Below are 72,089 nucleotides of genomic sequence, written 5' to 3'. Positions count from 1 at the left end.
ACAGTCCATGGGCTTTGATCACCCCCGCATCTGGGGGTACCACATCCTATTCAGTCAGTCAGTTAGCTTTATTCGATTTTTTGTTTAAAATCATAAAAGCGTCAACAATACATAAATAAACACCATAAAGTTACATAAACACCATAACATTTCATTACAAAGTTAATAAAACAAGATTAGATAAGTATGTCGAATCAGCTAATCAATATGCATAAATTTCATTTTCAATGATCAGCTCTAAAACAAGAGCATTAAACAAGCCTTTATCCACAGTTACATCCTACCCTGTCTACTTAGCTCAAACGTTTAAGTTTCCTCTTAGTGATGGGGTTTTAAAAATACAATTTTTGAACAAAAGTTGTAAGCCGTTAGGGACTAAAAGGTTAAATGACTATTGGTGTAACTGGATATGTCGGGGGCTCGGGTAAAAATCGTGCAAATCCCAAATTCGAATGGTGCCATGTCTCTCTTTAGGGGGGCGAAATCGTAAATAAGGGACGATATTTCTGTTTTTAAATTTAATTAGCACCAGGTCCCCAGCGATGTCCTTGGGCAGCGAGCCTAACCACCCCACCCTCCTGACATTCAAAATGCCACCATCCAGCTCGGGTGGCAGAGGTCTATTTTTTTGTAACCAGAAAATGACCTTATTTAGCAGGTCTTGCTGTGATTCGTGTGTTCCCTGGCTGATGGCAGGAACCCCAGAGAGGACAGATACGTATGGGGCGGCTTCTGGAGGTAAGTTGATACATGGCATTCTTGCCGGAGCTGGTCTAACCACTGTATGAATTAATGACGGGGGCTTTGAAGTTACTTTATGGCCTATCGGGGTTGGTATACGGGGAGGCTGTAATTGAGAGTCACCATTTTTACAAATACTAGACTTGTGCTTTTCAGGGACGGTGGGAGAGTTTGGGCAGGCGGATACATCCATTTTATTATTTGGAGGAGGATACTTTTTGATTACTTCCTCGATGCTAATCAGCCTATCCCCCAAGTCGTTGATTTTTAAGACCAAAGGTGAGATGACAGCTAACAAGAGTTGCTCAATTTGAGTTAGTAAAGTCATTTGGGGAGACAAGACAGGGTCATCTAGTTTGGCCGCGGCCGTGTCCTGCGTTGATGTTATTAATTTAAAGGGAGATAATGTTGGGCCGTTGCACAGATTTTGTGTACTTGCATAGTTCCCAGTGACAATTTCGCTGTCATGCTTCCCTCTAATATTGTGATCCAGGGGTGAAGTGTTTACTTGTTTTTGGTCTTTAAATACAGGTGATGTTAAGTCCCATGGGAAGCCATTAGAAGTAACACAGTTAGTGCCCACAGTAGGGGAGGTTATAACATCAGGTGCGTACTTTGTGCCACACAGGGCGTTGAGCTCTTCCCAAAAGGACATAGTGTCTATGTTAATGATGAAAACGCCAGAATAGTCAATATAGACAATAAACGTGAAGCATCACAATACCTCCTCCTGTGGTAGAGTCAAGTGGGGCGGCCTGTCCCGTCCTCCTCGGGTCCTCTGAGGGCCACAGAGGGCCCGGGCTTCGCCCGGCGTCCCGCAGAGCGGAGCGCTGCTTTAAGGCGCCTCCTGGCGCTGTCCCGGTGTCAGAAGGCAGTGCCGCCGCTGAGGCTGCCGGGAGATGTAGTCCCGGGGCGGCGGCGCTGTAGGCAACAAGAGTGTGACTCCTGGCGGTGGCGGCTGCATTGGGGGCCTCCTCGCCTCCCCCCTCCGGTTCGGCAGATGTCCCCGTACCACATCAATACCTGGAAAGCTTACCATTCATCTAACCCTAAAAGCCGTCTTCCAGGACATTCAAAGCAAGGTAGTGCTGACAAAGCAAACAATATGACAGCCAAATATTATCTCCAGAAACTGGGTGGCACCAATTTCCAGCAAATATCAGCACTGGTGCAGAGGAATAGGTATTCGGCGATTCGTCATCAGATAGACCTTGTAGCAGAAACCCTACCTGGAGTGGAGATCGAATGCGGACCTGCTCGGCAGGATGCATCATCAAGCCCATGTCAATCAACAAGTAAATGTATCCTAATGTGCTACCTTAAAACTAAAAGGTTTCAGCAGGTAGGTCTTTGTAGCTCACGAAAATGCAAAATACCAAAACTTCGCCTCAAGGTTCCCACAGTCCATGGGCAGTGCTCTATGCATGAGCTGTTAAAGTAAAACAATTGCACTCATAGATTTGATTTAGTGAAATACAACTTGAGAAGGCAAATAGCCACATGCATCTAATGGAAAATGATAAATTCACTCTCATAACCATCAAGGCAGTTCAAACAAATATGCAATTGTAATGTACACCAACATACAGATGTATATACAATTATAAAAACAACCATACAAACAAATACATAAGTGCATAGTGCCCCCAGTGCAATAGAACCACAAAGATTATAGGTGACCTGTTATACAATATAAAATGACATATGTTACAATTAACAAACAACCAAATAAAGTTAATAAAAATAGTCCATAGGCCTCAAAGTAGCACAAACTCTCTGTTTGTTACACTTTGTGGACGATGTTTTGATCTGACAGAATCGATGACCGGGTATCATCAGGACCTAGTTAGATATGGGGACCATCTGAATCGGATTACAGGTGGGCTAGTTGACATTCACTTTATCCATCCTCTCTTTCTGACATGCACTCCCCTACTGGAAGCGTTTGAGCTTGGAACACACTCTGCGTTCCAAGCCTCGTTTTCAGGCAGACTTGACTACTGCTTCACCGCGCCTCTGTGCTCTCCTATTCGTCTATTTTTCACTGTCTCAGTCACCGTGTGTTTATTTACGCCACTGCATGCCTATTAGCGCTACATTGGAAATTTTATTTTTTTCCATTTTGTGTTTTTTATTGCACGTGTATTCTCAAACTGACACAATGCAAGTGTGGCTTTCATTATTATTTTTTGTGTTGCACTTGTATTATCAGAAGTGCCATCCTTAGGGTTGCAACCTGGCCGGTTTTCTACATCCACCAGCGGTATTTTGATGTCCCGGCTGGTCCAAAAATAGGCAAGATCACTCAAAGCCGGTGTTTTTAACCCTTATCTGTAAATACTTCCATACATGTCAACATTTCAGAATATGAGAGTGGGAGATTTCGAAAAAAGGATCCGGAGAAGGTATTGTTCCCATTGACTTCTATTGAAGCAGAGGTAATTTCAGGTGGGAGGCAGCTAAAATAAAGCCCATAGCTGCCAAGGTTTCAGTTTGCTATGTGCGACATCTGCTTGACTTCACCTGCGGACCTGCTGACGCCTCACCCTTTGCCTTGTGACTTTCGTTTCCCCGAGGGAGGACTGGTGCTGGTGTTCCGCTCTCCCCTCGCCGCTGCATGTCACCAGCAGCCGCCGAGTAGGGGAGAGCGAGAGGGCTGAAAAACTACCTTGCCCAGCAGCCCTTGGCCCAAAACCGGAAGTCCTAGCCCTCAGTAGCGCGCCAGGCGGCGCATTTAAATCAGGCTCCACACCGGTGGAGCGGGGGACACACCATTCTGCTTGAATTCACCTGCGGACCTGCTGACGCCTCACCATTTGCCTTGTGACTTTCGTTTCCCCGAGGTAGGACTGGTGCTGGTGTTCCGCTCTCCCCTCGCCGCTGCATGTCACCAGCAGCCGCCGAGTAGGGGAGAGCGAGAGGGCTGAAAAACTACCTTGCCCAGCAGCCCTTGGCCCAAAACCGTAAATCCTAGCCCTCAGTAGCGCGCCAGGTGGCACATTTAAATCCGGCTCCACACCCGCATCGCGGGAGCGTGCGGGAGCGCCGGGCTAAGCCCGGGCAAAGGGCGGGCCGTCTGTGGCCGTCCGGGGACGACCAGGGACGGGACGGGCCACCGCCCTTGGCTCTGCTGAAAGGTATTGTAACAGCTGCTTCCCATATTTCAGAAGTCCATATGTAAAAAAGAGCTTGAGGGTCTGGCAAAATACACAAAGACTGGACACAGAACACTAATAACTGCCAGTGGGGAAAGCGGACATATCATTGCAAGTTTTTTTTACTACCCTGGTCCGAACTGTTGTAAACAAACTAGGAAGAGGGAAGCAATCATTGATATAGCAACTTGAATAACCATGGCTACTAGACCCAAAACCCGTTCAACAAAGAGCAAAGTAGGAACCCCCCTTAAATCACAAAATCCCGGCCCTGTGACTGGTGACATATCCACCCACAAAGCCACCCCAACGGTCATTGACTTAATGTTACGCAAGGTTGCAGGGGATATTGAGCACGCGGAGAGACGCATATCAATGACTTTAACCTCCCTGCCACTGGCACCGACTCAAAAGGAGGATGAAACCCAAGCTGATATATCACCTGAAGAGAGCCGTGAAACCTCACTAGACACTATCCCCTGTGCACAATTAGTAGCAGAGGACCAAGCATCCATAAATATAGACACAAACGTATCCCCTAAACCATCTACTACAAAACGCCAAAACAAGACCAGACAAAGAAGGGCTAGGAAAAAGATCAATAAGCGTAGTAAGTCTAAAGATACAGAGGATGAAGTCCTAATAATAGAACCCAAAGCTGTCCCAATTCCCCAGAGGTGGCTTGATCCTATAATTCTAGAGCTACAAAAGCACTTGGAGACATTCATAACTAGCCTAATCAAACCACTAGTGAGCAAGATAGATAAAATAGCTAGCGAACTGCAAAGACAGGGTAAGGCCAGGGAATCCCCAACACCCACACAAAATGATAATGGGATTTCAACAAATAATGTCCCAGCCCAACGACCAGTACCACCCAATAACTGTGTTAGCTATGACCAATGCACCATTGCCCAGGTGCACGTGGCGACTGATGGGGCAATCGCAGACAGGGGTGGGAGTACAAACACACATGGAAACTCGGCCAGAAATAACCCTCAAAGACAGGGTGTGGGAGGGTTAAGGCAGCCAGATAACATCGGCACCTTACACCAGGTAAAAAACCAACATCATTTCACTGAGCAAAACGCTAGAGCACAAGGTCCACTCCCATGTATAAACCTACCCCCGGAAGCGAGTCCTTTTGTCGTTATTTTCACTGGGGTCCCTGGGCTAGGACGGGGGCAGAGAGAAACTTTTACAGACTTAAAACAAAAAATCACAACCTGGCTAAACATTCATAGACCCTTACAGGGAGGAAGAGGGGGGGAGATTTTACATTTAAGAAGAGCACAGTGGGTGGGAACCAGAAAGAAAGAAATAGAGGGGAATTGTAATATTGCCAATTTCAGGGACCCGAATCTGGTGGAGTATATATTAGCTAATAACAATAGAAACACCACTAGCACGATAAGGACTATGCCACTGGCATATTTTTATCCCAGGAAACAGGTGACACGCCAACCAAACTTTCATTTCCCGGGAAGGAACAGATCCACAGATGGATATGGTCCTAGGCCCATGGAGTATGGCTTGCAAACTATAGCATACCAGGGAGGTCCCCAATGGACAAATAGATACAGCCCCTTACAATCCATGGACGAAAATGAATGACTAAGGGAAGCAGAGAAGGACAAGGGAGAAAAGATTGTAAGGCTGGCTAGAGGGGAGGGAGTGGAGGAAAGCGAAGTCACTCAAAACACAGCAGAAAATCTAAACAACAAAACAACAGAAATAGCGAGGGCTGGCAGGGAGACGCTAATTGATCCAACCCCTGCCTTATGGGATACGAACAGCGGGGAAGCACAGACACGAAAAGTGAACATTCTGACATGGAATGTAGCGGGTTTAGCAGGTAAATTTGACAACCCTGAATGGAGGAATGAGATCCAGGGATTCCACATCTTGGCATTTCAGGAGACATGGGCAGTCAGTGCGGCATCATACCAAATAGAGGGTTACAAGTGCTTTTTTGTGCCCGCACAAAATGGTAGGGTGGGTAGAGCGAGAGGAGGGTTGGCGCTTTATGTCGATCTAACATTATAAGGCAAATGGACTGTACCATCCTGGACATCACATACCCTGCAAACCGCAATACTCCAGAGTAGAGGGCTGAGTGTACAGTTTTTCAACTTTTACAACCCCGGACCTACAAATGGAAAAAACGTCGCACTCAGTGAACTAGATGATAAACTCACATATGAGGCTGAGTTGAAGAAGGGGGGGGTACCAATGACAATAGTATTGGGCGATTTTAATTGTCATGTCTGCCGAGATCTGCTTCGGGACCGCCTATATTGGGACACCTGCCCCTTCAATGAGGGGCCCCATTGGGAACATAACCAGGAGGGCGCACAATTAAACGCAATGATAGAAGCCCATTCACTAGCACACACGATGGACCTAATAGCACCAGAGGCAGAGGGTACATATGTTCCAACCTTCAAAGGCAGAGGGAGTTCTACCATAATAGATTATATATTAATCTCCTCCTTTGCTAAAAACAGAACTGCCAGGGTCGAAACTAAATGGAGTCCCTTTAGTGATCATAACCCTCTTGTGCTGGAAATTAGACATACAAGTGGGGTGGCCAAAACCAAAGGGGGGGGGAGCTAGCCTCCAACCAACAGATCAGGGCAGGCGACTGAAGTGGGCAAGGGTAAATTCTTATGAGTTTTATAAATCTCTTGTCCAAAATGGAATAAAAGAGATAGAAGACTGCCTGGACCCCCTAAAGGAAGGGTCGGAATTAATGGAATCATTCATAACCCTCACAAGCATAGTGGATAAAATGCTGCAAGTCAAAGGCCCGAGGAAAGAGCTGAAGAACCCACGTTGGTTCGATAACAGCTGCTCCAAAGCCCTAAGGGATCTAAAAGCTTGTCTTAAAGTTAAACCAAGGAATAAGACAGAAGTGGCCACCTGCAGATTAAACTACAGAAACAAAGTAAAAGAGAGGAAGAAGCTGCTCCAACAGAAGTTTGGGCAGATCTGAGAGATGCGGGAGAAAACAGGGACTTTGCAGAATTCTGGAGAATTGTAAATCGGCCTTGTTTTAACGAGAATTCTGCCCCGGCGATTAGTAGCAATATCCTCCCAGAGCAATGGGTCAATCATTTTCAAGGGTTATATAACAAGTCAAACTTAGCAATTCAGGAGGGCGAATGGCAGGGCACACGTAGTGATAAAATAACCCTCTCGCTAATGGAGATAACAAATGCAATCAACGGGTTGACCCCAAACAAGGCCTCTGGTCCGGATGGCACCCCACCGGATCTATATAGAAGCAATATAGATTTATGGGCACCAATCTTAACAAGGGTACTAAATGCAGCCATCCAATCTGGTCTACCACGCTCTTGGTCCACGGCATTGATTGTACCCATATTTAAAAAAGGGTCCAGGGATGATCCTAAATGTTACAGGCCGATTTCGCTCATTGATGTTTCTGCCAACATTTTGGGGTGAGCAATTTTAAACAGGCTTATGGAGTGGACTGAGGAACATCATATCCTGGCTGAAATTCAATATGGGTTTAGGGAGGGCAGATCGACAAGTGACCAGTGCCTAAATGTGTATCTTTTGACAGCAAAGTACACGAAAGCCGGTAGGGTCTACATGGCATTTATGGACCTAGCCGCAGCCTTTGACAATGTCAATAGGTCTAAACTGTGGTCCATGATGCATAACATAGGGATTGAGGAAGGGCTGATTAATATCCTGAAAGAGCTGCACTGGAATACCACGGCCAGGGTCCGCTTCAGCCCAGAGGGGGGCGAACCGATCAATTTTTATGTTCAGGGGGAGTAAGACAAGGGTGCATATTAGCCCCTTTTCTTTTCTCCCTTTACATTAACGCCCTAGAGAGCCCTTACTGCCCTAGAAGTTGACTGCCCAAAAGTAGGACTGCGTCATGTCCCAGTACTATTTTACGCGGACGACGCAGTCCTGCTGGCCAGGACCCCCAGGGCTTTGCAACTTCTGGTGGACGGATTTGTTAAGTTCATGGGGGACTTGGACCTGTCTGTCAACTTATCAAAATCCTTTGTTATGGTGGCTAGCAAAAACCCCGCCAATAAAAGTGTGTTCAAAATTGGGTCACACACTTTGGGCAAAGTAAAGACCTTCCCCTATCTAGGGCTGCTAATGGACGGGGACATGCAGTTTAGTCAGCTGCTCGAGGCACACTGCACCAATCTTGTTTCCTCAAATGGGGCCATCTCGAGCTTTGCCCGTAGATTGGGACGTTGGTGCCCAGAACAGATAATGGCATTATATGGCTCAATCAGTACAGCAAAGGCCTTGTATGGTGCTGAGGTATGGGGCTTCAGGGACTGTAAGCATCTTCAACAGCATGAAGATAAATTCTTCCGAAGAATTTTAAAAATCCCACAAACCATCCCTGCTGAAATTGTCCATGATGAATTGGGGATGCCATACATCTCTGACATTGCGAAATTAAGGCCATCTATGGCATGGATGAGAATTTGGTCCAACCCGGAAGCAGCCCTGACCAGGGAAATAGTTACAGACTGCTTACAAAGAGACAAGGCCCTACAAATCCCTTGGTTAAAATACGTGAAAGATTCTTTAACGAGTATTGAGCAGTGCCAATTTTTTTAATGATCCTTCCTCAATTGTAAATAGCTGTAAATTGAAGGTGAAAAAATAGCTTTTAGAAAAATTTGCTTCCGACAGAAGAAGTTGCGGCCTGGCAAAGAAATCAATAGCAGCCTATGATCTTGTAAGAAATGGGGGGGGAATGGAACCATATCTGTTTCTGATGTATAGCCAAAATGATCGTTTTTTAATGTGCCGTTTTAGGCTCAATTGGTTACCAAACATTTTAGCTTATCCTGCTGGTTTTACTGTAACAATTGAGCAGAAGGGTGCCTGCGGCTGCGACAATAGGTCTCCGCTGGACACCCTTCATTTTGTACTTTTATGTCCATTTTATAGTAACCCTAGACGCTTGTTTTTGGTAGACATTTTTAAGAAACAGAAATTCCGCCAAGCAAAAACTGCATTGTTGTTTTTACAGAAAGCTAGTGATCCCCATGCCCTATGTGCGATTTTAAGCTTTTTAAAAGTAGCAGTAAGATTGAGGAATACAAGAAATGAATCTGTTTTGTAAAAGCATACTTGCCTCATGAATTATATCCTCTCTTTTTTTATCGTTGTTTTTTATTATTAAAAGTTCAGGAATGAAATGTAATAATATTTAATGAAATTTTATAATGTAATGTGCTTTTATGAGGAATTTTTATTCTTCGAAATAAAGATTTACTGATGATGTGACTACTGCTTCCTGAAGGAATCAAAAAGTGACGGTCGGCGGCCACACTGCCTAGCATTGAGGGAAGCATTCTCCCTTTGTGTTTAAGGAACCTTGTGGTACACGCCAATACTTCTTTTGTTCTTCGGGTACCTGGTTTTTGGTTACTGTGGGCTATCAGAGACTTTGGGCCACATGTACAAAACTTCAGAATTGCAATTTTCTAATTGCGATTCTTAGCGAATCACAATTTGGAAATCGCAATTGAAAATTTAGGAAGACTTAAAATGTTTTCAAAAGCAATTCCTCATGGGTTCCAAATCGACCTACCTACCTGATGAATATTAGTGAGGTAGGTCTCAATTTGCAACCCATTAGGAATCACAGCCATCACAGGCATGGTGGCTTACTGGGGTCAACAGACCACCATGTCTGTGATTACTTTTAAATAAAGGAATCCTTTTTTTTTTGCAGCCAGTTTTCCTTAAAAAAAAAAGGGTTGCGTTTCAAAAACATTTATGAAAAGTGTTCTTTTCATGTTTTAAGAGTAGAAAAAAATGTTTCACCAACCTTCCTCAAAGGGGAGGGGTCCCTTGCGAACCCCTTTCCATTTGTGAATGGGTTATCACAATTTTTCAAATGGCGGTAATTTACAAATTTTTTGCGACCGCATTTCGGTTGCAAAACATTCACACATACCACTGCGATTTGGTATTAGGAAGGGATTCCCTAAACACTCCCCTTCTTAATACTGAATCGCAAAACCCGGTGAACAACCTTTACAACAAAACTTTTACAACGCACTACCTTTACAACGCAACTTTTACAACGCAAACTATTACAACGCATTGCTCTGGGGAGCGCTCTAGGATAGGGAATAGGTTAATTTACTATCCAATAACCGTCCCTAGTGTCCACGGGGACTGGAGTTGGAATAGTAAATTAAACTATTCACTATCCAGCACCCCAAAGCACTATGCGTTGTAATGGACTGCGTTGTAATACTTACGTTGTAAAGGCATGCGATGTAAATGCATGCGTTGTAATGTCATACATCCGCAAAATCCATCTTTGCAAATTGGTAACAAGGTACCAAATCGCTATTTGGGCTGTTGCACTGGGGGCACTATGCAATTATGTATTTGAACATGGCAAGATCAAACACCCAGACCACAGGCAACTCATTCTGGCGATTTGGCACCTGATGTCTTAGAAGTTGTTTATTTCATTCTACAACAAGAGTGTATGGATATTTTTAAAGAAGCTCCCCCACATACTATTAGAACTTGCTATGCAGCAAAGTGGAACCTATTTGTCCATTTCTATCAACCTTGACCCCCTTACACCAGCAGTTATAGATATTGTGTGTTATTTATTCAACCTACAAAAATCAGGGTTAGAATACACTTCCATATGCCTACGCCTTGCTGCTATTGCTGCATACATGCAAAATAGGGGAAATGTATCTCTGTTCCAGTCATTAAGGCTTTCATGGAAGGCCTCATAAGGGTTATTCCACCAAGGGTCCCATCTGCCCCTCTTTGTAACCTTAATAAACTACTCACAAAACTCATGGGTCCTCCATTTAAGCCAGTGCATTCATAACCCAAGCAATTACTCTCCTGGAAAGTAGCTTTCTAATTAGCTACCATCTCACTTGGTGTATAAGTGAGCTACAGGACTACATCTTACAAGAACCGTTCATTCATGGTTATGCAAATAGGAGTGTACTTCTACTTCGAACCAACCCAAAATGTCTCCTCACTCAGGCTCCGAAGCAGACACAGATCTTCGCACACTGGATGTCAGAAGTGCTCCAATGTACTACATTGACAGAACAAATCTCTTTGCAAAACTCAACCACTCTTTATCACTTTTGCATAACTGCACAAAGGACACCAAATATCAAAAGCTGGCATAGGTAGATGGATGGTTTAATATATCCATATGTACTACCTTAAAACTAAAAGGTTTCTACCTGCTTCCCCTAGACCACACACTCCTGGACGAAATGTGCAACCATGGTTTTCCCATAGCTGACATTTGTAAAGCAGCTACATGATCAACCCCACATATGTTCGCTGAACAATACAGTGTGAATATTTTTGCCCATGAGCAGACTAGAGTTGTCCAACCTGTATTAAAAATGTTTCAAACATCTGCACCATCTACTGATTAGCTAGCACTTTGGGCAGCACGGCTTTACAGTCTATTCAGACAATGTGTATCTACAACCACACATGGTATGAATGGGATATGCAACTTACGCTGTGAGCAGCTTGTAGTGTTGTAGATTCACATGTGGCCATCGTCCTCCCCAGAGTCGGAAAATTGTTGCACAGATGTCTAACATTAACAGTTGTTACCATTATATAGAATTTGCATGGTCACCATGTTTGACACTAACACTCCATACTTAAGCTCACCTGCTGTGCAAAAAACAATCTAACAATGGAGTTGGTGCCCATGCGTATTGAAAACTAAGGGAGTAATCACAGGCTACCTTGTGACTCGATAAGACATGTTTGAACAAAACTAAGTTGCAATGTCCAAGCAGAATACTAGATTGCAGGAGTATGCAGAGCATGTGAATCTACTGCAATACAAGGTCGTAACAGAGGCTTACAGGGTAAGTAGCCTATTCCTTTCTTATAATATGGAATTCTGTCTTTGAATATGCAGAGGGGATTGGGAATGGAGATGCAGATACATTTTGTTGGCAAAGTATCTTATAAAGGTTGGGACATATTTGTGCTAAAGTTTGAAGTGAAAGGGATGGAGGCAAGTAATCAATTAGACTGCAATAATTCAAAGATCACCTGCTGAGATGGCTATCAGCTGAACATTTATTTTCTTCCCTGAGATCTTAGTTAATTGAATTTGTTTTAAAGTTATATGAGGCCAGTAATAGATTTGCTTATCTTGGCACGATTTTGATTATCTCCAAAGAAGCTGCATTTGCCATCAGACTTATTTGAGTGCTATTAGATTACAGTTAATCCAATTTTGTGCGACCAAGCAGCTTTTATTGCTTATGGAGGAACTTAGATGCACAATTTTCAGTAAAATCGTAATCAAGTAAGATAACATTAATTTGCGAGACATTTATTAGTTGAGACTGTTAAAAACATGAGCAGAAAGAGAGTTTTGTTGGCATGTGAGAGGTGAAAAAAGTCTCTTGAGTGATCACTTTTAGTGTCAATTGTTTAATGAATGCAAAAGCCTGTTACTGGGAGTAGGTCAGTTATGAGAACAAGACCCCTAGGTAAACAGAGGAACTAGAGTATGGGCTGATGTTTGGTCTAGAAATTAAACATGTTAAAAATAGGGACAGCATAGTGCTTACCTTTGCTTATTGATGAAATGATGCTAAATTAAAAAAACCAGGCTCCTAGCACCAGTGATAGATAGATAAATACTGTTGCAGGTAATATATATAATGCCAATGTTGCCAAAAAAGAAACCATGATAAGAAGGGGGAAGAAATATACAATCATCCCCACAAAAAAGCACAATATGGACTAGAGCCCATAGTTACCATAGTGTTGTGTTGCCCTTGTGCCACACAAAGCGGGCGTAAGGGCGACACAACACTAAAGTCAGATTTGTCAAGCTGTGCAAGACTACCCTGCGTGGCCTTGCATGGCTTGATAAATCGGGAGTAACGCAAGGCAGCGCAAATCACTGCCTTGCGTTACTCTGCCCCAAAGAGGAGTTCCATGGGTGGAGCATGAGTGTTCCAACGCATCCACCCATGGATTTTGGTGGATTCCCAGATTTATCATTAGTGGTAGACCTGGGAATGCAGCAAAACTGCTTCGCCTCCCCAGGGGAGGCGTAACGAGGAGAAATTACTTTAATTCTCCTCCTTGTTTCTTTTTCTATGTGTGCTGATAGAAAGCGGAAACGCATCTCAGGATTGTTTTTGTGCAGGAAGGTCCCTTCCTGCATAAAGACAATCCTGCTTACAAAGCAGGAACCCTTGCACTATGGTGCAAGGGTGCCTGCATTGGAGGAAGCCAAGAGTGCACCACCACATGGAAAGGACAGGAATGTGCCATATAATATTTAATTCCGCACACTCCTATCCTTTCATGCAGTGCGGCAAGGTGGCTTGCTGTGTTGCGTAAAAGTGTTGTCAGGTCATCCTGTGCCCTGGGCACCACCCAACTTTTTTGCTGACTGGTTCTTGAGGTAACAGACCCTGACTGGCCCTGGGCTCTGCCTAACCAGGTCCAGGGCTATGCTGAAAGAGACACTTAGAATACAGTGAAAACAACTACATACACTAGGATACACTACGGGTTAGGGTGCCCCTATGAATGGCATGACCTCCCGTATAAGGCCCTAGTCCATATTGGAGCAGGGGAATTAAAACTACCTTTAAGTCCCTGATATATATAGTTAGGGAATGACAGTTTAGAGGTCAGCAGCCCTTTCTGCACTTGCATGTGTGCACTGCTGAAGCCTGAGGTCAGTTTAAAAGCAGCCCTGTGTTGTAGGACTTCTTTTAAAATGTAAATTGTGCCCAAACTCGACTTTGGTGTTTGGGGCACTTACAAATTGATAAACTACAATGTTTGGGCATATTAGGTGGGTAGTCAGTTATTTATGAGGAGGACCTTTATTAAATGAGTTTTATATGCCCTGGGTTTAGTGAAATTGTACATTTCACTCCCCACATTGTTTTAAAGTGCTTCCCAAAATTGACTTTTGTGCTAGGAGCACTGTGGAGTGAGGATCTGCAATCTTTTTACATATTCAGAGCTCCGAACGTCTCCCCTAGGTATCCCAGGGGTGTAGGGTCCTGTAGATATAGGTAAGGTCCTTATAAAATATGTTTTTATAAGCCCTGGTGATGGAAAAATGGTCCAAGCCACCTTTCCTATTGCAAATCCCCTGCAACATAGGTTAACTTGGCAGGAAATTATTAACTAATAATTCCCGCTAGGAGAATCATAAAATTGCTATTCAAAGACTTCCTAGAATGGTGTTGATGAATACAACAATATGGTTAATTTGAATTTCTCCTGACATTAGAAGACTTTCTTGTCTATAAGCCAAAATTCAGCCTTCCAGTGGCCTGTCTTGATTGGTCAGAGTTAAGTGGATTAGCCAGGCTCCTTTGAAGAGGTGATAAATAGCCCCTGGGATTAGACAGCTCTTCTGGGAGGGCCAGGTTCTGCTACATAGGAATTTCAGAGCAGGGAGAGGGGTTGTAAACCATACTCTTCAATGGAAGGAGGAGAAAGACAGAAGAAGTCAGTTTCAATGTACACCTCCCCTCTGAACCCAGCCAGATGGTGGCATTAAGGAAGGAATGAGCAGAGGCAAGAGGGAGAGACTATGGAGATTAACCATCCTGGAGTGTGTTTAGCCAGCTCTTCTCTCCCTCCTGTAAAATCAGCCATTTAGAATTTTGGTGAAATGGTGCTCTCTGGGAGAAAATAGTGCCACACTTTGGAGGATGTGGTCATACCCCAGGGGGTTGCCCTGCACTTCATTGGGCAGGAGTCCCCTCCTGCTTGACCCAGAGAACTTGGAATAAGTATCTGAGAGGGGCAGAAGAGCCTCTTAGATCTGCTGCTTGAAACTTAGAGTGAAAAGGGTCCAAGCTGAGCAGTTTGATTGGCACAAACCAGGCCCTGCACTGTGAAGATTGTACCAGCTGCACAACCTGAACTACAGCCCTGTGGACCTAACTTGCTTCAAAGGGACTAAAGAGTGGATTCCCTGCAAGCTACAGGTTAACAGAGCTCACCAGGAACATCACTACCAAGAATCTTCAGCCTGGATTACCACCAGTGGATTTGTAAGGGTTTTGTCCAAGTGGATTGTGGGAACTGAAGTCTCAGACTTTCAAGGACCATCTTGGAGCTTCCATACCCTTGGAGTAAGTTATGTACATTTTGGGACCCTTTGGTGAACTTCAGGAAGAAGGTCCAGAAGTTTGGAGCAACTTTTGAAAAAAGTTCCATTAATGGACCGACTTGACCTGGCCTGCCAAGCCAGCGACCCTCAACCGCGAACCTGCCTGCCGTCCATGTTCGTCTCGCTGAAAAGCTCCAGAGGTCAGACTTCCAGGGTTTGACCGGGAGTACGCTGAAACTCAAGTTGGCTAACCCTCACCAAATCCGGCCTGGTGAAGAGCATCGAGGGACCCCCACAAGAAAAAGCTCTGCAAAACTGTCTAAGTCCGAACATGGACAAGGTGACCAGGAATAATCGCGGGAGCCAAACTTCTCACCTTCAACCACTAGCCGGCCTGGATCACTGGCACGTCCTGCTGGAAAGCTCCAGAGGTCGGCCTTTCATAAGTTTGACTGGAAGCTCATCGTAAAGCAGGCTGGCGAACCCTCACTGAATCCGGACTGGCTGAGAGCTTCGAGAGACCCTGGGAAGAAAAGCTCCCGAAAAGTTTCTAAGGCAGAAGGTAAAAACTTTGACGAGACCTACTACAAGGAGTAGCCGCGCAAGGCTCCATTGCAGTCAGCCTGAAACTTTGACTTTGACCTGGTCTAGCATGACCAGATGTCCCAATAGGCGCTATAGGTTTCAATGTGCTATATAGAGCTAAATCTTTAAAAATTCATACCTCCAGTTCCCCTACATTGGATTTTTTTCGCTTTGGTGTCATTTTAAAGATAAAAATATTTCCAATGTGTATAAATTGGTGGTGGATTTTTATTGTGAGTTGTGTTTTAATTATTTACTGAATTGGTGTTTTTAAATGCTTTATATACCTGCCTTTGAAGTTAAGCCTGCCTGCTCACAACCAAGCTACCAAGGGTTGAGCATGGGAATCATTTTCAAAGACCTGTACTGAGCTCTATATTGGGTTAGTGCCCTTATTACCAGTGGCAGATATACATTTGTCTCTACTAATAACCCACTTTCCAACAGAAAGTATGACAAATGTGGGCCTAAATATCTAAGAGGATGTGGGCCACTCATTTAAAAGTCAAAAACGTTATCTATTTGAGTTTCAAATTGATATTGGTCACAACACTGTCACCCACATGGAAACTCCTTGCTCGGTCGTCCTCACTTGGTGCCAAACTTGAAACATTTCAACCACCTAAATATTATACACATCACTTTGTACCTTCCTAACTAGGTTTGTGCTATTGTGTTTCCATTTTGGAAGTACTGCCAGCTTGTCAATCAAGAGCATGCTTAACAGTAATTAAACACACTATTTGGAGACAACATATTCAGGCTTTCATTGGAGGGCTAATCTGCCTTCTAAGCACCTTTGGGTTGGCTGTAAAATTTTGCAATGACCCTCTAAAGAGTGCTTGAATTGTATATGGTCAGCATATAAAACTGAGTAAACTTTTTTTTGTAAATGACAAGTGTACCGTTGCAATTATCCCCTCTTGGAGGTTTCTTGAGATATAACCACAGGTGTCTTTGTTGCCATCTGTAATGACAGCCCTAAAAAATGTGGGGTCAGGTCGCTATAAAAACAAACATGCCACTGTACAAATCTCGAAAGGATGAAATTCTGAATCAGCCGTTTGGCACCACCATGTTACAGCTCTATGAAGCAGACACATTAGCCCTCTGTGCTAACTACCCATTTCCATTCTTTAGCTTGATCTCCTCTCTGGGTTTAAAAAAGGATTTTCAAGTTATTCCAGAAAAGGTTGAGGATCTCGTGGTCCGAAACCTCCTTGCCTTACTTCCCCCAGAAACTAATTTGAGACAATTGAGTCTTGTGTTGCAATTTTACACTTTATGTAAGTGTACTACACTCAGACATTCATAGAAAGTAGCCAGACAATGTGTTTACAGTTGTTAATCTATGCACATAGAAAATCAGATGTTCGCCGTTTCTACTAATTTCATGCATGTTTTTGAGAGTTTTGAGTCCCCAAGTGGACTGGAAAGGCTAGCACTACCCCAAAGTTTATTTTGACTTGTTATGTGTTAGCTGGGTGTGACCCCCACAGCCCAGCTTAATACATTTATTTTTATTTATTTATTTTTTAAAGTTTTATATAGCGCAAACATGACCACCGAGGGTATCAGAGCACTTTACAGATTATGGTATAAGCAAACAAAACAGAATAAACAAAGCGACAAAGTCAACGTCTAAGATTGACCAATATTCTCATGAGGTAAAAGCAAACACAACAGAATCAACACAGCCACAAAATCACTTTCTAGAATTGTCCGACAAACTTGAGAGCCAGGTGACTGGGTCAAAGTCGAGTCTATGGACCCAGAATCAGATGAAGGGGCAAGGCTAAGGCACAACTTTCTTCATCAAGAGCCCTTTGACTTCTTTTTTTAAGAAGATGGTGGAAGGGTTCACTCTGACTTCGGGGGCAAGGGCGTTCCAGATCCTTGGAGCCATACCCAAGAAGCCTCAAGAAGCCCCAAGAAGCCAAGAATATGTCTTTTTTTACTTGAATTTTTGTGATTTTAGCAAAAGGTTACTGGCGCTTCTGGAGGCTCTAGAAACACAGGAGAGCTCCAGTTTCTGCGCAAGGTACAGCTGAGTCTCGAAGTAGATGGCTTTGTGAGCCATGCATGCAATTTCTAACTGTATCCAAGCTTCATATGAAAGCCAATTCAGGCAATAAAGCATATTTAGATGTAGGCGTACTCACACACCACCATAATCTTCGTATTCAAAAAAGCACAGTGGTCCAGTTTGCTATGATGAGCAATTTTGTACTGATCTCAATGCTTGGAAAACAGCTGACACGTGTTTCTCTCCAGGGGAATGGCCAATGGGCTTTCTCCAAAGCTTCATTGGGCAAGTTATAGTTTTAAGCGATAGCAATGATGCATAGGGATGATTCGAAATGTATGTCTAGTGGTATATAGAAGGAAAGAAGTTGCTTTAAAGTATCAGTCAGTTTCAGTGTAAAATGAAGACGTGCATATGTCTTTCCATAGCACAAAACGTTTTGCGATTAAATGAATGCATGTAGTGGAAAGCAGTGTGCCCTTTAATATTGTCATGTTTGGTTTCTATGAATGAGTGTTTTCCAAAATCTCTTCTCGTGTGTAGATTGTTTCTTCTTTCAGACAGGGGAAAAGTGTAAACTATGTGAGACTGAAGAGTTTAATACTCACAGGATTTTAAGTGGCACAACAGGGGTATCAGTGTTATTTATCTGTACATTCTTTGGTTTTCTTGTCAAGCACTGTTTATTAATCTAATGGTTTTCCTGTAATCTTTTATGAATGTCTGCATGATGTCTGTGTGAGTGCTGTTGTGCAGAGGATTCTGGAGTCACCCAGTGCTGAGATCTTGTGAGAATTGCAGATTGTTAAGGCAGCGGTAAAGGGGGAAAAATAGTTGGAAAAAGAAGTTTCAAGTTAATAAGAGTTGGAAGACAGGTGTCCGAACAGATAGGAGTTCAGGTGGGAGACAGAAGGGATGGAAGCCAAGAGCCACATTTTTTTCTTGTGTCACCTTGGTTTAAGTTTTAATAGCGATAGCCTATAAATCCATTTATAGTTTTTAAGTTATTTGGGTTCTCTGAATTTTCTGAGAAAGGCCCCTGATTCCTGTAACATCTGGTGTTTTCAGTAAACCTTCCTAAGTGAGAGAGCTTTGGATGAGAGAATGACCCTGAGATAATTAGTAGTTTAGGCATTACCGTTGGAATTATGCATCGGGGAGACAAATTAGGTGGCAGTTTGACTCATTTGTGCAGCTAGAAAAGGCAAATTATGTGGCACATTTTGTGATAGTATTACTTCATTATTTTGCCATTTTTGCACATGTTAACACTATACGGGCAAAGGTTTTACCTCATTGCTACCAATTTAAAATCCAAATACAGTTATAATTCAAATGATTTTGTCGGAAATTACTTACATGGAGTTACTTTACAAGTTTAATGTCGGGCCCCCTTTTCTTGCTTGTAGGAGTATTGTAGGCAGAAAGAAATAGGAAAGATATGAATAAGTAAAGAGAGAGTAAGATATTAGCTTAGTACTGGTAACGATTGAGGCATTGGGGAGTGTATCTTCCTGCAGGAGGTTCATTCTGGTTGGTTGCTAGTTTACGGTGGGTCAAAAGTTAGTAAGGACTTGTCCAGTGGTTCCCATAGGTCTCTAGAGGTGTTTTTTCAGGGCAAGTATTTTATCGCCAATGAGTCAGCTCCTCGTAAGTATGTGATCCATGACAGCCACACGCTGTAAGACACTTTGGTTGTGTCTTTCCAGTTTGTGAGGATTAGCTTGACTGCAGCGATTAGGAGGAGGTCCAGCTTACTATATGTATAAATACCATAAATAAAAAAATTCCCTTCGATGTGTATTTTATTAAAATACTCAACACACACCTCTATATTGGTCCACATCAAGTGGGTTATATATTACATCAATGTAAACAATAAAAAACAAGCTTGGTGTTCTACAAAATCCAAATATGTGATGGTGCAGTGCACGTGAGAAGTGCAAACTGAAATTAACATTAAATAAAACAACAAAGTCTACAAAATGCCTGGTTCAAAATCTGATTGTGGTCCAGGCAAGCCACAGTATTGTAAGAGTGCTGCCAAATCACAAATTACAACATGCAAGCATCCGTTAAATTAAGCGTCAACGTTTTGACCTGGGCTACGCCAGTGTAATCTGCTCTAACTTGATTGGCGGGAGTATCTACTTTATACAGTCCTGGTGAAGACACAGGTTTTCAACAAATCAATGTGCCACGGGTTGAAACGTCGATGCTTAATTTAATGGATGCCTGGATGTTGTAATTTGACAACACTTTTACAATATTACAGTTTGCTTGGGCCGCAATCAAATTTTGATCCAGGCATTGTGTTGACTTTTTTGTTGTTGTTTTAACTCCTCACGAGAACCTCGCTGTCACATATTTGGATTTTGGGGAACACCAAGCCTGCATTGCACTGTTTTCATTAATGTCAAATCAAATCAAATACTTTATTCGGTTTTCGTGTATTTGAAGAACCATAAAAGTAAACGTACAAAAAACAAAGGTTTTACCAAAAAATACTAAAAATGTTTCTATACACAGCATAAAATTAATACAATTTTTACATCTATTAAAATACAGGTAATCAATCATCACTTATAAAATTTGAGTCTAAAACATGTGTTAGACAGATAGTTAAACATAATCTGAGTAAAGATTTCATAATTTAATCTAGGTTTGTCCTATGTCTTACTACAAACTTCAGAAATCTAGCTACCTGTTTCGCAATGTACTCTTCCTCTAAAAATTGGAGACGAAGAAATGCCAGTCGGCATCTTCGTAGACTCATAGTTTTAAAAATAGGAATTATCCAACACTTTCTTTGCTCGGTGAAAAACTTACAGAACAGGACAGTGTGCATTGTGGTTTGGCTAGAAAGTTCATCACAGGGGCAGGAAGATAGGCATTTAGCCCAATCGTTGATTCGCGGGAAGGTGATAAAACAGTGGAAACTATTCATCCTAAACCTTGTTAATAATAACCTTTCATAGCTGGTTAAATTAAAAAGTTAGGTATGGCTGGATAGTCAAAGTTATTTGTACCGTTAGCATGTGTTGCACAGTTTTTTGGTAACATCATTACTCAACCGCAGCTGCTCTAAGTGTGTCATACAGATTGCTTTGAACGCTTTTCTTGATAGTTCTGCGATTGCTGTGGGTGTATAGAAATATTCTACCATTCCCAGATCAAATAGGAAGTTTTTAATATAGGCAATCCACCCTATTTTATGAGCGTGTTCTAGCAAAAGACAATCCTGGATAAAATTTTGACAAAAAGTTGTTTTAGTGAATGTCCATATGCGGTGCCATAAAAGAAGCGGTTGGATTTTAACTATATCTGTCAAGTATGACAGACCCAGTTCTATGTGGCACGAATAGGTTGCAGAACCCTGTGGTGATGCAAGGAGAAATCTTAAAAACGAATTTTCCACGTTTTGGATGGAATCCACCTTCCCGTAACCCCACACCCCAGCCCCGTAAATTGCAGTACTTATGCATTTTGCCTGATAGATATAAATAAGTTTGGTGGGGGGCCGTTTCCTTAGTCTACGTGAGAAACTAACTAATGCAGCTGTAGCCCTCGTAAACAGCAATTTTCTTGTCTCGATTGCTTTTTTCCACCTTTGCTTGTTGTCTATTACAATTCATAAATAGGGGTATGTCTTTGTACTTTCAAGCTTCGTGTTATCAATAAAAATTGCCTTTGATCTCTGTGTTTTGGGGCCTGATGTCATAACATAGGTTTTTTATGTTCATTTTCAAATCTAAGTTGGCCATAAAAGAGTGGTATCTTAAAAGAGCACGCTGCAATTCCAGGGGAGTACGGGCTAAAATCACTGCGTCATCAGCGTAGAGCAGGGCAGGTATAGGGTGCTTTTTAATTTGTGGTAAGTCCTGGCACCCTTTCACCATGTCCTGTTCAAGGCCGTTGGTATAGAGTGTAAAACGAAAGGGTGCCAGGATGCAGCCCTGCCTTACTCCCTGCTGTACGCCGAATGACGCCGTTAGTTGCCCCGCGAGACCATACCTCACTCGTGCTTCTACGCAGGAATATAATTCCCGTAATTTTTTTTACTAAAGGTAGTTCTACCCCGATTTCCAGTAAGATGGACCATAACTTGCTGTGGCTCATGCAGTCAAAGGCTACTGATAGATCGACATATGCCATGTGCAAGGCCCCACCTTTTGCTTGTACATATTTACCTGTCAAAAGGGTCAAATTGAGAACCTGTTCTGTAGTACCAAGACCCTCACGAAACCCAAATTGTAGGTCCGATAAGATCTTGTTCTCATCAGCCCAAAGCTGGAGGCGCTCGAGGATGATTCGTCCAGCCACCTTGCCCAAAGAGTCCAGCAGAGATATCGGGCGGTAGCAAGTGGGGGATTGTCGGTCACCCTTTTTAAAAATTGGGACCAAAATACTTTCAGACCATGAGTCTACTAACCCTACCATACAAGACGCTTCCAGGACTCGAGTTAAAATAGGGGTCCACAGTTCCAGGTTGTACTTATAAAAATCAACTGGGACCCCGTTGGGGCCTAGAGCCTTTCCACTCTTGCTGACTAGGAGAGCTAGTTCTACTTCCACAAGCGTAATGTCAAGGTCGATGGGAAGGAAGGGTGTCCTGGTTACCGTTTTTGTTCCTTTCTTCTCGCCCGTCACTGGGTAATCATCTGGGGGCAGACCGAATATCTGAGCAAAATGACCGACCCATGTTTGCTCATCAATAGCCACACCAATTTTAGGGTTGTCATTAGTATCCACTAAGAAGGGAGATTTAATTGTTGCCCAGAAGGCAGTATTATCTTTCGTAACGCAACTTTTGTGGAGTTGGGCCCATAATTCGTTTTTCAGGTCCTTTCTCCTTAATTTTATTGCCTTATTATATTCTCTTCTACGGTTGGCTATTTCATTTTTGTTGCTTTTCGATCTATGGAGGGCTATTTTTATTTTTGAGTAGGCTTTGGTACATGTTTTATTAAACCAGCCTTTCGATTTGAAGGTCGTGTTTTTTAAGTTAACACAGCGAGCTTCTTTTAATGATTTCGTTATGGCCACAAAGTTACTCAGTACGTCCTCATGTCCAGTAGAAGGATCTAGGCATTTTTCAATTGCAGTTAACACATTTTTTACTACTTTCGTAGTGATCTCTGCTGGATCTACTTTAGCCCACTTTAGCGAAAAGCCATTTAATCTATCAAGGGATAGAGTTGCCTGCCCCAGAGTTCTTAGGGAGTTACCTCTGCCTACTTGGTACGGTAACAACAGCATGACACTATTGGGATAATGATCGCTTATTGCAATGTCATGCGTTGAAAAATTGGATATTCGTGAAGAAAAGTCACTGGAGATAAAAATGAAATCTATAGTGCTAGATAATCCTCTCCCATTAAAAGTACTGGTAAGGGGAATTGGAGGATTAGTCAGTTCATTTGCCAGACCTAATTCCAGCCCGAATAATATCTCATTCAGACAGTTCCCCGTCAGTGTGTGGGGGAAGTGAGTGAGTGAAATTTTGTTTTCGTCCAAGAGACCGCAGGTTAAATTGGAGTTGAATCCACATATGGATTGATTAAAGTCACCCCCCCCCCATATGATTACCAGGTCCTTTCTTGTATTATCACTATGAAAAATTCATTATGACTATTTCCGGCAATGCAATAATATCGCGAGAACACGCGACCCTCCTCGTACTTAAAAATGCAATGATCAGTTTCGATTACTGTTTGCAACGTGAGGGAGCTGGCACCGGCAGGAGAATTCCTTGGTCCATATTTGGAAATCACTCGAGTAAGTGTTGCTTGTGCGCTGTGTAACGATGTGATATTTACGGACCCATGCCCTCGTTGTTTAGAGGCATGTCGTTAAAAAACTAGGAGGATTCCTCTCCGTATCAAACTTCCTTTCTGTGATTTTTGCTTCTTAAGTGATTGATATATACTCCCGCACTATTAACACATATGTAAAACAACTAGGAGTGTCCTCTTTTATGCCATAATATTTTCTCGTGTTTTGATGGAACTCACGTATACGCAAACCCTTTCTTTGAAAATCTTTTTTAGATTCTAGGGCACCCATGGATAGAGGCAAATATCTTTACCTTTATCATTCGAACACCATTGAGTGACTTCTCGTTTAAGCAAATGAAACAAGAAGGGGTAGGATTCACCTAAAGAAAGGTGGGTTACCAATGCTCATACTAACATATGATATAAGAGAACAACCGTTATCTAAGGGCTGCATATTTCTAAATAACGGTATATTTTGTCTTAGTTCAACTCTCCCTGACATATTTCCTCGCCGAAAAAACGAAACTTGCCCCTCAGTATTCAGCTATACGGCATTAAAGAGACTTCTTTGCGTCTGCCTACATTGTGGTAAGATTAGATTCTAGCAGGATTGCTGTACCTATAATGCAATGAACCCATTTGGTCAGGAAGGCAGTTACAGTGTACTTTCTCTTACCTTTTTTCTTTAGGTTATCCTTTGTTTAAGAAAAACGCAATATCCTCTAATCACTGAGTTATTTAAGATCTTCATTCCCTTCCTCTCTACGTTATGTATTAAAATTTGTGAATGGGAACCTGTTTTTAACCGTAAGGAGATCTACCTGCCTACCTTTATCCAAAAAAAGTGCCATTTCCGGGATTTTGTTAGAATTTGTGGAAATGGACGTTCATCTTACCTGAATGAATCACATCTAGGAACCTAAACAGGTTTAGTTAACAGAAATGCTACCTCTTTAGATTAGCGGTATAATTGACACCACTCTAGGTTCATCCCTTTTCGTAGGTACTACCTTGTTAGTTTTAGGTACTAGTTTTGTAATCTTTTTAGTAATTTTTGGATATATATTATGTTTGTTCTCATCTCCCTAATGTTCAACCAATACTGGGTCAATTGTTGAGCCATTGTGGTACATTGAGCAATGCTTTTAAAAAAAAATAAGTTAACTATTCAGTGTTTTGTTCTATATATTTAAGAGTGCTTATGGTGACAGTATCTTCCATGTATATTCTAGGTTCCCTGGTTTTGTGGATTAGATTGCTTGGAAGAGGTCCTGAAGAAGGTGGCCTTGAGCCGCCGAAACGCGCGTCGACCTGTGCAGGGTCTCATACTGTGTTTTGAGACCTATTAATTGGCGTGACGATCCAGCCAGTTAAAATTCAGTTTTCTCTTCTTTTTGTAGTTTTGAATGTAGTATGGGTATGATTGTGGTTGTATATTTGGCTGATTGAGTGTTTGTTGCCAGGGACGTTTTCACTTTTGGTATCCTGTTATTTATTGTATATTACATTTTTTCTTTCTTTTGTATGGATTATGTATATATTTATAAATTGTATTTGTGATGAAATGTTCAAAATGAATTTAGATATAATGTAGAACATAGAAAGACTGAGAAACTAAAAATAAAGAAACAGTCAGTTCATTGAAGAAAATAAAAACTACCAAAAAAAAGACTGTTCTGTATCTGTCACCTTTTGTTTAAAGTAAGTATGGGATGTTTACCAGTATTTGAAGAATAACGGCCCATGTTGGAACAATTTTTCATAGTGATGGTTTTCCTTTTCCCCTCTGTTCCTGGGTCCTAATTAGCTTATTGAGGGGGTCCCATCGTACTTGCTATAAGCATTCGCGTTTTTTTAACCGTGGGATTGTCTTTTGTCCATTTTTGTGTTGTTGAACTTTTTTCCTTCCTTGTTGAAGCATTGCCTTGCTGAACTTATCACTTTCTGCTTGCATATGACCGGTATATTGTGCACTTTGCCATTGGTTGGACACTTGGGAGATTTTCATTAACTCCTACAGCGCTACCGCATTTTCCCGCTGTGCGCTGAAGAAGTAGAAAAAGGCTTGTTCATGACAAAGCCAGCTCGTCATGAGCGCAGCATAGGTAACGCCCATGACGAGCTGGCTTTGTCATTAGCGTGAAAGTGGTTAATATTTATTTTTGTTTTTTCTTTAGATTTTGGTGCATATACACCACTGATACGTGAGTATTAATCACACAACCCACATACGGTGGACCTGGAACTATTTGAAAATGGACCACTTCCAAACTTTCGGATTTACTGACGATGATTTCAATTCCCTTATGAGGAGAGTTACTGGAGATAGTGCTTCCCACCCCACCCGCCAATTAGATAATAGGGAATGGCAAAATCTATTAAATATGCGTAAAAAACTTAAACGCATTGAATCTCATGCATATTATATGTTTGAGTATCTTAAGGCGGGTGTCATCCCTACAGGATTGAGAGTCCGCAATGCCCCTGCACTATTTATTGACATCAGAAAGTTCCTGGAGCGGTGGTCACTCATTTCCAACCGCTGCTCCAGGGACTGGATGATGTTAATTATAGAAACAGGCAAGGATATAGCATCAACTCTCCTGCAGGAGAATAATGACTTAGAGGCCAAACTCAGTACATCCACGGCTGTCGATGAGGCGAAAAACTGTCTTGAAAAAATTCAATCCGAAATGAAGGATTTTGACACCTATCTTACGAATAAAAAAACAGAGAAATTACGAAAAGATATAAGATGGTTCACCAAAGAAAAGATCTACCCTTACCTTACTCCCAGTTACTATCAAGAAGGGACACAGGCTAACTACAATCCAAACTTCAATAGTTACCCGGGTAGGAAATATACTAATTTTTCAGATACAGGTTCTTCTGGATCTGATGGTGACAATTATCAAGACATGAGTAATGGCCAATTTAATTCAAGATCCTTTAGAGGGAGGTCTGCCCAACGAACATTTCCTGGAAGGGGTTTTTTACCCCGGGGCCAATACCGTGGAAGGAATGTACGGTGGCAGGATCAAGGAGCTCAAGCCCAAATGAGCCCTCAACCTCCTCAACAGTATGTAAGGACACGCAACCACCAGTATTGGTGGTAGGAGGTATCTCGAATTCCCCTTTACTGAGTAATGAAGAAAATCTGCCTATTTACAACCTTTCATCCATCTCGCTTCAACCAGTAGATATAGACATGCTGAGCAAAGGTCTATCATTTGTTCCAAGTGTACATATGAACAAATTCAGGTTACATGAGGATTTATTTGCCTTTTTTAGAAAGGTCAGAATGAATAGATTCTTTTTGGACCGTCCGCCATCCGCGGAGGATTGCAACTTATCCAGTTGCAAACCTCCTTCTACATTCACCCCTACGTTGGATATGGTCGGCACTGAAGTGCGTATTTTTGAACAGAGTGTCCTTCGGGACATTTCACGTATTATCAAGAATCCTTACAAACCTCAGTCTAACCTGTCTAAATTAGAGATTGCATCTTTAAATAAATTGAAGACAGACCCCTCTGTGGTTATCAAACCTTGTGACAAAGGCGGGGGGATTGTTGTTTTTGATAGAGTCACTTATGACGAAAAGATGTCTGAGATGCTGTCAGTGACAGATCATTATAGACCAGCACAACGGAGGGAATTGGAAAGATCGAATAAGCATATCCAAGAGATAACACAAGTGGCATTCACAGATGGTTTTATCTGTGATGATGAATATGCTTTCTTAAATAAATCTTGTCCGATTACCTCCGCCCTTTATGGGCTACCCAAGACACACAAGTCAGAGACAAATCCACCTATGCAACCTATTATATCAACCATTGGTTCGTGCACGGAGCCCTTATCAAAATACGTTGATAAATTTCTATGTCCCCTCACACAGAAGTATGCCTCTTACATCCGAGATACCGGTAATATCATCAATAAGATTGAGGGCCTACCATTCAATCCGGCCACTGACATCCTTGTAACGCTCGACATTGAGGCGTTATACACCAACATCCCTCAGTGTCGGGCGTTGCAAGCGGTGTCGTCCTTGTTACAGAGATACCCAGGAGATCGGGCGGATGGCTTCATCTTACAATGCCTGGAGGTTGTCCTTCTTAACAACTTCTTTGAATATAATGGCAACCTCCATAAACAAATCAAAGGGACATCAATGGGGGCTTCTTGCGCCCCCAGTGTGGCCAACATCTTCATGGGGGAGTGGGAATTACAGAACATCTACAATGAATTGGCACCCTTTTTTGAAAATGTCTCTATTTGGAAGCAGTTTATCGATGATATTTTTTTTATTTGGAGTGGCCCTATTGATTTGCTTCAATCATGTATCCTTTGGCTTAATGCCAGTGACACCAATCTTAGGTTTACGGTGAGTTATGACAATCAGAGAGTAGACTTCTTAGATATCAGCATTGTAGGTGTCAATGACCATTTGGAAGTGAGCCTCTTTAGGAAAACTACAGCCAAAAATACTATTCTGAAATTTGACAGTTATCATCCTAACTGTCAAAGGGAATCTATCCCCTTTGGGGAATTTTTACGAATCCATCGCAATTGCACGGATATGGCTGCTTTCCATAAACATGGCGATGCCCTTAAAGATAGGCTCCTTCAGAGAGGCTACCCGCACCGACTCATACGGCACGCATATAAAAGAGCGAAATAATATGACAGATCTGCTTTATTGCAAGGATCCAAGCGCCCAAATCAGAACCGGATTACATGCGTGATTAATCACTCCACCCTAAATCACAAAATTAGGAACGTCATTAATAAAAACTGGAGTATCCTTAATTTGGATGCAGAAGCAACGCCCCTTACTTTACCTTTACTAGTTTATAGAAGGAATAAAAATCTCAGGGATATGTTGGTATACACCCGACAGACCAAAAGACCCACCTCTTATGGTCTGCATTCTGTCACAGGTTTGCCTGTGATTCTGGGCAGCCACAGATGTGGTTCGTGTCACGCCTGCGATTCGGCAATTGTATCTGATGTTATCGAATACAATGATAAAAAAATCAAACTACGCCATCTAACAAATTGTCGCAGTAGTAATGTCATATACATTCTGTTCTGTAGCTGCGGATTGGCATATGTAGGGGAAACAGGTCGTGAATTCCGCCTTCGCTACAGTGAACATAAGCATGCCGTAAAAATTAAAAAATTGATGGCACCCTTGGTTCAACATTGCTTAGACATGAATCATAATGAGAGAGAAATCAAATGGTCGATTTTAGAAAAAGTACAGACAAGAATAGGCCAGCCCGCTGAGGTTACACGGAAGAAACGTGAAACTTTTTGGATTTATCATCTGGATTGTGTGAAACATGGCCTTAACGAAGAAATATCATGGTATGTTACAAAATAGATACCACTTTATTATCGACAGTGTCCTTGTGTGACTTCAACCTCGTGTGTCCTTTTGATATCTTTGAGAGCTGTATTTACTTACCTTATCGATTATTACTTATTCTGTTAGGATTGGTTACTGGCTTCCCCTATTCTGAGATTATACTTTTGATATCATGTTTGTTTCTCATTAGATCATTAGCTTTGTCATGCCCACATCATATGTACCAATATATGTTACTGAGATACTGTCCATCCTAGAATTGAGAAAGTCACTTTTGAGTGGACCTTGTGTGGCGCTTTATTAAAACTGTGTCTTGACGAAGGACATTGCGCCACTCCCCATTCAAGAATGAGGTATTCCCCCATTAGTGGACCACATATGGCATATTATAACTATATTACACTTGGTATGTCTATGGATCTTTTTTTATGATTATTATATTTTTTTCATTTTATTTTAAGTATGATATTCCCTTCCATGTAATATCGTATATAGAAATTCTCTTGATACTTTGTGTGGTGACAATAGAGAGTTCACTTTAGTCCGTTATTTATTTTTTGTTTCCTCCCGGCACTTTGAGATTGCTGTATTATGAATTAATGACCAACGGTAGTCCGTTCTTTACTTCTAGTCTCCCCATTGATTTGAGACTATTTTCGGCACTGACATAATATCGTGAGTATACGCGACCTTTCTCGCAATAGAGAGCCCACTTTAGCTCGTTATATATTTTTCTTCTTTCCATGTTGTAGTCTACTCCCGGCACTTTGAGTTTGCAGTGTCACGAATTAAGGACCCACGGTAGTCCGTTCTTTACTTTTAGTCTCCCTACTGGTTTGAGACTATTTCCGGCAATGCAATAATATCGCGAGAACACGCGACCCTCCTCGTACTTAAAAATGCAATGATCGGTTTCGATTACTGTTTGCTACGTGAGGGAGCTGGCACCGGCAGGAGAATTCCTTGGTCCATATTTGGAAATCACTCGAGTAAGTGTTGCTTGTGCGCTGTGTAACGATGTGGTATTTACGGACCCATGCCCTCGTTGTTTAGAGGCATGTCGTTAAACAACTAGGAGGATTCCTCTCCGTATCAAACTTCCTTTCTGTGATTTTTGCTTCTTATGTGATTGATATATACTCCCGCACTATTGACACATATGTAAAACAACCAGGAGTGTCCTCTTTTATGCCATAATATTTTCTCGTGTTTTGATGGAACTCACGTATACGCAAACCCTTTCTTTGAACATCTTTTTTACATTCTAGGGCACCCATGGATAGAGGCAAATATCTTTACCGTTATCATTCGAACACCATTGAGTGACTTCTCGATTAAGCAAATGAAACAAGAAGGGGTAGGATTCACCTAAAGAAAGGTGGGTTACCAATGCTCATACTAACATATGATATAAGAGAACAACCGTTATCTAAGGGCTGCAGATTTCTAAATAACGGTATATTTTGTCTTAGTTCAACTCTCCCTGACATATTTCCTCGCCGAAAAAACGAAACTCGCCCCTCAGTATTCAGCTATACGGCATTAAAGAGACTTCTTTGCGTCTGCCTACATTGTGGTAAGATTAGATTCTAGCAGGATTGCTGTACCTATAATGCAATTAACCCATTTGGTCAGGAAGGCAGTTACAGTGTACTTTCTCTTACCTTTTTTCTTTAGGTTATCCTTTGTTTAAGAAAAACGCAATATCCTCTAATCACTGAGTTATTTGAGATCTTCATTCCCTTCCTCTCTACGTTATGTATTAAAATTTGTGAATGTGAACCTGTTTTTAACCGTAAGTAGATCTACCTGCCTACCTTTATTCCCCAAAAATGTGCCATTTCCGCGATTTTGTTAGAATTTGTGGAAATGGACGTTCATCTTACCTGAATGAATCACATCTAGGAACCTAAAGAGGTTTAGTTAACAGAAATGCTACCTCTTTAGATTAGCGGTATAATTGACACCACTCTAGGTTCATCCCTTTTCGTAGGTACTACCTTGTTTGTTTTAGGTACTAGTTTTGTAATCTTTTTTGTAATTTTTGGATATATATTTTGTTTGTTCTCATCTCCCTAATGTTCAACCAATACTGGGTCAATTGTTGAGCCATTGTGGTACATTGAGCAATGCTTTTTTTTAAAATAAGTTAACTATTCAGTGTTTTGTTCTATATATTTAAGAGTGTTTATGGTGACAGTATCTTCTATGTATATTCTAGGTTCCCTGGTTTTGTGGATTAGATTGCTTGGAAGAGGTCCTGAAGAAGGTGGCCTTGAGCCGCCGAAACACGCGTCGACCTGTGCAGGGTCTCATACTGTGTTTTGAGACCTATTAATTGGCGTGACGATCCAGCCAGTTAAAATTCAGTTTTCTCTTCTTTTTGTAGTTTTGAATGTAGTATGGGTATAATTGTGGTTGTATATTTGGCTGATTGAGTGTTTGTTGCCAGGGAGGTTTTCACTTTTGGTATCCTGTTATTTATTGTATATTACATTTTTTCTTCCTTTTGTATGAATTATGTATATATTTATAAATTGTATTTGTGATGAAATGTTCAAAATGAATTTAGATATAATGTAGAACATAGAAAGACTGAGAAACTAAAAATAAAGAAACAGTCAGTTCATTGAAGAAAATAAAAACTACCAAAAAAAAGACTGTTCTGTATCTGTCACCTTTTGTTTAAATTAAGTATGGGATGTTTACCAGTATTTGAAGAATAACGGCCCATGTTGGAACAATTTTTCATAGTGATGGTTTTCCTTTTCCCCTCTGTTCCTGGGTCCTAATTAGCTTATTGAGGGGGTCCCATCGTACTTCCTATAACCTTTCTTGTATTTGTCCTTAATTCCTGCAAACTTAACTGCATTTCTCTTAGTACACTGATTATTTCATCCTGTTTGAGATTGTTATAAAAATTAACCAGCACGAAGGGGTTGCTTTTTTCCACCCTCCGCATTATGATTTGATAGTTTACCTCTATTTTAACTTGAACAATTTTCTCGAATTCAACAAGTTTGGAAATAAAGATCGACAAACCGCCCCTGGCTCTTCCAGATGTTGAAGGAAGTGCCATGGAAAGGTAGGTTTTATAGTCCTCTATATGGATTGCGGATGTGGCCTATGTCTCTTGTAGGCAGAGAATATTAAATCTTTGGATAAAATTAGTCCAAATTTCATTATTGAGTTTGGAACTCAGGCCTGCAATATTCCAAAAAAGAATACTCAGTAGAGATTTGTCTGGATTAACCTTTTTTAGAAAACCTTCGGGAGAAAACCCGGCGTTTGTATCCGGAGAATACGAAAAAGACAGTTCCACATTGACATTTTGAGCTGGCAGTATGGGTCGTTCCTGTATCTCCGAACATTTGGGGTTTGTCTTAGCCAGTAAATCTAAATCTTCCAAACCTGAGAGCGGGTTAAATCTATTTGTGGTAGTAATCTCATAGTGTAAGTCCTGTCTCTTTATGGTGTCAGAGTTAAAAGTCTTTTGCAGGGAGTTTGGAAGGGGATAGAAAAACCTAATGGGAGTATGTTAATCTCTCCCCTTGCTAGGTAGTTATTTCCCACAAGATTTTTTTAACCAACACGGGGGATCTAAAAGTAAGTACAATACAGTCTCCTCGGAGAGTTTTCTCGCGAGTTCCCACCCACTGAACCCTTCTGGCCATCTTGAATTCCCTAAATAAGTGATCAGCTAAGCCTGTTTTGCGACCTAGCCAATGTAACGACTTGTTTCTCAGTGTTTCCCACCCCTCTATTTCCAAGGGAGGCTTTCTTGGGACATTTGCCAACACAATGATATAAGGAGTGGCGGCAGTTGGTAGATCGAGATGTTGGCCGGGTCCCGATTTTGTCCTAAAATGGGTTTCGGGATTAGTTAGTGGATGCAGATGTGCAAGGGAGGGATGGGGAAAGCTGTCGACTTCCAAAATATCTAGAGTCCTCTTTACAGGCTCTTTTACCTCTCCCAAAACTGTGATTGGGGTGGGATTTGGTGTTGGAATATTGGACCCCACAGCGACTTTTGGCTGTATTTTTATGTGCCCTGCACTCAAATTTTCCCCCACAATTACCGCTTCTTGTTTGTTGGAAAAGGATTGAGCATCCTCTCTGGATTGCCTAGTGTTGGAGGATATATTCTGTTCTATATGAGTCAGTCTGGACTCCATTTGGTCCAGCCTGAGCCGCAGATACATATCTAGCCTTTCCACCAAAGTGGTGAGAGTCTTAATGTCATTAGTAGGAACCTCCGAATTCCTGCCATTACAAATTTGGACTGTTGTGGAGGTTTTTCGTACGCCTACTTTTTTTTTGCCTTGTTGGATATGTTTCCTTTTTGAGTTTACCAGGCCTACCTCATTGAGTAAATGACTCTTTTTTACAGCGTCAGTTGTAGTAGTCGCAGGGACAACATTTCCGGCTGAAATCCGGGTTTTATGTTTCTTTTGGGGCGGTTGTAAGGAGGTGTCTGAGTCACTTAAAGTGATTCTGTCCGGAATCTGCTGGACACGTCGTTTGGGGCGCTTTTTTTAGGTGGAGCTTGTCTTGGGCTCTCCGGAGGTTCTGAGTGGTTAGACTCCGGGTTAGATTGTGAGGAACTTGCTTCAAGTGATTCCTCCACTGAACTTATCTGTTTATCTAGGGCCCCCATCGCGCCTGTTATGTAGCTTAACAAAGTTTGCTGGGAATCTATAATGACTTTCCGTCCTGTGATAGGTTTAGGACTAAGCAACTTCCTTTTCCCCAAATAGTATATATAGATACAAAATTCCAAACCGTCTCCTAATTTATGCAAAGAAAACAGCTCTTACATACACTCTGCAAATGGTTGAAAATATAAAGTTCCTCAAGTTCAGATAAATGTTCTACGGTTAAATTTTCGGGCTTACTGAATATTTGTTCCTGCTGGAACAGGGAAATCAAGGGAATGGGCCCAGCCCGGCCTCAGTCGGTCACAGACGGGCAAGGACGCGCCCGCCCACACCGCGGGAGCCCTCCGTGGAATTTGTAAGCCTGCCCCCCTCCTCCTCTCGTGAGACCCCGCCGCACTGCCTTCTGGATGTTGTTGTTCGGCAGGTGGCGGTCCGCGTTGGGTGCGGGGGCAGGAGCTGGCAGAGGTTAGGAGCCAAACAGGAGGACTGCAGGGCAATTCAGAAGGACGGCGAGGGATTCCAGGCAGCAAAAGGTCAATGCCCGCAAAAGCAAGTAAGGGCGTCCCATTTCATTGATGTAATATATAACCCACTTGGTATGGGCAAATGTAGATGCAGGTGTTGAGTATTTTCATTTTCTGTGTGTAGTTATCGAGTGTTTTTATCTTTAGTCAGTTCTACAAATTCAGAGAAAAACACTAAGGGGCATATTTACAAGGGAAGTGGCGGAATGAAGCGTTAGCCTTCCTGGCTTAACGCATCACTCTGCCACTTCGAGAAATGCAGGGCTACACCATATTTACAAGAATATGGTGCATCCTACACTTAGTAGCCTAGCGTCAACGCAAGAACCCTGGCACCATAGTGCAAGGGTGTCTATGTGAAGAGAAAGATTGTTTATGTGCAGGAAGTTCCCCTTCCTTCACATAAACAAACTTTAAATGCCTTTTTGTAACTTCTATGTGTGCAGCACACATAGAAGTTGCAAAACTGCATTTAAAAAAAATAAGGGTTTATGTGCAGGAAGGGGAGGCCTTCCTGTACATAAACAATCAATGGCGTTTTGCTGTTTAGATATGTGCTGCACAATGCAGCACACATGAAAACGAGGAGAAATGAAACATTACTCCTCGTTGCTCCAGGGTAAGACAAGGTTTTCCCTGGTCTTAATTCTGGCGATGCCTCCTATTTACGCTGCCCTTGTAAATAGGGCACACAATTGTGGGGGCAGTGTAAGAATCAATGGGTCAACACCCATTGCCCTCCCCTTTCACGCTAAACCTAGCATGAAAGGGGGGCTTATTTACGAGGCGGCGTTAGGCCCCCTTAAGTGGTTTAACACTGCCTTCTAAATAAGGCGAAGCCCCTATCACCACAGGAACGTCCTAAAAAGTGACGTTCCCGTGGCGATAGGGGCTTAGAAATATGCATCAGGGTGTGCTTGAGGACCTGCACTTTCACGTTTTCCAGTTTCTGCACGAGCATTCACATCCCAACATGCTTCCAGCTGAACAATTAGAAGAGACTGGACCACCATCTCTAGGCATGGATCAAAGGAGGAAAAGATATGTCTGGGTGACTGTGTGGGAGACTAGTGTGTACTTTCAGATCCTGTGCGCTAGTACCAGAGAAAGGATCTCTGAAATACAGAGCTCTCAAGTTTCCCAGACCCATAAGGGATTAGCTCATCCGGTTTATGCTTTGCAATCCGGGACTTGCAGTCTTCTTTTTCCATTAAAAAACACAAGAATACAAGTCTCAGAATGCAAAAAAAACAACTACTCCTGCACAGACCTGGTAAAGTTGAGCTTTTAAAAGGTTCATCCAAACTCTCTAATGTCGTTCCTCATTCGATAACACCCCTCGGGAATGTCTTTATAAGCTATCCAATCAAGAGAGGCCCTTAGACAGAAGTTCTCCGAGGATGGCTAGCTTTGAAGCCGAGGAGACACATTCTGATGTAACACTGACGTAAGACCCAGTCGTCAAAACACCAAAATGGACTGCAGGTACTTACTTTCCGGCTACTCACTGGCCCAATTCACGCTAGTCGCTCTCGGCCAATCCGCATTCATTATTTATGAATGATTGATGTCATTCAAATTGCATGAAAGAAACATTCCTGGTCTTTTCTCTTTATCTAAGACAATTTGTTAAAAGGCGAGCCTGGTGTAGAAGGAAGGTACCACCGACACAGCCTTAGTGGAGCCCGCACACAACACTACATTTAAACCAGCACAGTGCCTCGTGCACTGCAGTGGTGCACTACACTAAACGTACTTTGGAACTTTCAGCCGGGCGGCGCACCTGATAGGATGCTGGTTTCGCTCCAACGGTGACGTCACAAGCGCCTAGTTCTGAATCCAGGGTGATGCTGTGTGAAGTCCAGGGCCAGGAGGGAGTAAGGTCCATGGAGCATTGATCATGGGAGAGCGAGAGGCTGGCTCCGGACAGTGAGCTTGGACACCTGGGCACCGCAGGCCTGCTCCTTTTGCGCCGGTGTCTCAGGATGAGGTCGCTGTCGTCGGGGGTTGCCCGGCAACGCAGGAGGATGCTAGGCCTGCTGCTTTTCTGGCTTGTCGCTTCTTTGATTGCTTGGTAAGTCAATTTCATTACAAGTACTAAGACTCGATCGAGTAACGAGTGCGATCGTCGCAGGATCTACTCTCCCCTGATTGCGTGGGCCAGAGGTTGGTGAGAAAGATTTTTGGGAGCTCCAGTCGCAAGAAATAACCTTTAGTAACAAGTAATGTGCCTTTTCTTTGCGTTATGGCCAACATCCATTTTTTAAAGATAGTATTAATTTCCCCTTGATAGTGATGAAATAAATGTGGGGAAAGAGGTGTTGAGTATTTAACCCTTTGAGTTAAAATGATTTATTTCTTATTGTCTTTTTGATTGACAGGAATGTGTTAATGCTGATCTCCCAAATGGTGAATAGAGTGAACTGGTAAGTCTGTGACCTTCTTTCTTTCCTGTGAAGCGACGAGGGACTGACAACACGTGTAACTGTATGTGTTTGTTCTCCTCACTCTCGCCAGCCATGCCAACACCACATGGGCCCTCCAAATCATGGAACTACTGCAGCAGCCGAAAGTATGTGCTGTCGACGGACCCCCGCTGACGGAAGTATTGGCGCACTGCGAGATCGCCATGGACCTACATTCTCAGGAGATCAGGTCAGCTTTGCCAGTGAGCATCTTCGATGAGGACTTATCCATTTTATTTTGAAGATACTTCCACTCTGAATGTTGGTGACGACTGGAACTGCTTCTCATCTTTTGAATAACTAAATCAAAACACAATTAAAGAGGGATATAAAATACTAGGGGCTAGTTGTACGACCATTTTTGCATGTGCAAACGAGTTTGCGAACCCGTTTGCGCATGCAAAAATAGCATGTGAAATGTACAAACCCTATTTTGCGAGTCGCAAAATAGGGTTTCGCAAGCCGCTATTAGGAAGTGGCGTAAAACACTCACAAATTAACCCCCCTCCTCAAGAGGGTGGTAATGCACTCGCAAAAGAGAAGGGGTCCCCCCAGGGAACCCCGACCCCTTCCCCTTTGCAAATGCAGGGGGAAATATTTTTTAACTGCAGGCAGTGGTCCCAAGGACCACTGCTTGCCCTTAAAAAATGAAACAAAAACTTTTCATTTTTTTTCATTTTAAATGCATCCCGTTTTCCCTTAAGGAAAACGGGCTGCATTAAAAAAAACTGCTTTATTTAAAAGCAGTCCCGGACATGGTGGCCTGCTGAGCCCAGTAGGCCACCATACCTGAGATGGCCTGCCATTCCCAATGGGGTCGCAAATTGCGAGAGGCTCAATAATATTCATGAGCCTCTCAATTTGCGACCCCATTAAGAATCACTAACAGTGTGTTACACACTGTTGTACATCCAAAATAGCTCCTTTCAAATTGAGAGTCGCAAATACTCTCAATTTGCGAGGCGCTATTTTGGGCGTCATACATCTGGCCCCTAGATACTTACTGCCTGATTCATCAAGCCGAAATCGGCTCGCAAAGGGCCAGATTCTGAGAATCTGGCCCTTTGCGAGCGCTATTTTTGCATTTGGGATTCATCATCCCAAATGCAAAAATCGGTAATAGCGATTTCGCTATTTTGCGAGGAATTACATTTAAGGAATCTCTATTTGAGATTCCTTAAATGCAATTCATCATCCATTTAAAAATTGCAAATTCGCAATTTCAGCCCGCTATTTACAGCGAGGTCAAACCTCGTGGTAAATAGCGAAAACTTAGAAAAATGCTTTTAAAAGCATTTTTCTAAGTTGCATGTTGCACACACACATGTCCTTTGGACATGTGTGTGCGCAACACCTGTTTCAATTTGCATTTAAGGGGTGCTACTGGGTGTCCTTTGGACACCCCTGGCACCCTTTAAATCGCTATCTTATTTGCGATTAGCTAATTGCTAATCGCAAATAAGGAATACTCCCCATTCATTCCTATGGGCCTCTTGGCCCATAGGAATGAATGGGGAGTTATTCCTTATTTGCGATTAGCAACTTGCTAATCGCAAATAAGGAATGTGTAGGAATCGCATTTCTTCATGCAATTTCTACATGAATCCCGTTTTGCAAGTCCTTAATAGCGATTCCTTATGAATCGCTATTAAGGGGCTCGCAAATCGGGAGAATGATGAATCAGGCTGTTAATCATTAAGGGCTTCTATCAGAATTATGTGTATCTATAAATGGTTAACCTAATTTATGTGAAATTCTTTTACACCAATTAGTTGAACTCTTTGTAATGTGCCTGTGATCTCGACTAATGTGGAAAACGTCATGTTTCGCTGCATATCTGTTGCTAATGTCCTTGTGTCTACTTTTCAGAACAGATACAGTTGCTTCTAGGTGGCAGCTTGGCCAATGCGCCTTACGACCATCATATAACTATTCTGAAATCCACATTTTTAGGCGTTGATCATTCTCTAACTCCAGTCACGCACTATGACTGGCAACAAAAACGTGTCCAACCTCTGAGTATCTGTGATCTATGACACTTTCAATGCCAAATAACTTTTTAAAAAGTGATTTAAACAGCATGCATACGACCACGAACCAAACATGTATTGGACAAATTGAATTTTATAGGTACTTGCATGGTGTGGTGATCGATCAAATAGCTTGGTGGAGGACACTTCTGCAGCACTGATCTCTGTGTAACCTGCAGGCCCTATTGTGGTGAGGCGAGGGCATATTGCACAGCCCAGACTTCATTTTCGACAACATGAACTTGAAATATGGAGAAACATGCTTCACCGTATGGCTACGGGGCCCGCCTACAACCACAGTGTAATGGAATGGAATTAACTAGACCAGAACTATGCTTTATTCCTACCAGGGTGATCCTCTGATCATTCACAAATTAAAAGCACAATATTATTTTCATTGCATGGGCATAAAATAGCAAACAAGAGGGGGAAGGCCCCCTTAGAGTCAGTATGCTGTAGATAATAGGACCCTCTGTGGGCTGGTTAAATAGATGGTTGATATCCATCACCGGCTTACTGGTTCTAACACTGCTGCATGAGCTAGTTAGCTCACACCACTCAGCAATTTTGTTCCCTGTGTACATGACCACTACTCCGGTTTAAACCCTAGAGGTTAACATTATCCATGAAAACAGACATCAGAGAGGATTGGCTATCATTGAACACACAATATAAAATACAACTCCTAAAAGAGGAAATGCGTAAGAAATTATTCAAAGCAGCTGGTTGAACTGATCAAGAACGAAAGTTAGAAATCAACAGGCCAAACGCGGCAATTGATCCAGCTGATCAGTAGCACTATAAACATATGAGAAAGTAAATATTATCATACATTGTATAAATGTTTTTTTAATTATTTTTAATGCATCGTTAAGTAGCGGCAAAAAAAGAATGTTCAGGTGAAACACGCATACATATATGTCCAGCAATAAATACACTAATGCCACATAGTATTCAGGCACCTATATATCCATGTCGAAGCAGGTCAACGCCATCTCCTCCTCCTGCTACAACACCCTCCGCATGCTTCGCATGATCTACAAGTGGATCCCGACCGAAACAAGAAGAACAGTGACCCAAGCCCTCGTCAGCAGCAGGCTAGACCACGGCAACACACTCTACACAGGAATCCCGGCCAAACACCTGCAACGACTACAACGCATTCAGAACGCCTCAGCCCGACTGATCCTCAACGTCCCCCGCCACAGCCACATTTCCCCCCACCTCAGAGACCTGCACTGGCTCCCCATCAACAAGAGGATCACCTTCAAACTCCTCACCCACGCACACAGAGCACTCCACAACACCGGACCAACATACCTGAACGACAGACTCAACTTCTACAGCCCCGCCCGCCAGCTCCGCTCCGCCAGCCTCACCCTTGCCGCCATCCTGCTCATCCAACAAACGACCTCCGGTGGCAGATCGTTCTCCTACCTCGCTGCAAAAACCTGGAACACCCTCCCCACCCATCTACGCCAGACACAGGAACTGCTCCCCTTCAGAAGGATCCTCAAGACCTGGCTCTTCGAGCAGTAGCAGCAACCCCACCCCTCCCCCTCAGCGCCTGGAGACCCTCATGGGTAAGTAGCGCGCTTTACAAATTCACTGATTGATTGATTGATTGCTACTCTGCTCAAAGGTAAAATAGCATCCAAAAGTTTCTATAATTGTTATCAAGGTGGCACTTGGTTATGTCCAAAACAGGATGAGGAGAAGGCGTCAACATTTCAGTCTCTGTGTTAATGTATAAGTAAGAAACTGTGGCACCATCACCAGCATCCAGAACTCCTGGATGCTGGTGACGTTTCCATGGTTACCGCTTTACCTAGATTCAGTCTCATGAGGATAAGTTACTTACCTGTAATCCTAGTTCTCTTCCAGGGGTATCCTCATCAAAGTCATAGCACTGAATATTCCCATCCATGTGTGGGAACCCCGGAAATAATATAAAAATTATATATGGAAATCACATATATCTAGCTCCACATATATGTATGCACATATATCATTTTTTCTCACACCAATGCAGCCCCAAAAAGGCGGCTAAACAATGTAATTACCCATATAGAGACTGTATTTGCAAGCATATAAAAACACATTAGGTCAAATAGCACTTGTACTCTGTGTTTTAATGAGCAAAACACTCCTATATCATGAAAACTGCAAATAAACTAGACATTGTTAGCCTACAGGCTGCATTGTAAAGCAACAGCATAGAAAATGAAATCATTTTCAACAAAAAACTGGCACCGTGCCTTTAAGGCAGCCATGACCCCTGGCTTCCCATCATGCCTTAGGGGTGACAGTTAGGTCAGTTGTTCTTTGCATAACCTTGAAAGTCAGGGCTCGACAAAATCCATAAACACTTTGACATCATCTCATTTGCCTGGGGAGGCGGGTGGGTTGCTTATGACTTTGATGAGGATACCCCTGGAAGAGAACTAGGATTACAGGTAAGTAACGTATCCTTCTCTTCCAGGGGATCCTCCTCAATAGTCATAAGCACTGAATAGAATAGCAAGCCCATCAACCACCTGCAGGTAAATGAGAAAACATGACCCAACCAAATATTGTAACAGCCGAAATTAGCCGTTAAACAGATTCCGCAAGGAGGCCTGGCCTATTTGGGTATCTGCTCTAGTGTCTGAATCTAGACAGTAGTGTCTGGTAAATGTATGGACGGACCTCCAGGTCGCCGCCTTACAAATCTCAGACATGGGCACTTTATGAAGAAAAGCTGTAGTAGCCGCTTTTCCTCTTGTGGAATGTCCTTTGGGAGAAAACCCCAGGGTCTTCGGCACCAATTGGTAAGCAAGTTTGATACATGAAACAATCCACCTTGAGATGGACTGTTTCGAAGCTGCATAACCAGATATAATTGACCCATATTTGAGAAACAGTTGATCAGATTTTCTTATAGATTTGGACCGACCTAGATAGAATTTTAAAACCCTTTTCAGGTCCAAAGTATGCAAGACCCTCTCAGCTGGAGTGGAGGGATTGGGAAAAAAGGTGGGTAGAGAGATGGTCTGGTTCACATGAAAATCTTTTTTTATCAACACAAAGGAGGAACCCTACTATTTAGCAATAGGGACAGGGTAAGTAAGTGCAAAAAGTTAGAAAGTGTCCCTCAAAGAACAATTCTTAGAGTTATCTCTTTACAGGGGAAGATGAAATTGAGATCATCAATTGATTTATGGCAGTTCAGACAGTTTTCACAAGCAGATGCAATCAATCACAAGTCACAACAGCAACTCATTATTAACTAAAAGTAAGAGTTACTCTGAAGATAAAAACATGAGCAGATTTTATTATATTGTTTCATACATTTGATTCAGAGTAGCTGGATTAAAATTTCACATGTATACATCTATTTCAAGATTCACAACACACAAATGTTCAGTGCAATATTAACAAACAAAGGTTGAAAACCAGTCACAGTAAAATTACAAATAAAAATCAAATTAAAAAACAAGAAAACATTCGTCGACACAGCGTTTCGGTGTTTTTCTTACTATGTACACCTTCTTCAGGACTGTTTTCTACAAGAAACAATATTTACCAATCAATATCAACAACCATTTTTAGTGACCACATGTTTATTTACATCTGCAAGTGAAACAATTTTATTGTCTGACTCCCCATAAACTGACATTTTTGGACTTTTAAAATAAGTTGTGTGATTTTAATATCATCTGTATATTTAGGCAAACCTTGTCCTATTCAATATTTATGCTTTTTATCCATAATCTGCCCAACATGAAGCAGTAGTCTGTTAGTAAAATGACAGCAGACATCTTCCATGGAACCCAGAGACTTATCATTATTTGTTAAATTGGGCATCAGTGCAACAAAACATTATCTTAACATACCTCTGTGAGTACAAAGTTGAATGTTGATACCAACTTCTCTATGTCAAAAACTAGAAAGGGCAATTCTTTTTAACATTGAATTTTGGCTATGAAATTATTTTCTCCGTCCACTGTTGAATGACCTACAGATAGGAGAAATAGTGTATATATTTGTCAATCATTACATGTGGTAATTAATTACCCAGCTTTTTATATCTTAAAAAACCTACCCTATAGTGGGGAAAGTTTCAACAATTGGACGTCCGTCTGTTGGTGCCACTGTGGTATTTAGGAATGTACAAAGCACTGGGGGTGAATAAAATACTTTGTTTTACTGTTTCGTAATCAAAAAAGAGAGACAATACGCAACGATCATAGTTGGAAAAGCAGCGCTCCACGTTGACTTGCCTTCAAGGAGAAATAGGCCGGACAGAAATAATCATCTGCCGACAATTCGCTGAGGATGGCGACTGGACTCCTTCTCTCTCCCTCACTTTATGATTTTCATTCTGAAACAGAGTATGACAGACCTTTCGATTATGCAAAAAGGGGCATATCTGTTTGTATTCTTGAGAATTTTTCTTTACGTTCCATCTTGTTTACATTCAATCTATCTTGCTCATCTCATGTTAGTCTAATATCAATGTGCCAACAAAGTATTCAATCATTTTTGCGCTATCATTTTTGCCCATGTTATTTTGCAAAATGATAGAAAACATTGACTATGATTAAGTTTCTTCAAACTATGCTACCCCTTAATATGGGGGATATCACTTCATTTAACCATAGGAAGTACCGGTTAAGTGACGCATCGCTTTGGGCGGTGTCTGCTGGCGGGACGCTTTTTTGAAGAAGTAATTTATTTGAGTATCGCCATCATTGTTTGAAATACAATAATCGTGCCTCTATTACTAGTCATCTAAAACATACATATTGACCGTATGGCTAAGTACTATAGTATGGAGGATACGAAATAATAGGAAGGATACCAGGTAGAATAAGATGTCGAGGATACCAATTGACATGAAAGGTATCGGTATGCTTCAAGTCTACTAAATGGCGCCAACGCTGAGATATACTCTGAGACGCTATTTACTAAAGACGCAAAAGCTTTTCCGCGTTCCACTTCTTAAACCTAGCGTAAAAGACCGAGAAAGCTTCTACGCCTTAGCCACCGCCTTAGGAAGAAAAGAGGGAGGTGCCCTCAACACCGCCCTATTTAAATGGAAAACTATATATGGCTCTTTAGAACAGAGAGCTTGAATCTCGCTCACCCTGTGAGCTGACGTGATTGCTACCAAAAAAGCAGCCTGCCAAGAAACATGCTGCAAGGTTGCTTTGTGAATGGGTTCGAAAGGAGGACCCATCAATTTCGATAGCACCAGGTTCAACTCCCAGGGGGGTGACGGAGGTCGTACCGGAGGGTAGACCTTCTTCAAGCCCTGCAGAAAATCTTTCACAGCTTGTAATTGGAAAAAAGAAGGTTGAGAAGGTGAGCGTCTGTAAGCTGTTATAGCTGCTAAATGCATCTTAATTGAATTAAATTTCAACCCTGCTTTAGCCAGATACAATAGGTAAGGGAAAATGACCTCTTCCTGACCCTTGATAGGATGACAATTGTTCTGCATACACCACATGTAGAAACGCTTCCACTTGCATGCATAGGAATGCCTTGTGGAAGGACGTCTTGTTTCTTTCAAAATTGACATGCAGTCCTGCGGCAGTCCTAGGTGGCCGTATTGTATGACCTCAGGAACTATGCTGCCAAGTTCAGTGACAGAAGGTTGGGATGATGAACCCTCCCGTTCATCTTGGATAGCAGGTCCGGCCTGCACGGCAGCTTCCTGTGAGGACACTGTCAGATGTAGAAGGTCCGTGTACCACCACTGCCTCGGCCAGTCTTGGGCAATGAGAATCATCTTTGTGTACGAGTGAGCTAACTTGTTCACCACCTTCGGGATCAGCGGAAGGGGTGGAAAGGCGTACACAAATTCCCCTGACCAGTCTATCAAAAGGGCATTCCCTTTCGATCCTGGTTGGTAGAACCTTGAGGTGAAGTCTCGACATTTGGTGTTTTCGTGGTCCGCGAAGAGATCTATGGTGGGACGACCCCATGACTGGAAGATATTTTCGACTTCCTCTTCGCTGAGAACTCAGTCTTCTCTGTCTTCGAAATGCCGGCTTAGAGCGTCCGCTCTCACGTTCTGTTCTCCTGGTAGATGGACTGCTGTGACTGACAGATTCTGAGCCAGGAGCCAATGCCACAGATTTTGTGCCTCAAGGTAAAGGGTGCGTGAGTGTGTTCCTCCCTTTTTGTTCAAGTAGTACATTGTTGTGGTGTTGTCCTTTTGTACTAACACTGATGTTGCTTGAATCGAGGGCAGGAAAGCTTTGAGGGCTAGATGGACTGCCCTCAGCTCCAACATGTTGATGTGGTAGGATCGCTCTTTGGGAGACCACAGCCCTCGCATCTGGAGATGACCCATGTGTGCCCCCCAGCCTTGTAGAGAGGCATCTGTGATCAGCGTCTGAGCAGGTGGAGGTTGATTAAATGGAATTCCAACTTGCATATTTCGTCTTTTCATCCACCAAGGTATGGACTCTCGAGCTGTGTTTGACAAAGTTATCTTGTCGTCCCAGCAAGCTGACTGCTGGTCCCACTTGTGCTCCAGATCCTGCTGGAGAGGACGCATCCGTAGTCTGGCATTGGGGACCAGAAAGATGCAGGATACTATCGACCCTAGCAGGGAGGCAATCCTTCGCACCGTTAGATCCTTGTTGCTCAGAACCAGTTGGCACTTCTCAATGATGGAACACTGTCTCTCCTCTGAAGGAAACACTTTTCCTGCCTCGGAGTCTAGCAGAGCTCCTAGCAAATGTATTTTCTGTGTCGGCTGTGGAGTTGACTTGTTGAAATTCACATGTAGACCCAACCGGTATTAGATAGATCGATGCAGCTCATAAAGTGGTTCCTTACACTGTCTGGGGAAGGACCCTTCAACAGCCAGTCATCCAAATATGGGTACATGAAGACACCCCTGCGGCGCAGAGCGGCTGCCACCACCGCAATGCACTTCGGGAACACTCTTAGGGCTGACTTCAACCCGAATGGGAGGACTTTGAACTGGTAATGAGAGGTCCCGGAACCACAGGAATTGCCTGTGACTGTGAGTGATCGGGACATGGAAGTATGCATCTTGTAGGTCCAGTGAACACATCCAATCCCCCTGCCTGAGATGTGGATATATTTGATGATGCGCCAACATGCAAAACTTTTCTTTTTTGACATAAAGATTGAGTGTCCGCAAGTCCAGAATGGGTCTGTACTGTGCTTTCTGGCCCTTTTTCTTGACCAGGAAGTATCTTGAATAAACTCCTTTCCCTCTTTGAGATTTTGGTACCCTTTCAATGGCTGATTTTTTGAGAAGGGTGGCCACCTCTTTTTGCAGCAGTTTTAACTGATAACCCAATGTTGGCATTGGAGGGATAGAGGGAGGTCGATGTTAAAAACAAAGAGAGTAACCATCTGAAGCATAGCTAACACCCAGCAATCTTTTGTAATGGCACGCCACTCTTCTATATGATTTGCGATGCTTCTCCCACTGGAGTGGTCAACAGCGCTGGGGGAAGGAAAAACTCATGGTTTGGATTGCGTCTTGTTGGAGTTGTTGCCTTTACGCTGATTTCCTCCACGTCTTGCGGAGCGCCTGCCTCTGTACCGTGATTTTTGTTGCCCCTGTTGGTCTTGATTCTTCTGCCACTGAGGGGTTTGAACCCTCTGTTGGGAAGATCGCTTGTTGTAGGGGGCGGAATCTTTTATGGAACTCTTTTTTTCTTTTCTAGGCCAACGGCCTTTAGTGTGTCCAGTTCCGTTTTCATATGCTGCATTTCTTCGTCAGTGTGTGAATTGAATAAAGATGACTCAGAGAAAGGCAGGTTCATGATACAAGACTGCACTTCTGGCTTTAGCACGGTAAGACGTAACCATGATGACCTCCTTGCGCATACCCCATGAGCATATCCATGCGCCGAAAGGGTAGCTCCATCAGCTGCAGTGCTAATGATTTGATTGGAAACCTGGCTGCCCTCCGTAAGGATTTCCTCAAAATCCCTACGATCCTCTTGAGGAAGTTTCTCAACGAAGCGTTGTAGAGAATCCCACAGAGATCTATTGTAGCGATTCAGGAGCGCTTCCGCATTGGATACCTTCAGCAAGGAGGCTGAGGTGCCGCATACCCTCCGTCCCCAGGAGTCGTGTCTGGTGGTACAGCGGAGGAAGATGTCACAGCATGGGTCTTTTTCGCCGCCGCAATTATTACTGAATACGGGGGAGGGTCAGCTCTAAGGAAGAGTAGATCCTCCTCTGGCGAACTATATTTTTTGAGAATCCCCGCTAGAACGGATTTGATTGTCGCTGTTTTGAGGAATACGTCCATGACTGGTTCTATGATACCCGGAACCAAGGGAAGCAGAGGTTTGGCCGCTGCCTTGTGATGCAGAAAATCACTGAAGACTTGCTCTGGCGAGCTGGCATGGGAATCCCCAGCTTAAGTGCCCCTCTGCCTAAAATGTCTTGAAAAGTGAAGATGTCGTCCTCTGGAGAGATTCTCGATGGTGGACTGTCGGTCAGTGTTGGAGAATAGTCTCTATGTGAGTGAGTAGAAGACAAAGAAGAAGTAGGAGATCTGCGCTCTTTTCTTCTGCTCCTTGATCTGGATCACCGTCTGCTTGAGCGCACCGGGGGGCGCGTTCCCTCTCTGGGCCTGGAAGGGGGTCGATCCCGATCCGCTTGCTGGGTTAACCGAGCTGCTGTATCTTTGTCCAGAGTCCAGTGATGTAATGGCCTGTACCATTTAGGTGACAACCTGATGGAAGGCTACTTCTGTCTTTCTCTCCTCTCAGGGGAACGTGCTGGAGGAGATGGGTTCACCTCTTCATGCAGTGACCTTGCTGGTGAATGTCCTGACACTTCACTGTCAGAAGACGAGATTACAACCTCCGGGGACCTAGATGTTGATCCACGGTGAGAGTTATGAGAGCCTGAGGGAGATGACGATAGGCTCACTGGAGGAGAGGCCTCTCCTGAAGGGCACTTAGAGTGAGATCTGGAGCGACTCTGTGGTGCCTGGTGTCTTGACGGAGACACCTGCCTTGAAGAAGACCTCCTCTTCTTAGAAGGTGGGCTCGAGCATACCGGAGAACGTCCCTTTGACTTTGAACACCTCTCCAACGCCAATGCCGCTTCTTTTCTCTGCGTCGGCTTTGGAGATCTCTGCTTCGACGTCAGCCGGTGACGAAGTTGTCAATCTCTATGTCGTTCTCACAGGTGTCTTTTGCCTTGACGTTGAGGTATGCTGGGTCAACTTCTGCCTCGACACTGAATGTGTTGTCTGAGGTCTCGACGTTGAAGGCTGGTGAACTGTCCTTGGCGGAGACCTGTGACTCGACGTCTAACGACGTTGAGACGCCGATGGAGCAACCTGCTTCGACGTTGAACGCCGGTGATGAGGCGTCAACAGAGCTCTTTCTTTCGACGTCGATCGTCGGTGCGATGACGTAGCCCTGTGCCTCGACGTCGAACGCCAGTATGTCGACGTCGATCGCCGGTGCGTCAACGGAGTGCTGTGCCTCGACGTCGATCGCTGGTGCGACGACGGAGCGCCGTGCCTTGATGTTGATCGCTGTGGCGACGACGGAGTTATCTGCCTCGACTTCGTATGCCCACCTGGCGACAACGGAGACCTGCCTCTCGCCATTGAACGCCGCCTGGTTGACATCAACGGAGGGACCTGAATTCTCGACGTCGAAGTCTTCGCCATTGAAGGAAGATGCGCCGTCTTCGATGCTGTTTTCGTCGTCGCAGGCAGCCTCAACGCCGATCCCGGAGCCGACGGAGAACAGGTCGGGACTTCTCTCGACGTTCTCCTCTTCTGCTGCTTTTTAGGAGACCTACCTCTTTCAGAGAGGCCATAAATACGAATTCTTTCACTGTCTTTGAGGGTTTTCCTTGGCAAGTTCTTGCAGTGATGACAGCTGTCTGAAGAATGTGTCTCAGGGAGACAGAGGATACACACAGGGTGTGTATCAGTCCTGGCCTTCTTCTTGCCACAGGAAGGGCAAGGATCAAAAAGGGAAGGCATTTTGACAAAAATAAACCTTTTTTGACTATCAAGATATTTTTGACAGAAAGTCAAAAAAGTAGGAGCTGAAAAACCAAGGTCCTGACTGAAGGAGCTGGAAAGAACAACTGACCTAACTGTCACCCCTGAGGCATGATGGAAAGCCAGGGGTGATGGCTGCCTGAAAGGCACGGTGCCAGTTTTTCTGTTGAAAATGCTTTCATTTTCTATGCTATTGCTTTACAATGCAGCCTGTAGGCTAACAATGTCTAGTTTATTTGCAGTTTTCATGATATATGAGTGTTTTGATCATTAAAATACAGAGTTCAAGTGCTACTAATGTGTTTTTAATATGCTTGCATATACAGTCTCTATATGGGTAATTAAATTGTTTAGCCGCCTTTTTGGGGCTGCATTGTTGTGAGAAAAAATGATTTATGTGCATACATATATGTGGAGCTTGAAATATGTGATTTTCATATATAATTTTTATATTATTTCTGGGGTCCCCGCACATGGGCGGGAATATTCATTGCTTATGACTATTGATGAGGATTCCCTGGAAGAGAATCTGACTTATTAACTTTGTGCAACAGTGCTACTTTGGTCCTTCCTGGCCAATATAGTTGTACTTAGGACATTCCAAGTCAAAATAGGGGTCTGCCATTTGAAGTACACTATTGAATTGCTTGAGACAAAACCACTAATGGTTGAAGGAAAGGCCTCTGTGACTTTGGATCTTGCTTATAGGTGTCTCACCAGAAAGCAAAATTGTGTTCCCTTGGCCTCAAGAATTGGTAGCAACCCAGAACAAAGCACAGAAAGTAAATAACAATAGGTAGGCCGGTTGGACCAGTATTGTTCTTTTATGTCACAAAACCATCCACGTCCAGCTGATAATGTACTAAGGTTTATTCTATTCCTTTGAAAAAGCATCAAAATTCATCTCACCAGGGCCTTCAGTCTCCTCCATCTAGACCATTGGACAATTGCTCGCACAAGAGTATTGAAGAACCGGGTTTTAGAACCCAGCGGCGCCAGGGGCACGCCCAAAGTCTTCGGGTTCACCTGTCTTAGAATACAGAGACACGGGATACTTCTTGGTGGCGTCAAAGATCAAATTTATTGGCTGCAGCCAGTAACTGAAGTCCTAGAAATCATCACGGTATGAGTTCTCAGGAGACTGCTCAATTTTACAAAGCAAGTCATCCCTTTTTATGCCAACAATCACATTCCAGACAAATACCTAACATTTACAAACTGTCCAATCACATGTATTCACACCAAAGGTATCGCATGACGGTAAACCCACTTTTCAGTTGCCCAGCCCATGATCAATCATCGGTCAAACCCAACATTCTTCTTAAGACAGGTCGAACGAACCCATAATAAAAAAGGGCACAACCCAATCGTAAATAGACCATAAAGAAAGGAGCAGAAACAGGTGAGAGTAGGATAAGGCATATTTGTGTGCAGTAAAAGTTTATGATGTCCTGTGCACTGATCTTTAATCTTGATCAGCTAAAGGGCAGGAACTGGTTTTACAAGGTCAGCTTCAGGCACCAGGGTCAGTTCACTCAGGTCAAACAGGAGTCAGCACAAACTCGAGCTAAGGTGTACATGTCCTTAAAAAGACTAGTTCAGCCACAGTCATCGGCCTATGTGAGGGCAACCACAAAATGGCTGCCAAACACAAAATGGAACCCAAGGGTTCAGAACGAAATCCCTAAATACGTAGTGAATCCATCGGTCTAACATGATGGAAACACTCATACTTGCCGCACTAACTAGTTACGGTTCGCTAATATCAAATTCGTAACGAAATCATGACCTTTATGAAACGGGTTCAGAATTCACGGAACCTCAGTATCATGACCCAGCAGCTCCAGAGGATCCAGAATCAAAACAGCAAGAGCATGCATGAATTTTAGAAAATCAGACATACACCGCACCAGTCCTGAAAGAGTTTCATTAGCCTCCAGTAGAACAAAGGTTCAAGTTCAAGGTTCCATGTATCAGGCTTGTGCGACATGCTGTTTTTAAACGTGACCCCCATAACCCAAAACAGAACTAACACCCTTTCAACTATGCACTCTGAAGGCTGGCAGGAACATGATGTACACTGGAGTGCTTCATGACCTAATTCGAGGAATGTCGCACTATATACATTATACTAAATGAGTAGTTACTTAATTTATCATTAAAAAAGTACTTTGAGCATTGAAAGGGGTAGGAAAGCTCTATATAAATGCCATGTGGAAGAAGACCAAGGATACCTACTCTTTCCTTCCTTTCGATAATCTTTATTTCGGCAATCTGCCATAAAAGATACAGTAAAATTGATACAAAAAACAATCATACTTTCAACTCCTTAGTAAACCATGAAAGTGCACAATCCGTCGGATGTTCGGGAAAGCAGTACAAAATCAGTGCTTAATGCTAAAATACTACTAATACACATACAGTCTATCATAATACAAAAATGAGCTAAAACACATTAGACAATATGAGATAAAACTTGGCTCTTGCATACAGTGTCATAATTATCAGAATGAATGGCACAAGGACGGGCAAAAAATTAGGGTGTCCTAGAGATTAGGCGAAGTCTCTTATGCCAAACTGCCTCTAAAAACTTCGCCATTACAAACACAGTTACTTTGGTCAAGTCAGTTTTAAGGATTCGGAAAGCCTCAGAGCATCTGCGAAACCCTAAATTCTTGCATAAGGGAGATACCCAAGATCTTCTGGCAGCAGAGTATGCTGGACAAAAGAAGACTAGATGGAGTTCGTCTTCCAGCCTGCAAGTGCAGCCCGGGCAATTCTCCGGGTTTGACTGTTTCCATTTACTCGTGAGTGCTCCTAACGGAAGAGTACTATAGCGCCATTGGAGGAATAGCTTCCGGGCCAGATTTGGGAAAATGTCATCCAAAACTGGCTCGAACTTATAGGAATCCTTTACCACAAGAAATTTATCTACCAGTGAGTCTGGGCGTGTACCCTGAATATGGGATGCCAGATTGCATGCATAATACGTAGCCACAAGATGTTTACGGGGCATGCCCTGGCAGGCGACTAAAGGATCATTCAACAGGGACAGGAGGCCCAACCGGTCAAATTCAGATTTAATGTATTTGAACCATGGGATGTTCTCTACATCCGGTAGAGCAAGAATTCCCTGCAGTTCCTGCCTGTAGTTGGCTAGCTCGGGGGTTGTCCATAGTCTTCTCCAGAAGGTTAAAGGTTTCACACCCACCACTTGGTCCAAGGGTTTTAGGCCCAGATCCAGCCTTAGTGGCAGGAGTGGAGTGCTTGTCGGTAGCTTTAATAACTGCCTGAGAAATTTGTTTTCTAAGGTGACAAGATCTTTTTTACAAGCATACCCCCAGAGTTCACTACCATGGAGAATCGCTCCTCTGGCCTGGAGTCTATAAATCTCCAGGGGAGGGGCTAGCGGCCTGATGGATGATCTGTTGGAGTTTACTAGCCTAATAATACCCCCAGATAGTTGCGCCAATCTAAGATGTGACTTGGCCTGATGATCGCCCCAATCAAATTTGTCATTGATAGTCACGTCCAAATACTCAAAAGTGTAGACTCTTTCTAGTTGGTTAGCACCTATAAACGGATTGGGGCGTGACTTTTTGGGGGGGTTAAAAATCATATACTTAGTTTTTGAGGCATTTATTTCGAGCCCATGCTCTCGGCAAAATGCCTCAAACCCTTCCAAAATTCGTTGAATCCCCATAGGGGATTTTGAAAGCAGTAAGGTGTCATCCGCGAACATGATCACGGGCACCCTAGTGCCACCAAGCCGCGGTGCATCTGTGTTGTTAATGGTATTTAAAAAGTTGATTACCCCATTCACAAAGAGGCAAAACAGAGTCGGCGCTAGGACACAGCCCTGCCTTACCCCTCTGCCAACGGGGAATCTATTAGAGAGACGGCCCAACCTCCCACACCTTACCTGTGCAAAGTTTTGGGTGTGTAGATGGATAATAACATCTAAAAGAGGGTGGGGGAGCCCGAGTTTGGCCAGTACCGTCCATAATTTGGTCCGCGGAACAAGATCGAATGCCGCTCTGAGGTCGACGAAGACGGTATATAGCGTGCCCCCCTCCACCCTCACAGTCTTCCAAAAAATAAGGGCCAACCTAAAAAGTTGATCCGTAGTTGAAACCTTGCTCCTAAAACCCGCCTGGAATGTACTCAACACTGAGTGATCAGTCATCCAATCCTGAAGGCGGTCAAGAATCAGCCTCGCAAAAAGTTTCTGCGAAACATCAATCAGGCTGATTGGCCTGTAGTTGGCTGGGAGCAGAGGAGAGCCCTTCTTGAAGATTGGGACAATCTCTGCTCCCAGCCAAGTACTGGGGACCGCCATTCCTGCAAGAATTGCATTAAAAACAATTAGCAAGTATGGAGCCCAGATCATGGGTTGGTGTTTAAATAAATCACCCGGAATTTTGTCTAATCCGGGAGCTTTCCCTGATGGCTGTTTTGCTATTACAGCAATAACCTCACCCAAAGAGAACTGCAGAGGGTCAGGTTCTTCCACATTTAAGGGACAGACATTTGGACTACCCGGCAGCGAAGAATGTTCCAGTGGTACGCAGGCATGCTGCTTCGGCGGACCCGGGGCCGCCTCTTCATAGAGGCAACGAAAATGGTCCTCCCAGGCTGCAGCCGCAATATTGGCCTCAACTGCTTGAGTCGGCTCTGATGAGCCTGTTTTCACAATTTGCCAAAATTTGCGGGTGTCTTTTGTCTGGAGGGTAATCAACATGTTTTCCCAATTTGTGTGGTCCCAAGCCACCTTCGCGTTATGAATGGCTTGCTTTAGGTCAGCCCTCCTTAACCTGATTGTCCCAGGGTCCCTAGAATGCTTCAGCACCGCAATCAATTTGCCCTTTGCCTCCCTACAGGCTGAATTGTACCATGACTGCCTTTGTGCCCTGCGGGGCCCTTTCCCCACCACTGGGTTCAGGAGATCCGCAAGGGTTCCCACCAGATCCTTATGAAGATTGCCCAATTTCCGGAAAAGATCTTCGGAATGGGGATGATTTATAATAGTCTTCATAGATTCTAATGTAGGGAGTATCCTCTCGTAGAGCTCCGAGATATGGGCAGGATTGTCTAAGAGTTTGGTCCAACGAACTCTACGCCTATCATTTGTTAGGATTAGGTTGTCCCTAGATATCGGTTGATCCGACTGGTCAATCGTGAGTTCAGATGGCAGAGCCAGGGAGAGAATCAAAGCATTATGGTCACTCTCACTTCTTGGTTCCACATCGAAGGTCAAAACCCTGCTCCAGTCCACGGTCCGGACCAAGATGTAATCCAAATATGACTCATGGCCGACCCTATTAAAGGTCGGTTTCGAAGGAATATCCTTCCCACATCTACCATTACAGGCTATCAAGGAATTACTACGGGTAAATGCCAAAATTTGTGTCGCTAAGGGCGACCATGATTTTGGTGGGGGACCCACCAATTGAGGAATTCCCCACTGATCATCCTCTTCCCCAAGAGCTCCCTCCAGTGTCAGGGTAAGCGGCTCAAACTGACAGTTGAAGTCACACCCCACCACGATCATAGCACCCTTTGGGAGATGTGGGAAGAATGCAGAGAGCTCCTCGACGGTGGGAGATGATTTTGTAAGTCCTACCGGTCTAGAATAGACATTAATCAGTGCAAGTTTTATATGATTGGGCCATTCCAGTAGTACGCACTGGACATCCAAGGAGTTAGTCCTGAGGGCCCTAGCCTTGCAGCCCAAATGGGACGCCACCCAAATACAGAGCCCCCCAGAGGGCCGTCCTCTCCCCTCCCATTTAGCTGGGATGGTAAAGCCCACATATCCCAAGCGCCATTTATCCTCACGTGCCCATGTCTCCTGGAACATGCAAACCTCTTGGGTGTCGATAAAGGACACCCAATCAGGGGTATCTAGTTTACTCTGTAGTCCCGCTACGTTCCAGGAGAGAATAGACAAACTTGAGGTGCACCCGCTTAAAACCGGGACATGATCAGATGGGGGAGACACAGTAATGGATATCAGGTCATGCGATGGATTGTTGGGGTAAGTACTCCCGCCTGGCACACCAGTAGACAGTGGATTTATTTGGGCACCTGTATACTGATCATGCTGTAAACTTCAATCGCAGGAGTCCAAGCCCGAAAAGACATCAAACCTATTAGTGATCTCCAGGGGTGTGAACGGTCTCAAGTGATCCATTCTGCCGGTAGGGTCACTCTTTTGGCGAACTGGTATTGTGTTCCACCCAAACGGGTCAGCAGCATGGTGAAAATGTGGGATTTGAGGCAGGTAGCCAGGATTAAAGGACAGTTGGGGTGCACTGTGGATAGGTAGCTGTCCACCAGTATAAGTATGAGGGAACAACGGAGATCTCGGATAAAAATAGGTCAAGGGGCGTGGAGTGATGGAATTACTGCCCCCACCCTGGGACCAATTTAGAATGTAGTTGACTGCTCGGGGGTCCCTAAAATTTATAACAACAAGATCACCATCAATGTCCTTAACCCTACTACCCAACCATGAGAGTCTTCTTACATGCACAATCTCCCCATTGATGTTATGCGTGAGTGGTCGATACTGGGCTAGCCAGTGCATGATTTTATTTTTGAGCTGGAAGTACCCCTCCCTCTTATTATCGGGTAGGTTGGGCACTCCCGTCAAAACAACCACATATGGGGCAGCTTCCGGAGGCAGTTCTGTTTGTTGGACTCTCTGGGGCGGTCTTGTAGATCTAAAAGGAGCCCTTGTATTCTGATGCAGATTCCCAACAGGGACTTTTAAGAGACCAGCCTGAGTTGAGTTAGATGCCATAGGAGCTGGAGTAGAGACCAGATTGGTAATGGATGCCTTTTGATGTATGAGGTTCGTAGTACGACTGATTTGGGAGGCGCCTTTAGAGGTGCTAGGGTTGCAAGAGGTCACCTCAAGTGATGGTGTAGGAGCACCACCTGGCAATCCCTTTGTGGCCAGAGCTTCAAGCACCTCGAGCTTTTTCTCGACCCTCCTCAGCCTCTCTATAATCGGTAGAATAAACGACCTGATAAGATGTTCCATACTGTCCAGGGAGGCAGTGTTAGAGTCAGGAATTAAGGAAGGATTAGGAGGAATGTCATTTGAGCCATTTACGCTTGGTTGTTGCACTTGTACCAATAATTGTGGGGAAACCGGTTTGGGAGCGTCGACGTTAATTGCCACTAAAGCCGGGTCAGACCTAGTGGTTAGCTTAGAAGTCTTTCCAAAGTCGGAGTGGCTGATCTTTGGTTTTAACATATCCCCCCCCTTCCGTCTTCTCTTTGCAGGTGGTGGACGATGGATGGTTACCTGCACATGTTTCCTTGATTTAGTTTGAACATGTTTGACCTGAACTGGAGTCCTGGTGGATAAGACTGCATCAGGGAGTGGGGGACTGGGGGGAATAGTAAGGATTGCTGACTCAGCTGCCTGGCCCGGAGGTATTGGCGTGCAGTCTCTCAACAGGAGTGGAAAACTTTCTAAAGTTAGGGGGTCTTCAATAGTCGGAGTACAGCTGATGGTAAGGATTGAAGTCTCCAGGGAAAAGTCGGCAGAGGCCTTATTCTTCACACTTTCGACAGAGCGACGACGCTCTGCCCTGCGCTCTGCCAGACTTTTTTCCCTGTCAGTGTCAGTCCCAGGTTTGGTAAAATAATTATCAAGGGGACCATTGATGATGCTCCCTACCTTATCAGCAGAGGTGTGAGCCGAAGTCTCAGCCATGGGGGATTCCGGAAACAAGACTGAACACAGATTAAAGGGAGAGGGCCCTGCCCGGCCTCACTCGGTCTCTGAGGGCCTCAGAGGGCCCGCCCTTTGCCCGGGCTTCGCCCCGAGCGTCGTCCCGCACGCGTCCCGCTAGCGCGGGGATAGGCTAATTAAGTACAAGTGAGCGATGGGCGTGGCGTTCAGGGAGAGCGGCCCAGGTGCCTCAGGGCAGGTCAGTGGCGAGGACTCATGGGGAACGTAGTCCAAGCACCGACGCGCTCGCAGCCCTTAATGTCCAACGCCCGCTGTTGTCTTTAAAGGATTCCTTTCCCCAGTATCCAGGAGGGGCAGGCACCGCGAAGCGGGACCCGCGGAGCGGGTCCGGCAAGAGGTAGCGTTCAAAGGAGGAACAGCGCTCAGAATGTCGGTAGCGCTTCTGCAACTGACTCCCAGCAGGTAAGCACAGAAACAAGGAAGTAACCCCTACTCTTTCCTCTTTGCTGCGGTTGGTTTCCCCCGTCCTCCCCCATTCCTTTCCTTCTCCCGTGCCCTGCTGTTCTTCCTGGCCTGGTGGTCAATTCTTTAAATGTCCAATGCAGCCTTTTTTAGCTCCTGACTGCACTGAAAGAACTTCCCTTGTGCTTCTGGTGACATTGAGGCCATTTAAAAAAGCAGAACTTTTGTTTAGATTAACTGTTTTATGTTGTTAAAACCAGATAGAAGCCCATTCCTGAGAGCTGCAGCTTGATCTGTCTTTGCTTATGTATGAAACAACTTGTCTTTGTGCCTCTGCTGACCTCAAAGGCCATTTAAAAGGTGGGAGTAGGCAGTATCTCATGCTGCGGTGCGCTAGCTGAAACAATAGAAGAATCATTTCACCACATTGTCTCAGTTTTACCCTGAAATGTCATTCCTTACTAAAAATAAATGCGGAAGCTGCCTGGGAGGTAATTTAGAAGGGCAGACGCATGTACACTCATTTAAAAGTAGAAAGAAGGAGGCCTTTGGGATCTATGAAAAAGCATTGGGCTCATGTGGAGATGTGAAGACATTAGGCTACCATAGAGCAGGCTGATTTGCTCTTGTGAATTTGCAAACATTTCATCACTGGACGTATATTGATGCACTCTATATTCCGCTGTGTGTCCAAAAGCGATTTCACTGATCTCGGACACTTTTCCTCTTATTACTTTCCTTCAGCATTTTTCCACGTACCTTTGTAGGTCGAGCCTAGACAGCGCATGCACTGTCTGGAAGACATGCTGTACTCATTTTGCCCAGATGTGGGACCCGGGCGGGCTCACTGTGCCACTTGATTCAAGCTATCCTGGCTGAAGAGGGGTGAAACCCCGAAACCGGTCCTAGGATGCTTGTTTCCGGTCCAGGAAGGACTTGGCTTAGCAGTTCGGGCTGGACTGTTCCCATGAGGCACAGGGTCAAGACTGATTTGCATATGGCCAGGTCTAAACTGGGGTGGCAAGGTGAGCAAAAGAATGATGGATTTAACCCAGATCTCTTGACTGGGGGTGAATATTTTGATTTGTTCTGCATTACGTCCCTCAATTGTGTGTCTTTTGTATTTATTTTGTGGGCATTCATTCCACCGCTCGCTGCTCAATTGTGTTTTTCCCTTCTATGTCCCAGCTTCTCCGGGTTTACTCCTCGCCTTGAGCATTGGCCTGTTACGGGTATCCTTCCTATGTAGGCTGTTTCTCTTTGTGTTTGCGCACCTTTTTTTTGGGCAGTCTGCTGCGCCCACTTCAAGGACGCTCTGCTGTGCTCCGCTTCACCTTTCGGCTTGGGGTTGCTTCAGGAGGCTTTCTTTATTTATGCACGCCATGAGTGGTGGGCTTGCGGATTGGTGCTGCTCAAGAGGGGCTTTTGAGTTTGAACACACGCCACATGTGCAGTTATGGTGGAGCTTCAACTGTTCTCTTAACAACAAAATGTTGTCATTGGAGCTACACCACGCCTTGCTGGGCCAGCACAGTGAGGGCAGACCCCAACTCAACTACTGAGTCAGACTCTGTCAGAACACTCCGGGCCGCCATTTTGGAGACCTTTGGCACCTTGCCACCTCGAACTGCGCATGTGTAAGAGCATAGTATCCGGGTGCAGCAGCCATGTTAGGGTCGGCCACAGTATCGATTTGTGTGGCAGAAAAGGACAAAGGCTGCACTACCGATTATATGGACAATTGAACTCGAAGACCCTTAACATGGCTGCTGTACATAGATGATGAAACACCCACCAGCACAATCATGTGTGTTTTGAGTACGAGGAGGGATAGGGCAGTCATTCTTGTTGGGGCATCAAGCAAGCTGGATATAATGCCCAAGTCGGTCTCTCGCTGCATGTTCTGTGCAGCCGCTTGCTGGACACTAATGAGTGATCTACTGGGTGAGAGGGCTTGCTCCCCCGCTGTGAGCGCAGGATCTTCCCAGTGCCAGCCTGTAACCAGAGGCAGCTGCAGGGCTAGGTTCGCCTTCATTTCAGCTCTCCTCCCTTCTTCAACATCCCCTTTGCCTTCACCCACTCACCAGCCTCCTCTGTCCCACTTTCCTCTCTTCCTGTACTGCGAGCAGAACATCCTGCTCCTGTTCTTTTCCTTGTTCTTAAACCTTCTGGCTGCTACAAAGACTACAGTTCGCCAAGAAAACTTCAATAAAGGTTCTGCACTTGGTTCATAATGCTGCAAATCACTTCCCAAATAGTGAAGTCTTTCGCCCTATCTGCTTGGCCACTTCATGGTGTTTTGGTATACTTACTATAAAGAAAGTAAAGCACGCTTTATTTTCTCTACAATGGAGAGAACAAAATGCAGGAGGCGGGATAGCTTCAAAGAAATGCAGATTACATATACCGTAAAGCCTTTTAATGATAAAACTATCTCTTCGCAGGAAGTAAAGCATTCTGAGAAATTCATTTTCTCATAGATTCGGCATGATGTTTCCAGTCGAGTGTCTCTCACATGTACTGCAAGAGAGTGCTGCACAGGCAAAGCTACCCACACAGTTCCACGCCACACAATTCACCTCCAGACATTTTCAATCTACGCCACATAATTAAACACCAAACCACATAATTCAACTAAACAACACAATTACACAACACACCACATACTTCCAATCCTCACCACAAAACTCCACACCTATTCCATTGTGAATTCTTGTTTGTTTTTGCTGCTCTTCTGTGTTAACCTTGGAAGAGTAGCTTCATTACTTGGTTTTTATGGATGAACCGCGAGCCTGGCTGAAGACTGGCTTCTGTGGTCCACTTAATTTTTTACATGGGTTGTGCCCCATCCCACTGTGCCCTGCTACTTATTTTCTTTTCCTTTATGAGGTGCTCCCTTGCTTCTGCTTCTTTGCACTGCCGCCCCCTGACATTTTGCTGCCTGCTACGACTGCAGCATGTTACTAGTTGGTGCAATGCAGGCAGTGGAATGTCCAAAAAGTTGGTTTGATGCGGCAAGAAGGCCGCATACCATTCTTGTGCTGTCAGGGCAGCAGCCTACCAGGTGCTTCGTCTCTCACCCTTGCATGTGCAGCAGGCAAATCTAGCTTGGACTCAGCTAGGACTCGACTTCTGATCTTTTTCCCCCTTTGGGACCATGAGAAGATCTTTGGGCTCAAACTCCTACTCAAAATGTTGGCTTCTTCAGCCTAGTAGGTGTAGGTGAAATCTGGACTATTTAAATATTGTCTTTTTTCTGCTTAGGTCGCCAGCCTTTATTCTTCTTCCACTTCTTTCCACATACATTAGCTTAATTTGTTTAGCAGTAAGCGGTGACCATGCCATTAAAAAGAGGCGCATGGCTACTACTCATGTTACTAACTCCTATTCCTGCCTCTTCCGCATCATTTTACCCAGTTTGAGAAGATCTCTGCCTTCCTTAAGTTGCAATATGGAGTAATTGCCATCCGATTACACCTCCTTTTTTTTGGTGCACACACATACAGCACCAGTCGAGAGAATATGTCCCCCTTTTAGACTGAACTGTGCATTTATTTTAGGTAAAAGCATGGAATTTGATAGAAGTGTTGGTTATACCCAAATTGTAATGTTAAGCATTGTAGGCCCTGTCCCCAAGCACTACAAACTGCAATATTGGAAAATGGCCATCAAAATACTTTTTTTCACTCATAACTCCTGAACGTAACAATGGATTTCTGCTTGGAAAAATTTGTTCAGCAGTGAATTCTGTACGAAAAAAAGTAAGAATAAGATTTTTACAGGTCAATAATTATTAATAATAATACTGAACAAAATTGATATTTCACACAACCAGCATATTATCTTACTATGTTACAGAGTTAAATGACAGACGCAGAGTTATTGTGAAAACTTAATTCAAATATCAAAGACCACTCTCCCCGCAGAGAATTTAAGGGACCTTTATTTTTATTTTTGTATTTTTATTTTTTACCGACCTTAAATATGATTGCAATCGTCTTGTGTATCACCAGTATCCCTATGTTACCTATACCCCGGCTCATCGGCATCCCTTTGTACAGTTCTGTATATTTCTGCACCCGAACGTTGTTTGTACTCCTCTGTATATCTTGTAAAGCGCTCTGATACCCTCACGGCTCAAGTTTGCACTCTATAAAACATAAAAATAAAAATAAATAAATAAATAAAGACATTTCTTATTGTTTGTGAGGTATGAAAGTAAATTAGGGTTTGCAGATATTTCACAAAACAAAAACAATCTTAATTGTGTAAAATCGAGTATCTTACAAATGTAGTTTCTGTCTCTGGGAAATTGTATTTTGTATAAAGTAGTACTATTGATTATTTTTTCTAAACTTTGTACTAATGAGAGTTTTTTTTGTATAACATTTAAAAAAGTATCTTCATGAATTTAAAAATCATGTCACTCACAACCACCACTTAAACAAAGAGCACTGTTTTACATAACGAAGCCTATATACTTTTACACTTACACATAATCAAAACTCGCCTGCAATTACAATCCTTCAGCACTGGTACCTTTGATAGATCCACATGTGTTTCTCTGTCCTTCTTTGGTATAGTGCACACCTGTGCTCTGGAAATCTGAAGATGCTCCCATTGGCAGGGAGTTTGTCTGCCCACCGAACTAGCCAGACAAAAGTCATAAACAATAGGGTAGTCAATGAGGACTAGTGTTTAAGTAAACGTTTAACTTTATAATGTTTAATATCAGTGGCGGCTCCTCCACTAAGGCAGAGAAGTGTCGCCAGACCGCTCTCCGAGCAGTGAAAAAAGGGAAAAAATGATAAGAACGTAACGTTATTAGCATTTTTTTTCTTACTGCAGTGGCTCTGTTGTGTTCTGGGGGCAGGTCTGGGGCCATGACCTCAGAGCATTGCAGGGGGCAGAGGGGTGATACTCCAAGTGTACATGACATTTTGACCGGCCCTCTCGGGCCTCCCAAAACAGTCATGTGCACTTGCCATGTTATCCATCCAGGCTGCATTACGCCTGGGTGGAGAGCATGCCCCAGGATCCCAAGCTTGGTCTGAGAGCCAAACTACGGCACCCAGACCAAATACAACGCTGCATTGCAGCGTTGTGATTGTTTAAGGGAGCTTGGGAGCCCAGTTGCTTCCTGACAAGAAGAAGACAAGAAGATGAAGAGGATCGGAGGAGAGTCGGCGGCAACACCGTCCATAGCCAGGTAAGTGTTTTTTTAATTTTATCTTTTTCATTTCCTCGACCTACCTCCCCACCCGCCCTGCCCTACCACCCAAGTCTGGTAGCAACCGCTACTGTTTAATATAAAGAGGATTACCAGCCTGATGACTGGGAGTGTTTCAATAGCATATACATCTATTGAACAAACAAATCCGGTAAAACTATATTTACAGGTAAAAGTAATATTTTCTTCATCTTGACATGAATTATTATATAATATTTAATTAGCAATAAGGTGTTTTAACCCATAAAATACTAGTCCTGACAAGATGATATGTAGAATGAGGGTTCAGAAGCAACATACGGGATACAGAAAAATACTTACATGAGAATAAGTGTTTTAAATGTATCCATTTCAATCTTTTTTTAATATCTAGTAACTGATTATTGCATACAGTAAATGTACTTTCTCTCTTGGCAAGATGATACCGTAATAGAATGTTGTAATGTGCCTGGCTGTAAACACAAACTCAGAATGCTATAAGTTCTCATTGACTTGATGAGTTGACTTTCCACGCCCAGTTCTTTTGAACCTTACTCTCACAAGAGCCACCAAAAACACATTCATGCTTCAAATACATGTACCACTGCTGTTCAATGCAAACATCAGTCTCAAATTCAGTAGTACAAATACACACATATCTATACAACACATATAAGAAAACAAGCATATAAGGTGTAATAACTTGTTGATATAACTTTAATAACAAAAGTAAAAATTTTCAGTTCAAGAATAGGTTTATTGAAAAGATTAATATGAACATAAAAACAATACTTCGTACAAGAAGTCATTTGTTAATGCATAAAGCAGTCATTTGTTAATGCATAAATACAAGAAAGCGTAATAAAGAATGATAATGGTATACAATACCCGTTGAAATAGTAAAAAGATAATATATAAGATGATGTGAATACAGTCAAAGATTCACAAGAATCATTAATAAAAGTACATGTCAAAAATCCACAATTTAAAAGATGTTATAGGAAATGATAAATTAAGCATATTTATATACAAACAATAGGAGGTCAAGGAGGCTTGGTAACTTCTAGTAGTGAGGGAGCAGTTGAAGAAGTTTCTTCATGGTATCATCTAGAAATTTTGTGAGGGGGCGCCAGAGGTGTAATAGTTTTGTAGCAAGAGAGATAGGATGATCGAGTGCTGTATCAAGGCAATGGTTGTGACATACAGCATACCACCAAGCTAATTAAGACAATTTAGAGGAGTCTTTCCAATTTTTCCATATCTGCTGAAAAACAAAAGTACAATTTTAAAAACACACACATTCTTAACTTGTTCTTATTACTTAGGTAACAAAGATTTATGAAAGTCCTGGTATTCTGTTCAGAAGACCTCTCTAGGCCCCATTGCTATGTCTGTTGGTAACACGATATCTTTCTTCCCACTGCTCAGAGATCTCAAGTCTTACTCATTATGAGTGACACACATTTGGAGATGAGGTGCGCTGTCTCTCACAGGCAGAAGGCTAAATATTGGTCAGCGGAGCTTGGGAGCCAAAGTGCTTAAGAAGTGCTAGAACCTGAATCCTTTATGCACCTCTGTACATAGTTTTGCTTTGTGCAGTTTAGCTTGTGAGATCGGTGGAAGCTTCAGGAAGCCGTTCCACAAGGGGAGCTCTCCTCCAGACCCCTTCAGCTACACACGTGGTGCAGAGTAGATTTTGAGAGCTTTGCAGTCTTTAGGTAGCTATTTCACTACAACATGGGCTCTCCTTCAGACCACTTCGGGTACACGAGGAGCCATTGTGTACCACTCAGTGTGCAGGTCTACTTTTGTAAGCGAGGAGCCTGCCTTGCTGTGGGTTTAATGTTATTTAGTTGATTTAGAGTTATTATTTAAATTATTTTCCTGATGTTACTTCTGTGTTGTCACTAATGTAGAAGATTGTGTTCTATCACTTCCAGTGATGTCATCAAATATGTTAATGAGTTCTATCTTCTAAATATTTTCTTTGGCAGGATGAGAAGGAACCTCCCACTTCTCACCCCATGGCTGGCTCCCATTGTCTGGGAGGGGACCTTTGACACCCGTCTCTTGAATTCCCAGTTTCCGTCAGACATGCGCATTGGCTTGACCATCTTTGCTGTGAAGAAGTAGGTGTTATACTATATTATGCCCATGTGTGTGTGATTTATTACCTTCTGTGTTTTCTTTCCTGGTCCCTGATTATTGATGGGATATCTGGGACAATATCTCTGTGTAGAAGAGCAAATTGTGTTCTTTCCGCGTAGACCGGAGTTAAAAATACGTAGCTTTAAGGGGAAAGCAAAAGAAAAAGGAACAAAAGGGAGGCTAGCTCTTCTCTATGGAGACAGCGGTAAAAAGAGGCATGAGACTGGAAAACAAAGGAAATTCTTCCGCAGGACAACAACAGCATGAGAAAATAATATTACCACCCCTCACAAATATTATTTTTGCAGAGTGCAGAACTGCACCCTGTAAAACCAACTCCTTTTGACTTAGCTATTAACGTGGTTGTAATCCCAGGCCCAGTTTTACCAAGTACATTTTGTATCACCAACCCATTAACAGCCCAATACGAGTTTGAAGCAGGAATAGGGAATAACATACTTCTTCCGCAATTACAGGCTCTGCAATGGACGTTTTCCCCAACTTCCAAACCCTTTCCTGCTCACGGTTTCCACCTGCTAAACGTTAGTGGGAATGCAGGTGTTTTTTTCATTAAAACTTGTAATTATGAAAGGTGATAATTCAATAGAAAACCTGCATAATTACCACTTGTCCCAATTTGAAATGAGGCCTGAGTGTGTTAGCTCCACCTACATTGCCCTACCATTTTGAATTTGGCATTGTAGAGAGCAGATAAATGAGAGTTCAGACTTATTTTATACCAGGGCCTCTCAGCTGACTTGCCCCATGAAAATAATTCCTTTCAGCATCCAATGGAATGAAATGGTGTAGAATATTTTTTATTAGAAATCAGTTTTTTACAGAACCTGTCTCAGACTACTGTTTACAGTAAAATATTATTAGAAGAGAAAACTCAACCTCACAAAACATGGGTATCAATGAAAGCGTAACTAACTAAACAGGATTTGCCTTGACTGTTTGCAGAACCAGAAAACATTCCATTCTTTCCTCAGGAAGTTTGTCCACAGCAATGGCCCCTCCACCACCTGAAAGCTCAGTTTTAACCTTTAGGAACTGGATTCATAGATGGCTTCAGTCCAGGGGCCAGAGGCCCATAGGAATGAATAGAAATTGGGCCAAGAGGCCCATAGGAATGAATAGGAATTGCTCCCGCAATTTGCAAGTCACCAAGAGGCACTCGCAAATTGCGGGCGCAATTTCAAGAGTGCCAGGATTCCAAATGGACACCCTGTTGCACCCCTGAAATGTGCATGTGTGCGCATGTGGCGCACATACATGCCCTAAGGGCATGAATGTGTGCCACATGACACTTAAAAAAAAGAAAAAATGTGCTTTTTTAAAGGAAATTGCTAATTAGCGATTCCTTAAGGCTTAAGTGCACTTTCTTTTGTGCTACTTACATTGCATTTAAGGAATTGCAATTTCCGATTCCTTAAATGCAAGAGCAAAATAAGTAATCCCAATTTTGCGATTCCTTATTTTGCTAGTAGGTTTCATCTTACCTACATTGCTCGCTGCCAAATAGCGATCACAAACGCTGAAATTCTGTGAATTTCAGCGTTAGCGATCGCTATTTGGCCACCTACATCTGGCCCCAAGTCTCTAATTTCAGAAGATGTTGAAAGACTTCCCAAGGAAGACCCGAACAATTCGAACTTCCAGAACTATCCTTTGACCTGACCATAGCTCACTAGGAGGATGTTCTTCTGTGTGTGCGAGGCAAGGTAGTTAGGACCTTATTACAACTTTGGCGGTCTTGACTGTCCCCCCCCCGCAGTCCCAGGAAAACCACCAAGGCCATGGTGAGTCTGCCCACCGGATTACGACATTAATCCAGGGCAAGCGGGTGGTGCTGCGGTGGTCTCACGGCGGTAATACTATAGCCCCCGCGAGGGAGCCTGCAGCACATTCCTGCATGGTGTGGCGTACACTATGTCATGCATGCCACACCGGGCAGGAACAAGAGAGCAATACCAGGAGGGCGGCTTTCCATGTTACTTGGGCTGAGTCGTCTAGGGTAGCCTCTAGAGATGAAGCTTGGCCAAAAGAGGAAAAGATGGCTCCTCTTAGAGTAGCAAAGCTGGAAAGGAGATGTAAGGTGGAACCTCTGAGGTGAATGTGCTAGCAACACACAGATGGGATATGGTTACAGAATGTATGTAACTATGCTAGGATAGGTCATATGAAGTACCATAGGTAGAAACTGTTCTTGGTGGAATCTGGATGAAGGGTGTGTTTGTATTTTATTTCGACCCAAAATCAGAAATATGCTCTGCAGAATTTGTCTCCATACATTATTGTATTGACCCACATGTTGCTTTGGTTCACAGGTATGTAATGTTTCGCCAACTCTTCTGGCATTCTGCTGAGAAATATTTCATGGTGGGGCGCAAGGTACACTATTTGTCTAGCACTACTAAAATCTGAACATCCATATTACAAACACACTCATTCATAAGAGCTAAAGTGATTCCATTTCATCGTATTAAAAAAAAAGATGATTAGCTCTCAAGTTAAGGAAAAAATCATTCAAATTGTGTTCATTTCCGATTTAAAAATAAGGTTGTGTTACTTTAATCTCTGCCCTCACCTTAACTACTGTTGACTTTATCCTCTGTGATATTGATCAGCGTCATTAAAACTGTGTTGTATCATTGCCCTTCTAATCATTTCTTCAGACCTATTAGTTGTAATGCTAACATCTCACTAGTAATAGAGATTCTTAACTTTTGTTTTGAAAAGTCAAAATTATTCGAAAAAATAATAAGTTATTGTAAGACATTGGTGTATTAGTTAATAGAGGTGAGTACCCACCTCAAATAATAACCACTATACTTGACAGGCTGAACCAAATAAATCTGAACTCAACCTCCTACGGCACAGAGTGGACAAGCTTAACTTAGTAAAGTGTAAAGTATTTATGCAGTGCTAAAACAGCAAAAAAGTAGAAATGCAAAAAAATAAAAATCTCAAAAACAATTACAATAATTGAGTACCAGTAACCAAATTAGAAACAAAAAAACGAAGAACCAGAAATATGATTTTTAAAAAAAAGTTTTAAGCAGAAATAGGGCAAAGAAGCAGAAAGTGCCAATGATAGTCAATGGTTGCGGTAGAGCAGGTCCTAGGCGCATTTTGATGCTGACCGCGATAGATCGCAGATCCGAAATACTAACCAGGTTTGTCCTGGTCAAGTTTTTACCTTCTGACTTTAGTCCTTTAAGTCTCAAACCACTACAGGATTGCACTTCTAGAGCCCCAGGACCTCAGGACAGACACTAAGAGACTCACAGGGTGGCAAACAGAGTCCAGTCCAGGTCTGGTTGCCATTGGTCAGCTGGGCCATTGCTGTAAAAGGCCTGTTGTAGCTGGTTGCGTCTCTGTGGATTTAACAGGAGGTCAGCCTTATGACCCTTCAAGGCCACTTCTTTGTCCTTGGTACAAGAGGGAGAGCAGGTGCAGTCTTCTAGGCTCTTCTCGGGTCTCAGACAACAGGTTTAGTCCTCTTCTGATTTTCCACAGATCCAGGAATGTTCTGAAACGTGTGCATGGAGGTGCCACATTTATGCTTGGCCCAAGCTATTGGATGGGAATGACTCCTGGAGGCACCCTAACCAATGGGATATAGGTTCCTGGAGCTAACCCTACCCATTTCGGACATTTTCAAGATAGCACCTCAAAAGAATCCCTAGAAACTCTTCGTAGTAAGCACACCAATTACAAATGCCACATCCTTAAACCAAAGCAGAATTTTTTGGAAGAGAAATCACGATGGCTAGAAACAAACCCAAAGAACTATATGACATTGTCAGGAAATGTACCTCCCCTCAGCTTCTGCTCAATCTTCCTAGCAAAAATGAAACTTGTGACAATCTCTCCAACATCTTCTCCAACTAGAATGGCAAAATTGAGCTATATATCCCAAAAGCTGCGCTCTTGCTTTCTTCTAAAGGACTGCACTGCAAATCTAAAGAATCTGTAACTTCGAACTGCTTACCAAACCTGCACTAGCAATCACAATCTCAGCCATCAAACCATTGTTTCATTTTGCTGATGTCATCCCGGCCAAACCCATCAAAAACATTGCTGCACCTCTAATCGCTTTTCTCACTCTAATAATCAACCCCTCCCTAAGCAAAGTTTTAGTGCCTAACGGCCTTGAAGCGGGCCAGATCACCCCACTTCCTAAGGAACCAGATATGAACCCCACTGGACTTCGCTCTATCTACAATCTCCATTTCCTAGCCAAACTACTGGAAAGCAGAATGCCTCACCAGCTTAACAACTACATTGTGGACAACAAGCTCTTTGATGATCTTCAATGGGGCTTCAGAACCAGCTGCTGCACTGATACTACTATGCAAAAAAAAATCGAAGACTCTCTTTGCATTATAAACAATGGAGACTCCTGTTTTCTAGTTCTATTAGATTTATCCTCAACATTTGACACAGTCAATCATGCTTCCCTTCTAAGAATCCTAGAAGATGGAACGGGTATCAAATGTACTGTGCTGAACTGGTTTGAATCCTACCTATCCAATCACTCACAACAGGTCAATATCTCAAAATCTCTCTTCAATCCCCTGCCTCTGCAACAAGGAGTACCACAAGGTTCATCCGATCTCCAATATTATTCAGTCTTTATATGGAACCCCTCCCCTCCCTCCTGTAGAATGCAACTATCTCTTTTCATCTGTATGTTGATGACACCCAACTATATCTAAGTTTCTTCTCGCACAGATTTTACTTACCTGTCAAAAACTCTTGCAGACCTCCAATCATGGCTGTCACTCCATCACCTCAAACTCAATCCAAGGAAGACAGTATTCCTTCTGTTTTCTCCACTGCACTGTAAAAATGTCTGTACCCTTGTCTGCTCTGCCCTTCGACCAGGCACTGGCTTGCTTTGCGCACTGATGCCTCGATGACGCTGCTCGTCATGGAGCAGGCTTTTAAATTCTCTTTGTAGGTGGGCATGAGCGGAGCTTAGAATGGTGTAGCCAGTCAACGGATGTGGCGTGGCGTAAGGGAGCCCTCTACTCTAGTTCAGCAAGGTGTCCTGTAGGCTCCACGTTTCTCACCACACAACAGTTCAAAGTGACACAGTGCAAGGTAAAAAAAAGAAGCACTACTGTTGAGACAGAAAATAAGGAGGATGATAAAGTGATTTGCCCAGAATCACAAAGTTTCCTCAATTGTGCAAGTAGGGTCAAAATGCCAGGTCTCGTAGATCCACAGTTAACAACGTAATCACGGTAGCTGACCTCTCCACACACTGTACTAGACCTCTCCTCGCACATTGAGCCACAATAAACAATATTTTCATGTAGGTAGTAAAAAGCAATAGTAAATATATTTCAAAATGCCACTTAAAAAAACAGGCCGTTCAAGAAGTAGGATGTTAGAATAAAGAGCTCTAGTTAGTTCACGTCCTTCGGATGTACCATGGTGGTGGTATCCAGTGAACCTGCCAAAAGATGCTAAAAGTGGCATCCTGCACTTAAATACATTTACCAGTTCCCTGTTAGTTTGCAAGAATCTTTAGTTGGGCTCCCTTGCTGCTGCTCATTGTTGATGTTCTCCTGCTCTGTTACACAGCACTTGGGTCCTGCATACAAGTGTTACCTGGGTTAGCTCGTCAGGCTAACCATCAGAGGCCTGGCCAGCCCTCTCCTGAATAACCTATATGCCATACTGGCATCACCATGGTACACATGCCCCTCCATTGTTACTGTTTTTAAACAATCTGAATTGATGTTTAAGCAGCATATTGTAAACATTAGCAATCAGCTTCTAAAAGACAGCTTTCCATGTTACTTGGGCTGAGTCGTCTAGGGTAGCCACTAGAGATTAAACTTGGCCAAAAGAGAAAAAGATGGCCCCTCTTAGAGTAGCCAAGCTGGAAAGGAGATGTAAGGTAGAACCTCTGAGGTGAATGTGCTGCAACATACAGATGGGATATGGTTACAGAATGTATGTAACTATGCTAGGATAGGTCTTATGAAGTACCAGAGGTAGAAACTGTTCTTGGTGGAATCTGAATGAAGGGTGTGTTTGTATTTTATTTCGACACAAAGTCAGAAATATGCTCTGCAGAATTTGTCTCAATTTCATTATTGTATTGATCCACATGTTGCTTTGGTTCACAGGTATGTAATGTTTCTCCAACTGTTCCTGCACTCTGCTGAGAAATATTTCATGGTGGGGCGCAAGGTACACTATTACATCTTCACTGACCAGCCGGATAAGGTCCCCGCCACGTCACTTGCTCCAGGGCGCTTTGTCGACATCCTGCAGATCTCTGCCCACAGTACTTGGCAGGAGATCTCTATGCGGCGAATGGAGGCCTTGAGCAACATGGCCAAACAACGCTTCTACGGGGAGGTACAATACCTGGTATGCATGGACGTGGACATGGTCTTCGGTGATAGCGTAGGAGTGGAGATTCTGGGAGAGCTTGTTGCCACACTGCACCCAGGCTACTTCAGACTTCCGCGATCGCGCTTCCCATATGAGCAGAGGCCCAAATCAAAGGCCTACGTCAGTCCATCAGAAGGGGATTTCTACTACATGGGAGCATTCTTTGCTGGTACTGTAGTGCAGATCTACAAGTTGACTGATACCTGTCACCGTGCCATCATGGAGGACAAATCACAAGGGATTGAAGCGGTATGGCATGAAGAAAGCCACCTGAACCGGTACCTGATTCGACATAAGCCAACCAAAGTGCTCTCACCAGAGTACATGTGGGACATGAATCTGCCTCATGGAGACCTGCTGGAAAAGAAACGTTTTATTGCAGTGCCAAAGAACCATGACTGGATACGGCACTAGTGGTGCAGAGATGGCATCACATGGGCAATGGAGCAGTAAACAGGAAGGTGGAATAGTTACACCACCTTGACTGAAGCCTTGGAGGTCTATTGGATGCTTAGAAGTTGTGGATTATATACACATTCAGATCTCTCATTTCCTTGGGACATTTCCATGCAAATAAAAAATGTTGCGTAGAGTGAATGCAGTCTTTCATCAAACTGTGTGCCATATGTTTGTAAAGTAATTGTGACTTTTGTTTCTACAGTCTCACACACATTGTGGTTTGTTAATGGGAATGAAGAAATACACAATAAAATGAATCCTTTTTATTTGGCCATTTAATGTCTGTGCAATTGGGATAGAGGCAAATTATGATTTATCCTAATAGTTGAATTCCTTTTCAGGTACAGGAGGCGTTTGAGATAAATGTTATCACACAATGGGGGTTGCAGTGCTGTATAACAGTCCAGTAGAGGGGAAGCGAGGGGAAAGTGTAGCATGTTAAGGTGGATGTAGTGGGGTGTCACAATGCAGTGGAATCTCTACTTGAGCAATTAACGGAGGAAATTGATTAGAGGTGGGCGTAATTCCGTATGACGTAATCATGCAGAATTACCCAAAATTCCATGAGATTATGCGGAATTACGCAGAAAAGTCATTCTGAACGTAGTACTATTTTCTTAGTACAATAATACCCTTTGCACCCATAATGGACGTGAGGGTGCATTTTGTGTTAAGAAATAGTGCTAACTGCAACAGAGCATGAATAGCAGCATGAGCAGCAGCTCGCTAAATGTTCGCTTGCAGTAGGATTTTCCCTAACATACTCCTGCCAGTAAGTGCTAGTTTCTTAGCCCAGAATGCGCCCTTACATCCAAAATGGAAACAAGGATGCATTTTGGCTAAGAAAATAATGCTAAATGCAACAGAACAGCAGAGCGAGCAGCTGCTCTTGCCCGCTACATGTGTTTTTGCAGTAGGATTTTACCCCAAATGACTTCTAAGTATGCGAACAGGCGTAATCACATTATTATGTCAATAGGTAATGTGGAATTACCAAAATTACTCCGATTACTCTGGCATAATTTTAATTTTGTCCGGGCCTAAAAATTATACCACGAAGGAAGTAGCCAGCCCAGATTAGTAAGGGTTAAAAAAGAAGTTGAGTGGTCTACTGAATAAGCAGGGATTTTCACACTATTGCAAATGCCCCTTGGGTTGGCCACCCTTCCTGAAGGGCAGGGGCT

At 43.3% G+C, this 72,089-nt stretch overlaps 1 protein-coding gene across 1 annotated transcript; it reads left to right on the top strand.

Annotated features, from left to right (window-relative positions):
• The first annotated feature begins 35,844 nt into the window (after positions 1 to 35,844).
• LOC144775382 (histo-blood group ABO system transferase 2-like) lies at positions 35,845 to 71,065 on the top strand. Its single transcript, XM_078659226.1, has 5 exons — positions 35,845 to 36,063; positions 36,371 to 36,415; positions 36,507 to 36,644; positions 63,873 to 64,007; positions 70,176 to 71,065. Exons 1-5 carry the CDS (start codon positions 35,975 to 35,977, stop codon positions 70,858 to 70,860), a joined length of 1,092 nt encoding a protein of 363 aa, XP_078515352.1. The 5' UTR covers positions 35,845 to 35,974; the 3' UTR covers positions 70,861 to 71,065.
• Positions 71,066 to 72,089: the final 1,024 nt, after the last annotated feature.

The sequence above is a fragment of the Lissotriton helveticus genome, chromosome 1_1 (assembly GCF_964261635.1).
Source record: "Lissotriton helveticus chromosome 1_1, aLisHel1.1, whole genome shotgun sequence".
Taxonomy (NCBI): Eukaryota; Metazoa; Chordata; class Amphibia; order Caudata; family Salamandridae; genus Lissotriton; species Lissotriton helveticus.
The sequence above is the reverse complement of the archived record's forward strand: the minus strand, read 5'-3'. Positions and strand labels throughout refer to the sequence as shown.

Coding starts and splice junctions, on each gene's coding strand:
- LOC144775382 (XM_078659226.1), top strand. CDS start 35,975: ATGAGGTCGCTGTCGTCGGGGGTTGCCCGGCAACGCAGGAGGATGCTA. Junction 36,064..36,370: donor GTCGCTTCTTTGATTGCTTG/GTAAGTCAATTT, acceptor TTTGATTGACAG/GAATGTGTTAATGCTGATCT. Junction 64,008..70,175: donor ACCATCTTTGCTGTGAAGAA/GTAGGTGTTATA, acceptor TTTGGTTCACAG/GTATGTAATGTTTCTCCAAC.